The sequence below is a fragment of the Aphelocoma coerulescens genome, chromosome 2 (genome assembly GCF_041296385.1).
Source record: "Aphelocoma coerulescens isolate FSJ_1873_10779 chromosome 2, UR_Acoe_1.0, whole genome shotgun sequence".
In the NCBI taxonomy this organism is placed as follows: Eukaryota; Metazoa; Chordata; class Aves; order Passeriformes; family Corvidae; genus Aphelocoma; species Aphelocoma coerulescens.
Window position 1 is genome coordinate 107,955,237 of NC_091015.1, and position 71,619 is coordinate 108,026,855.

The 71,619-nt window shown below is 40.4% G+C and overlaps 2 protein-coding genes and 1 long non-coding RNA gene across 3 annotated transcripts; 1 reads left to right on the top strand and 2 right to left on the bottom strand.

Annotated features, from left to right (window-relative positions):
• Positions 1-1,517: 1,517 nt before the first annotated feature.
• On the bottom strand, positions 1,518-19,005 carry C2H18orf63 (chromosome 2 C18orf63 homolog). Its single transcript, XM_069005923.1, has 14 exons — positions 18,872-19,005; positions 18,150-18,228; positions 16,681-16,737; positions 15,223-15,334; positions 14,190-14,231; positions 13,173-13,249; positions 11,683-11,792; positions 10,935-11,031; positions 10,754-10,839; positions 10,020-10,203; positions 7,507-8,583; positions 6,415-6,531; positions 4,778-4,865; positions 1,518-1,583 (listed from the first exon to the last, which is right to left on the bottom strand). Exons 1-13 carry the CDS (start codon positions 19,003-19,005, stop codon positions 4,809-4,811), a joined length of 2,229 nt encoding a protein of 742 aa, XP_068862024.1. The 3' UTR covers positions 1,518-1,583; positions 4,778-4,808.
• Positions 19,006-22,767: 3,762 nt separating this feature from the next.
• Positions 22,768-38,833, top strand: CYB5A (cytochrome b5 type A). Its single transcript, XM_069004337.1, has 5 exons — positions 22,768-22,985; positions 32,567-32,695; positions 34,348-34,377; positions 36,881-36,915; positions 37,758-38,833. Exons 1-5 carry the CDS (start codon positions 22,842-22,844, stop codon positions 37,834-37,836), a joined length of 417 nt encoding a protein of 138 aa, XP_068860438.1. The 5' UTR covers positions 22,768-22,841; the 3' UTR covers positions 37,837-38,833.
• Positions 38,834-44,314: 5,481 nt separating this feature from the next.
• Positions 44,315-45,599, bottom strand: LOC138105854 (uncharacterized). The gene is made up of 3 exons (XR_011148734.1): positions 45,179-45,599; positions 44,629-44,791; positions 44,315-44,396 (listed from the first exon to the last, which is right to left on the bottom strand). It is a non-coding gene; the product is annotated as an uncharacterized lncRNA (long non-coding RNA).
• Between the last annotated feature and the right edge of the window lie 26,020 nt (positions 45,600-71,619).

The following is a 71,619-nucleotide window of genomic DNA, read 5'->3' on the forward strand; positions in this document are numbered from 1 at the left end:
CAAACAGTTAAACATTACACTGAATATTATCACTGACATGTTAGTTGATGCAGACAGTGTAAGGCATGCATTATTACAGAATAGGGCTGCTATTGACTTTTCGCTGCTAGCACAGGGACGTGGTTGTGAGGACTTTGAAGGAATGTGTTGTATGAATTTATCTGATCATTCTGTAGCCATCCATAGAAGGCTTAAGGAAATACAGGAAAACATGAAAAAGATCACGACAAGACATGGACTAGACACATGGTTGGAAGGATTTGGGCTTACGGCGTGGTTGAAAGATTATTGTCAAACAAATCCTTATTATAGGGGGCGTGTTTATTTGTTTTTTAATTGTTTTGCCATTTTTAATCACTTGTATTTCTAGAACGGTGTAGAAATCAATACATAGCATATGGATGGTTCAAGGAAAGAAAGGGGGGAAATGTAGAAACCATGTTTTTACTAGAAAATGGACATATTGTGAACCAGCCATAAAATAGAAGAACCAGAGCACATAAGACAGAAGGACTTAAGCACATACACAGGGGAAAAAGTCCATGGGAAGGTTGTGAGAAAGGAACAAGCAGCATTGGGGAGGATGTGAACGAGGAAAAAACAAAGGAAGAAAAGGATAAGAAAATGCAAACTGAAGGGCAGTTGTGACATACACGATGGATGATGTGACACACACACAAGAGCCAATCATAAAGCATAAAGCAGTGTGTGAAAATAGGCCTTAACCAATAACAATTATGCACGACGGTGTGTAGGGAATGCAAGGATTGTATATTAGGGACAGTAGTTCATCAATAAAATGGCTTCTCCCTGATTCACACCGAATCGTGTAGAGTCCATTGTTTCTCTCCGCATTCTGTAACGTTTGAGTTTAGGAGCTAGTGTGACATTTGATTCTTGCTTTCCAGGTAACACAATAATATTCACTTCAAAGCAGTGAAGTGAGGCAACAATCTTATATATGTGTATATATTTGTATCTGCACCTTGAACTAGGTCACTGAACACACACTAATGGCAATAAAATTACTCAAAGGGCAACTACAGGTTCTGTATGAACTCCTGAAGAATGGTGTCATCAATTAAACCTAATCTTTTACAGAGCAGTTTAATATCTGAAAAGTCATCAAAAATTACAACAAGAATTAAAAGAGTCAAATCCAGCCTTTAAATTATTCCCATAGGAATAAAATTGTTTATTTTCTAACCATTGGACTCAACAAGGAAAACTTATTTGGAAATTTTTTACTGATGAAACAAACTGGCCCAGACAATGTAACAAAGATTTAAATATTATATCTTTAAAAACTCGACTAGAAACAAGAAAGTAATTTGGAAGAAAGATTGACTGTGCAAGCAAGTAGCAGGACAGACATAATGTGATTCAAAAACTAAACAACTTAGTTAAATTTTCAAATGCATTAGAGGCTTATTAACCTGAACTGTCTGAAGAAGCTGGTGATACATGGATTCACTTGACTGTATTTTACCCTCATTTTTTCATCCAGAAACAGCTACCAATGACAAACAGCAAAATACACAAATCTCAGAGATCCTCAAGTATGTTATTGCCCTCTTGGGAACCTGAATGGAGGAAAACAGAGAAAGTTTGCATCATAGAAGAAACCAAAAGACAACTGAGAACTCTATGGCTAATATGAAGCAGAAAAATATTGCTGTGTTCCCACATCTGTATTTGCATTCTGTTTACAAAGTTTGGGTTTGGGGCATTCAGATTAAATGTCTGCATTTTTATACAGAACAAGAAAGAATTCTCTCCATGAGAAATCTGTGGTATTATGCACAGATTTATCCTTTCTTTTAGATCTGGCTTTTTAAATCTAAAGCCCTCAAAATATCACAACCACTTGTGGTGTTGGAAGTAGGAACTTCTGTTGCAGAAGTTTACTCACACCTTCTTAACCTTTGGCTGAGGTCAGGCAGCCAAACCACATTTTTAACTCTACAAGAAAGTAAGAGACGGAATTTTAAGAAACTATTCTTTAGCATTTATAAATGGTCAGCCATGCAATAAATTAAGTCCTAACCTGAAACAATCCCATAGCACTGGAGTATGGATAGGATAATAGAAAAAATATTACAATAGCAACTGTTTTTTGGAGCATGGTACTTAGGTACCAACAACCTACTGATGTACACAGTCCAAAGGTTATTTCTGCTATGAGATTTGATTAGGAAACTTTTCCTCTTCATAAAAGAAATTGCTTTTTCATTGAAAGAGTGAACATTTTCAGATTTTTTTTTCAATGAAGCTAACTATTTTCACCCCATAGAAAAGATATTATTTTAGCCTACTATTTCACATCAAGAAAGCATTTGAAAGATGGCTTTGATGAAATTTCTGTAGAATAGCCTTCAAATTACAAGATAAATTCCTAAATGTTGGCTTGAGAAATACACCTTTTAGAAGAAACAATCCAATAAATCTCAGCCCAAAACTGCTGAGAATTTTTATGTAATTCCAATTGCATGGACTTCCTACCTTATTCTTATGTTCACACAATATCCTTACAGTAATGGCAGCAAATACTTTCAGGTGAAATACTACTGTTATTTCTAAATGTGACAAATTTGTATCTTCTCTTTTGCTAAATGAAATTTGGCAACCGAAACCAAAGGTCAGTATCTCACTACAACACAGGAGCAGAACAACAGGAAGAATTTTGCAGATCAGTGGAAAAGGCTTGGGACCTTCAGTGCTGCCATTTTTAATATGTCTGTTCTTCCACCAACATTTGCAATGATGCAAATGCTTCTTTTAAAGCATCTTTCTGTAGTAGTATATGCTGCCTTTGGAAGCTCTACTCTTCTGATTCGTCTTAGAAAACAAATTTCTCTTTTACAGTAGTTTTGACCTTGAAAATGATAGGATGACTTTCATTAATAAAGAACTAAGCATGGAGACTCTTAGTATTAGAATCAAATGTTCACCTTCTTAAAATGTTAAATACTTCTCTCATGTTGCTTTATTAACACACTCCAAAAAAACAAAGAAAAAATTTAGGATGATGCTATGATTTCCTGGTCAAGTCAAGAGGCTGTGCAACTTGGCACATAAGTCATGAAAACCAAGCCCTTTTGCAACATAATTGTAAAAAATGTTTTTATTTTCATGAATTATAGAACAAAGTCCTTCCTGCTGACTACATCACTGAATTCCAATGTAAGGACTTCTCATACATAAATCTTGCTACACAGTAAATTTGAAAACTCACAAGTAATTCCCAAGTGCTCAAATGAAAACATGCACTCTGAATGCATGTGTAGTAATATACAGTAAAGGAATTTAGAGCAAAGCTTTTCAGAATCAAAACTGTAGGCATGAATCTGGCAGCAGAAGTTGTTTTAGCTCCAGTTTTCTTTTTAAATCATCAACACCAGTGAAGAACCCCTACCAGTGGGATCCTTGGGAGTCATATTTTAAACACTGTATGAAAGACTCTTTTCTCTCCAGGGTTTAAGCATGATCAACTTGATCCTGTGGCATTTAACTCATAAATAAGAAAAAAATCAGAGTAAAAAAAAGTAGAGTTCCAACCATTTGCAGAGACACCATTTCTGCTCATCAGTCCTCAGTGAAAGTCACAGATTTTGGACCTATGGATATCTGTACTGATCACTAAAACAGATCACCTCTGAAGAAGGACCATGCCTGAACTGCCTGGCTTGAAGCAGGAGAGATGAAACGCTAAACCCAGGAACAGAATATGATGAATACCAAAGTATGAAGGCCATAGATGGAAAGCTGCCATCCAAAACACAGACTTTCTTTAGGAAAAGTAGACAACTGATATATATGTTCATTGGAGAAAATATATCCAAATAAGGAAAGGAAGGACATAAAGTGCATCTCTGAGACAAAAAGCACATTTGGCTACTTGTTATCACTTCCATTGAAGCTAAAAGCCAGGTTAAATGATGTACAGTTTATATTTTGCTTCTTTATTGCTCTGTTTTTCTATTTGCTTTGCAAAATAGACGGTTTTGCTGTTGTCTGTGTGACCATCTTGCTTACATCAATATTTTCATTTGAATAAATATACTTCTAATTATCTCTGAAACAGTTAACCATACAGACTACTCCTTCCTGGATGTTTTACAACTGATAACTTGTGATAGGCATTCGGTCCTTAAACCTGGTGAGGTTTTTATACTATATCCTAATGCTGTATTCTTAATAATCAAAGGAACATTCAAAGGACAAGCTTGTTTTATCCTGCAAGACTGTTATTGAAAACCACCCACAACGTGGGTTGAAATATCTTGTCACAAAACTAAATTTATTCCGTTTTTATGAGAAACAATTTTGTCCTTTGATTAGATCTCAGCAACACAAGAGCATTTAGCCACCCCATTTCTTGTAATGATGTCACATAATATACACAGCTCCACTTTAATGGTTTTGGGTTTAACTTCAGCTCAGATTCAAATGAAACTTTGAAGCCCAAAAACCAGGTTTATTTTAGTCTGAGAGAAAAACGAGCCAGTCAAAATACAAATTTATGTCAAACTCTGATTTCTAGTAAGTACAAAATGCCTTTTTTAAAAACATTGCTTGTTTCACTATGAAAGCACAAAGCTTTATTTGCTAGTGTCCTTAGCTTCTGTTACCTTATCAGTTTTCCCTAGAAGCCATTTCTTTAGTAAAGTGATTCCTTTGTAGACAGCTGATATCATCATCATGATCCAAAAGCATAGGAACTATTACAGGTGAGATATTATTTTAATAAAATATTTAAAATTCATAATAAATGTACCCAGAGTTTTCTTTCAATACTCCAGAACACCTTAGGTAGAAGGTTTACTTCTTTTGGCTCTCTTTAACTTTGAATAACCTTCTTCTTTCTGCTCACAAAAACAAGACAAACAAACAGAAAAGGGCAAAAACCAGTAAAGCAAATGAAGCAGCAATACTAAGCTAACAGTTCAACTAAAAAAAAAGTTGTTTCTGAGCGAAATGCTTAGTTGAATAAGATGTAATTAATAAAAGTTCTGTTTTCCAGTAGAAATAATTTAAAGTACAGTGGCTGAATGATTAGGACCACAGCTACTTTGAAAATACCCTTTACATTCTAGCCACCATGACTTTCAAAACCAACTGATCATTCTTGAGGTAATGACAAAGTCTTACTCTTCAGAGATGTGTTTAGCAGTGTCCCCAGTCAGCACCATTATATTTTAATCTGGGGACAGGAGGAATCAGCCCAATAAGTATCAGAGTCCATCCCACCCCAGTTAACAGACAAGTCTCTTTCCTATTCCTGACACACCACTGAAACTTCCCGAGAGCTGTGCATCCACCTCCCTTGAGTCCAGCAGTGGCAGCACTGCAGTGGCAGTGTGGCAGTGAGAACTTGCTGTCTCCTGATACTTCCCAAAAGTAGTTTGCACGGCCCAGGCCTGTGCTAGCCATAGCCTGCCTGGAGAGTGACTAATGCATGTGGCACTTGTGGCTACTGACTAGGACAGGGTAGTGCCCCTTCCCCATTCCAGCAGTGCTGCCAGACCAGCTACAAGCTCTCCATGATCACAAGCCCTGGTGTGTCTGAGTCATTCCCAGAGGCAGGCAAAGGACTTCATTAATTTATATTGTGGTGGAAGTCTCCCCTCAATACCCAGACCCCTGTGGGTTATTCTTATAAACAGCTATTTTTCGATGCTGGTTTTCTTCTCTTTGTGAGACTGACTCTACTGCTGTAGCACTGCAGTGCTGAGCCTGTGTAACCAGTGACTCAGTGGTGGTCCTGTGGAAGGGCCTTTCCCAGCTGCAGTTGGATGGGGCCAGCTCAGAGCAGCTGGGCTGGCGCTTCCCACACAAACTCCTCTCTTCCCTGCTGCAGCTTGAGCTCTGGGGTATGAATGTGTTCCTGCAGCTGGCCCCTGGGGTTGCTGTACTGGCCTTTTCTGAACTGCACAGAAAGCACAGCCTTTGTTCTTTTAATTACAGTTAAAACTTCCAGAATGGTCTTGTATTTGGCTTTAAAACCATAACAAAACAAGACGTCATTTCTACAGAACGTTGCTTAGTTCAAGTCCTTTAGATGAAAAACTCACAGAGCCACTGAGAATGCCCAGAGTTATACTGGGCAGGATAAAACTGTTTTCTGTAGAATCAGAAAATCTGCTTCAGAAACAGTAATATCATTAAACATTTCAATAGCATCTCTTCCCAGAGACAAACATTTTAAATGAACTCTTCAAGTGACAGTATCATACTCAATGGTTACTGCTAATTTTATCCTGGTTAAGGTTAATTTTATACAGAGAGTTCAGTAAGATTTCTTAGCCTGCCCATTTTAATTGGAACATGCTAAAAATTTTAAAATATCTTTATCTCTTAATTCAGGTCCTTCTGGATTGGATTAAGGAGTGCAAGGGGCGGGGGGGTGGTTACCTGTCTTCTTCTGGCACAACCTTTCTTTACAGGTGCTTCCATGTTGCTCTCCTTGACTGGCAAAGTCGGTTTTGAGGTCAGTGTTTCACATGTCAGATACTTGTTCACTGTAATTGTCTTAAAGTATAGAAGTTTATACCTTCATTAGCAAAAACACCCCACAACATTTTGAATAAGTTTTCTGACTGTTAAAATTATCTACTTTTTCAAAAGGTGCCCTCATCACACAAAGTTGAGATAACCTTCCAAACTACATTTTATAGATGAAAAAAGTGATAAGCACAAGACATTTCATCCATGTCCCTGATATATGGGGTATCACCCACATAAAAATTGCACTGAAACAGCTTAATTATTTATTTCATTGAAATGCAGGGAGAATCACAGAAAAATTAGGTTGTAAAGTACTTCTAGCTGTCATGTAATCATAACTTTTACTCAAAACAGAGCGAACTTCAAAAATAGATCAGCTTGACTCAGTCAAGTTCTGAGAATCTGAAAAGCTGACAAACCCAAAAACTTCCCTCTGCAATTTGTTCTGGTAGTTGACCATTCTCACACTGAACATTTTTTTCCTCATGTCCAGTGGGATTTTTTCCTGTTGCAACTTGTGCTTTTTGTGAAATTGTAATTAAACTTGTATTTGTAAAACTTCCATATTTGTCTAACAGCACAATGCTTTACACATAACTGCTGTCAGCACTACACAATTGATGAGGTTTGAGATTCCTTTCAGGAGGAAGAAATTATTCCATTAATATGGTTTCATATGAAGAGAGACTGAACACCAAAAAAATGTCACCATGTTAACCTCACACAGACCTGGATAAACTGTTTTAAACAAAGGAAAACTAATTACCTCACCATAAAAGTCCCAAATAAAAGAAATTAGTATTTCACAAAACACAGTAAATCATCTTCCTTTTCAGGAAAAAAGCAGCAGTGGCTGAAAACATTAAGTTATATGGTAGAATTTTAGAAAACTATATTTAGAATGATGGTAGAACATGATGAAAGTCATGCTTTTTATTGCTTAACATTTTTTTCGAATTTGTGAGAAGCAGTGAGGATGAGCCCTGTTCTTTACTGTACCTGTTCAAAGTTAGGTTTGGAATGATGACTGGTTGTCTCAGCAATACAGTCCTTAGAGTGGCATGCTGCTTTATTTTCTTCACTTTTGGCCATGCACACTGTATCTTTGAAGACAGATTCATGAATATTTAACCCAGCTCCTTTATTTGATCTCTTTGTTTGTTGCAGTGACAAACTGGAATTTGTCATTTCATTGTCTAATTTACAAATCTGCAAATGCACTTCTTTTGACTGGTGTTGTTTCTCAAGAACTTGAGTAGTATTTTGACTTGCAAACTTTTTTCCCCTTCTTGCACTGGAAGTAGGAGATTCATATGTATTCAGACATGGACTGGTGTTTGATTTCTGAAACACTGGCCCAACATTCTTAAGAAAGAAGGAAGGATTTGCCTTTTTGTGATTGACTTCACTTGGATTCTCAGCTGAAGCTGAGTTTTCAGAAAAATCAGAGTTAGCAATTTGTCCAGCAGACTGGGTTTTCCATCGGAATATGGGTGTACCATGTTTTGCCTGTGTCTTTGTGTTCTTTACCTGAAGTACGCTGCTGTCAGTAGGATTTTTGACTGGCATATCTTGAATGTGTTTGAAAACCTGAGTTATGCTGGACTTGTGCACAGACAGCACAGAAGATGAAACACCCACACTTTTTATTGGTGAATACCTTTCAGCATTTCCCCTTTTCTTCCTATCTATTTGATTTGTGATCTTTCCATTCATTTGCATCAACTTTCCCTTGAAAATTGGTATAATTTTGCTGACTTTTGGGGGTGTGGATTCAAAGGCTGAGTTTTCAGGTGTTCCTAAAGATTTTGCCGTTGGTAACTCTGGTACTCCTGGTATTTGCTTGTAGCTCATTGATTTCTCTGTTGCTTCAATGCTAACCCCTCCTGTACTCCTACTGCTACTCGAAAAACTGTGGGTTCCCGGCTCTTTGATCAAACGCTCCATCCAGTGGCTGTTCTCCGTACTGCACGGTGAAGGAATTCTAGGCAAAGTCTGTTTCCTTGGAGGAGCCTGCGTTAGAGATACTACACAAACCATCTCACCGTCCAATTTCGTATGCTTAGGTTTTATTGCCTGCAACACAACAAGAGCTGCTAAATTTAATAAACTGGATTTAAAGATCTGATAGTGCCATCTAATGCATCACTATATGATATCAACGCAATACACATCACAATATAGAAGCATAAAATTATGTGTTTTGAATTAGAATTACTATATTTTCAAACAATATTTAGTTGTCACTATAAATTAAAGGTATTTTTTTAATCCTCCTCCAGTTCTTTGCTTACAAACCATGCTAGAATATCGTATTTCTCAGAAGGAAAGACTTAAATTAGAAGTAATGATTTTGGTTTAGTGCTTTCCAACTGGATAATGCCTACCCCTTTTGAGGGGGTCTGCAGAGGGTTTGACTGACAGGGCTCCTCAACTCGGAAGACTTCTAAGACCATCTCTATTCTGAGCAAAAGACAGTTTGGATGTCTATAAAAACTGCAGATGACACAGAGAACCCATTCTAGCTTTGATCACTGGAGAGACATAAACAGGAACTGCTTTCTGAAAGAGGATTATAGTATTTTAGAACCTCTGCAACTTCTGTCACTATTCTTTGTTTAGAATTAATTACTTCATTTCTTTTTTCACTCACTACTACCAAAGAAATTTGAGTCTCAGCCTTTGACACAACCTCAAATTAAAGGAGTTTGGATTACTTGCTTCCTTTCCATCACTAGACATGGAGTAAATCTTACAGCTTGAGTGTTTTAAAATGCTTATATCCACATAGTTTTCTTTTTATTTTAAAATTAATTGTAATAATAATAATAATAATAATAATAATAATAATAATAATAGAATCATGAATGGTTTGGGTTGGAAGTGACCTGACAGATCACCTAGTTCCAGACCCACTGCCATGGGCATGGACAAGTTTCACTAGACCAGGTTGCTCAGAGCCCCATCCAGCCTAGCCTTGAACAATTCCAGGGATGGGGAATCCACAAGTTCTATGGACAACCTGTTCCAGTGACTGACCATGCTCACAGCAAAAATTTCTTCCTAATATCAAATCTAAATCTACCTTGTGTCAGTTTAAAGCCATTCCTCCTTGTCCTGCCATTACATGCCCTTGTAATAGTGACAATAGTGATAATGCTACTGTCATTGTTGTTATTACTGTTGTTGTTATTACTGTTGTTGTTATTATTATGGAAGAGATTTGAGAAAGTTCTGGATATCCAATTGTAAAAAAACCATCTATTGAACTGCAAATACTGATAGCAACTAATTAACACCAAGTCCATTTTTTTATGTATTTATAATGTCAATAATACCTTTACCATGGCAAATACTGTAACTTTTACTTACACATGAATTAAAAGTTACAGGATTGATAGTTTGTTGTGAAAATAATAGTTATATGCTCTTTCTGTGCTCTGAATATGATAAAGACCACTTCATACCGTGAAAAAGTAAGCACCATTAATATGTTTATAAAAAAGCCTTACATGCACTGAAGCCCTGGAGAGTTCCTTTGCAGCATAAAGTGCTTTACTTGTCATCTTTACTGGAAATCCACATAGTTGTGAAAAATTGCTCTTCATGTCAGAAAGAAAAGAGTTCACTACACTTTCTGCATCTGTTCTAGGGAAATACTGCACTGGCTGACTTCGAATGCAACTTAAAGGGTACCTGAGTAAGTGTTCAGGTATATAACAAGTTTCTTTACAATTCTATAATTATTAATCATCTTCATTGAAAAGAAAGCATGAACATGTCTAAAGTTTTTTTTAAAAGGTGAACAAAAGCACTTAGTTCCTTAAGGACCTGAAGGTTATAAAGTTACAGGACTTCACAATTATACCACACTAACCTATGATAGCAAAGATTACTCAATAAAGGTAATCCTTAGACTATTCTTTCCTGGCAGGAAAATTCTCTTTAAAAGAAATCCGTGTGGGCCACATTTTTACAGGAATTTAACTCTTTCATCTACATCAGCATTTAGAATGGCATTATCAAGTTTATGGAAGCCATGAAGGAAATTGTTCCCTTTGACTTCCTATTATTCAATACTGGGACAGAGACTTGACTAAACATTTTGGTTCAGTTTGTCTAGTGAAACACTTCTCTACTGGCTTCTATGAAATTATGAAAGAAGAAAATGTGCCACATTCAAAAACGAAAATCAGGGCTAGAAGTGTAGGAAAGGAAATGTAACAAGTGTATTCTGAAAGGATACGTGAAGAACCTTTCCCCTATTGGTTTGAAGTAAACACTCAAGTATATTTTTGTCTCTTCAAGATCCTCAGGAAGAATATATCCATACTTAGATAAACCAAATACAAACCGGTATTACAAGGACAAACTCAATAAATACAAAAAAGGGAGGGAAAAATGAAAGCAGTGTATGTGTTTCTTACCAGACTCTTCCAGTGCATCTGAAAATCTTTATATGAATGGAAAGGAGATTCTGGAGGAATTATGTGGCTGATGTTTATGATCTGACCCATTTTCATGCTGTGCACAGGTAAAGAAGGGATGCTTAGAAAAGGTGTCATAAAATCCAGCTGAAAATATAATGGTCTTTTGGAAAAAAAAAATCTTATTTTTGGCATTCAAAGTATTTAGAGATTATTTTTATGTTTTGAGGACTAATACCTTTAGCTTATAAGTTTATCACATAAAAATAACAATATTTCCTGAAGTATGGAAAAGAATTTGACTCCTACAAGTGCAGTTTCTCTTCAACCCTCGCTAGCCGTGAATGTAGAACAAAAGCAAATATCATAATTACTTCTCTTATATTTAATGGTGAAAAATCATAGGTAAAAATAGAGGTGGTTTGTGGCAAAGGTGGAAATACTTTTTCTTTAAATTGACACTTTCAGCTAAAATTGTGTTTGGGATGCTCTTGCATACCACAGAAGTAGCACAAAGATTAGTAAAATTGAAATAGTATTTAAATGTGTAATTTATGATTAGTTGATTATTTTTTCTTATTTTCCTTAACAACGAGATAACAGAAACAAAACAAAACAAAAAAAGATTCCTGAATAGAACTCAGACTCTAAAACAGAAGTATTCTAATCACTAGTATCAAATTCACAGTTTGTAGGGCAAATATTCTGGGAAATGCTTATTTCTGCTGAAATGTAAACAGATTCCTACCTTGGCAAAACATAGCACCAGTTACTTAATATGGAATGTTGTTGAATAACTGTATTTTCATTGCTGTCAAACAGCTTTACAGTGTTTGCTGAAATATCAAAATCTCCCAGCTTAAAACAGAAAAGAAAGTTTACTTGCAAATAATTCTACAGCAGTACACATTTAAAATTTTCAAAAATAATTGTGTAACACAAGATACTGAAACTTAATACATTATTATTCTTTCATCAGCTCTCACAGATTTATTATTCCAGAAGATATTCCCATCACCAACACATTATCTTATGTTAGAGCCTACACTTCCACAAGCCATGCAAGTACAAGGCTTAAAGTTTATTGAAGTCAGAGAGATTTAAACTTTTTGAAATGGTTTAATAAGTGTTTAGAAGGTATTTCTGAGACAGCTCTCAGTTTGAGAACTTCATGCATATTTTTTAAAATTCAAATCAGAAACCCATGCTTGACATTCTAGTAACTGTGGGTGTCACTTTGCCTAAGCATGTGCAAATATCCAAGGAACAGAATTAATGGGACATGCAGTTTCACCCTCTGAGAAGTCAAAAAAATACCATACTTTTTCACAATGTCAGAATTTGACTGTAGAGGACAATCAAAGACTGAGATTCGAGAAACATTTTATCTTTCTGTGGTCTACCAGGGTTTTCATTTATTCACAAGACAATAAAATCTGGCCATTTCTGTTTTAGAAAAGTATTGAAAGGAGGAAACTTCTAATAAAGCCACATCATGATTTTTTTTCCATCATTGGTCTGTATTACTTGGGAACTGGATTCCTACAGATAGCTTAAATGTTTATGCTGTCCCAAGCAGGTCTCAGAAAGAATCCTATTCTTCTATTCCAACAAAGAAGTTTGAATCAGAAATACTTATTTTAGAAGAAACCAGCAAACCTGACAAATATGCCCTGCTTGTACCGACATTTTCACCACAGGTGACATGGCTGTCAAAAAGGATGACAAATTTTCAACCTCAACCATGATTTCTTAAACAATGTATTAATTATACTTACAAGCAGCATAGTCCTGGCTGCTTAGAAATTAAGCAGATTCCATAATAACCATATAAAGGGACTTTGAGCATGGTGCTGACAACTCACCTGTAGCTGCACTGTTGTTACTCAAAACTCTCTATGTACTACAGTGGGACTGAAAGCTTTCTAGAAAACACTGCTGGAAAGAAATCTAGAGTCACAAAGACACTTCACTGCTATATTCTGTTGGCATTTTTGAAAGCTCTCCTAGCATTGAATCTCAGTTTTACAGTGCTTGCTAGAATGCATTAATATAGATACAATATGGATGTTACACTTTTATAACCTGTGCAGATAGTCAATGAATATGGTCAATGTCTCAGTGCAATCAGAAATAAGCACTTGTATCCCCATCATGCTAACTGGAAGTCACCTAACAGAAAAGAAGATAAAGATTAATAAAACAAACACAGTCATAGAAAATGTAACTGGCTTATACCTCAGGGGGTGGCAGCCGAATTGAGCAAGGCTCCACACTGATGCAAAGCTGTCTCTCTGACACACTGAGGTCTATAACTAAATTGAAAAAAGAAGCACAACATCCTGTTTTGAATTACAGCTCATCTCTTAGACAGAAAGCTAACCCAAATATTTATTTAGGTAATTGTTAGTCAAAATGCTGTGTTTGAAAATCAAAAGCTAGACTTACTCAGCATGGAAATTAAAAACTATGAAAAATAAAAATAATAATGAATTACTGTCATACAGTAACTTAGAAACTCAAGGTTGGCTGTGTAACTGTGCGCTTGATACTCTTATCCTTGATACACAAACACCCATTTTCAAAGCAAATGTAGTTCATATAGCCATTTGCTGCACTGAGTCATTCAGCCCAGTATTTTCAACCCAGGAGCTGTCCATAGGAAAGACTAAACAGGCAAGGCAAGCATTTATGGACACACCTCCAAAACTTTCACTGAGCTCTGAGTTCTTCAACATATATGTCTGCTACAAATTTAGGCTCCAGTATCCCCAAATGTAATCTTTAACTTTTATAGTGGAATAAAAACACTACTTTGTAATTTTTGCAATAGCTAAACAGCATGCTTTGTGACTTCACTTTTGTGAACAGCAAACATAGCGTACACTGGACAGTCACTGAAGCTCATTTTCCTCTCTCTTGTTATGGAACTTTCACATCATTTGCAAGACTCATAATTTGAGGCAAGTGCATTTAATTGCAATAATTATAACTTTAAAATGGCAAATGTCAATCTAAGGCTGTAAATTATTAGTATAAAAATTATCTTCTTTGTGGGTAATTTTTCAAAGGTTCAGTTGAGCTGACAACTATTACAGACAGAACATCACCTGCCACCAAGTGTATTTTGACAGAAGTTATTTCAGAATGAAAACCAAAGACACTGTGCTGGTAATACCAAGATTGTGGCAGTATGAAAGTACTTACCTTTACCTTGCTTTCTCAACTTTACTATTAACAGAATATTGTACTTACCAACAGCATTTTGCCTTCCTGAATGAGACAAAAAGTCCTTCCCTTAATAAATAGAATAGACAGACATTATTTTCTAAACCGTATGTCTAAAGTCTTTATGCAAAAAGAAAAAGAGAAATCACACAGTTTTGTTTGTGTCTGTCACAAATGCTGACAGGTGTGTTCCTTCTAAGGAGAGAAAATTCCCTCTATCAATTAACTTTTCACTGATTCATTAACATCTTCTATAAGAAAGAGAGAGATACGTAAAAATATATTAGTGGGCAGCAATCTATCCACCACTTTTTCCTCCTAACCCTCTACCTCCAGCTGCTACTCCCAAATCAGCTGATTTCATTCTGAGACCCATATATTTTAAAGATACTGAAAACAGGGTGCTGTTATTACTGTGGCTAGAAATAAGATAACTACATGCACACTTTTCTCAGTGTATATTTGAAACGATGTATACAATTGCTCTACTTCATATGAACATGCTCCAGTATGTGAAGTACATCTGGTTTTCCATACTTTGGTAATTCACATTTATACTACACAGGAGTTAGCAGAGAGATGTCAGGCAAAGCAACTATGATCCAAAAAAGACAGAACTTTGTAGAAAAAGAGGGTCTGACAGAAGGCCACTTCTTTAGAAGAGCCTGCCAACCATGTGCAGAAGTGCCACTGTTGAAAGCATGAATCTGAAAAATAGGCCAAATTTTTAGAAGACATTCACTGTCCAACAATATTTGGTTTGGAAATTATTCATCTGGTACACTGCATTCAGTTGACATAATTATTTGATCTATTACAAAGACAAGGAAGAAGATGAAAAGGTGAATGGCATGTCCATTCAAAATACTAACTTGAGTCATTGAACTTTGATAACAAAACAATAAAAGTGCAAATAAAGAAAAAAAGTAATAGGATAAAGGAATGAAACGATTTATTATAATATATGAAATAATTACGGAATTTAAATGATGGAAAATAAATGCAACAATAAAGAACTGAAAACGAAATGCTTGATCCCTGACCCAAGTGATTCAAATACCTTGCACCAAGAGATGACCAGCCTTGTTCCATCTGGGTGCAAGTCGGGCTGTAAGGGTGTAGGAGAGACAGGTTTGGAGAAGGTCTGGAGTAACTGTTTGTGGCGCTTCCAGCTAAAAACAGCGACAAAAAGAAACATACATTTTTAATAATTTAATAAAATTTTTTAAAGGCCTCAGTCAAAATTTCAGCAAATGTACTGTTACTGCATCCTGGAGCCAAGTCCTAGTATATGCCACACATCTTTAGCTTTCATCTACTTAGCTACAAGAGGAAGTTAGCACAGTATTTGATGTAGGCATTTAGATTTCACATGCCATCAAAGTGAGGTGCACTACAGTTCCAGAATGTTTTCACAGGGCTGATAACAGACTTGGGGAAAAGATTAATTGTACCCTCTGGAGTACTCTACTAAATCTGCAACTACTTCCAGACTACAGGCACAACATCCAAAGCTGATGTTACCTCTGCTGTCAGACTCAAGACCAGAGACATTTTCTGGCAATCACAGTAGATGAATGTAGCTTTGCTCCCCTGGCAGCTCTACTTGCCTGCCTGTTCTGCAGAGCTTTCTCTTGATCATCAGCATTAGTCAAGAAATTAATTACAGTAGGTCAAAAAGAGTTAAGGAATACACCTCCAGAGGGATGTTTCTAATAAATCCTACAAGGAACTGCTTGGTACTACCAATCTGCTGATGTTGGAAAACCTAACAATGACAGGTCACCTACATGTATCAACATAAAGCAGTTCTGTAAGGTAAGCATATTTGAACAGTGTATGTCTTACTAATCTGCATATGCATTTGCACTTCTTGGAAAAAATTAAAATACACCCAACTGGCTGTGCAAATGAATTACGAGAGCTACTGGCTTTGCTTACAACCAGTCTTTTGGCTCAGCAATTTTAGTGCCTCCACACATACATTCATAAACCCCACAGATGTTGCATACTAGAAGACAGTAAATTATATGCATAATGGTCTAAAAATACATCAGCTGTTAAGGTCAGGGGTTCAATTTCTTCTCTGTTCTTTTGTTTTGTTTCCCTGAGACTGTCCTATACAGGCTGGGTAAACCAACAGGTGAATGGGGAGACAGTTCAGCTGCCTGGACAATCCCACTGGAGGAAGGGGATGACACCAGCAGGAGAGCTGTAGGTCTGTGGCCCAAAGGTTGTCTTGAGGTCAACCCCCAATGCCTCTGAGCAGGAGCAGGATGCCACTGCAGCAGAGAAATCTAGGGAAATTATTCACAAACTTCTTAAAACTATTGGCTCTGACAAAGTATACTTACCATACCACAATGCACAGGACACATTTTGTCTGTGGGGCAGACTTATTCACCCTGAAACGTGGCTTCTGTAGTGCAAACTGCATGGCCTATGAAAAATACTCATCTCTGCTAACAGCAATTGCAGACAAGTGTAACAGTGAACTGTGTCAAATTTCAGCACTTACAGTAGCTCCTTGTCTCTCTACATAGGCTTGACATATTCCTGATTCATAAAATGGTATCTAAAAGTAACAATAAAAAAATAAAACAAGTGGCTGGTATTAAGAGTTATTTTAGCAAATTGTAAATTAAATTCTGGTACAACAGTGACTTTGCCTGTGAAAAGCATGCAAGGGAATAATTAAGCAAACACTTTATCCTGCGTTTTAAACGAGAAAACTAAAATTAACTCAGCATTTGTCATAGTGTAATCTTATTTCTAGCTAGAGATACATTAACAAGCAAGCCAAGCAAGCCAAAGACTGCCCAAAACAAAGCAGCAGAATGCTGCATCTGCTTCTCTCATTGTGAATTGGGTGTCACTTTACTAGTTGAGTCCACTTCATTCCACAGATTGGTTCACCATCCTAAAAGGCCATTTCATCAAAGGAGTAGAGGACTTAAGTTGGCCTTCTACATTGCTAATGCACAAAAACAAAAGTTTGCTTTAAATGAAATATTTTTACTTATCCTTGATCCTCAAAACACTTCTTAAAGTAACATAACGAATACAATTGACCCCTAGCCATACTTTGGTTCAGACTGACCAAGAAGCAACAGGCCTCACATCCTTGGGATGAAAACTTGCAAGCTGGAAAGTCCCTGGCTCATGTACAAGGGAGTGAAGGTATCTTGAAAAATATTTCAAAAGCTGTTTTTGAAACCCAAAAGTGCAAGATAACCAAAGTACAGAAAGAGCTATCAGCGCTAAATCAAAACATCTGTCTTGCCTATTCTATTGACTAGGAGCCAGCTAACTCACTCTTTAAATATTAATATCAGGATGGGCCCAATGTGAGCACTCCCAGAGTGCCAGACTGCATGGCAGCTGGCCTGCAGGGCAGGCGACTCTGTTTGAGCAGGGACCCCTCTCAAGTTTAGAGATTCCATACCGGAAATTAGGAGATCCTTCCTTACAAAATGTTGAGAGACCCCTTACATGTGATCTACAGTAAGTGACTGAAAGCATGCTGAATTCATGCTGTGGAGAATTACTAATCCATGCAACTATTCAGATACTATAAACATTGTAGGGAGAATTCCATTAGGCATGAACTGTTGACGAAGTCTGAGACAACAATTGGATGCAGCCACACGTAGGCTCCAAAGAGGAACTCCAAAGAGGGATCCACTCTGAACCTCAGGAGGGCCCTCTTTACTCTTTGCACTTCTGGTCTCTCTCTGAGTCATTCTAACTTAGTTTTCCTTTTCATGTTCCATGAGTAATTGTTAAGGCAAACCTTGGCATTAAACTTCCTAAACCTTGCCAGACCACTGTTGAAACTGCTAAATTCCATCAGACCCATCGAACTCTGTCAAATTTTTATTTTACCTCAATAAAACATAGTGCTGCTTCTCTCTTTTGAGTGAGGTGCCCTCTACCCATCTGCAGCAGTCTGTAACTACAGATACTTATTTACACAGTGATACTGACCGCCATCACAACTGAAATTTGATTCAGTGTCCCAAGAACAGGTGCAGAAAGGATCTCCTGATACAGGAATAATAATTGTCTATAAAAAAGGTGAGAAAGAAATTACAAAATGTTTTATTTTCACAGCATAAATTTATTTTCCTCACCTTCTGCAAAAACAATACATTCCACTTTTAATCAGTTTCCATTGATTCAGTATAATAAATTAGATTAGTCCAAGTTACTTGCTCTAGAAGACCCACAGTGGTCTAAGACTACAGGCCTTTGTCACATGAATGAAGATCTCCAAAAGTGCTCCTTTTGGCAGAATTTCTCATTTCTCCCCCTCTCTTTTAAAGGGAGTAACATAATGCTTGGTGAATGCTAGGGAGCATACATCCGTTTTCTAAATAGTCTTTTCATTTAGTCTCAACCTACATGAAGCATTCCAGCTTTGCAGGTAAACACACATTAATTTCAACCATTCATTAGTTTGAAATATGTGGATTTGTTAGTTTTAACCTATGAAATTTAAAACATAACAGAAATTTATTTTTTGTTTCGCAATAGACAGCAAGTCCCCTGCCCAAGGGAAAAAAAAAACATTTTAAACAATTTTGTACTGTTTGCCACTGATAAGAATTTTGCTGATTTTATTACAGTTAATTCTAGTACTGCTAATAAAATATTTGAATAACAACCACTAGCAGCTTCTGGAAATAACAGCTGTCAAAACTCTTTACCTGCAAGTCTTTATCTGTGTACTCCTTGCCTCAGTTTCTGGTATCTGAGAACTCAGTGTTACTGTAGCAGCACAGAGTTTTTGCAGCTCGGGCAGACTGACAAAGAACAGAGACTGGTGTCTGGTGCTATTCATGGTATATTGTTGATTGCCCCAAAGCAGTACCTGGGTCTTAAAATAAAAAAATAATTTATTTTTATAAGGCAGGTATTTGTTTAAAGACCTTTATAAGTATATGTTATTAGGTAAATGAATAAGCAATTCTTTTGATTATTCATTTACCTAATAACATATATATATATATAAATATATAGAAATACATAGAAATATATAGAAATACATAGAAAATATAGCATAATTTGGTCAGCTAAAACAGCTGAATATCCTTTTGCTATATGTAATGCATTATACTTGAAAAAATAATTATTTGCAAGAGCCAAAATATTCAGAGTAAAGGCAAGGATGAATGAATACAGAGCACATGTTCATTGCCATATCAACTGAGCATATGTGCTGAAACTATCATTTTTGGAACTTCCTAAAAACCACCAAAAAGAACCCAAAGAACCAGAATTTCAGACTAAGAATATGATCCTTTGATGCTGTACTAACAAATTACATGTGAATGGGAGTAACAGGAATTCATATTACCCATCTTGTGGGGTGCCTGTTTTGTGCTCCTTTGCTTTGCAGCACAGGCCAGGCTCAGTGTAATGAGTTAGAATGTTTAGGACAAAAAAAAAAATCTAACATTTCATTATTTGAAGAAAAAGTCACCTTTTAACTGTAGCACCTTTCCCAGTCAAAGTATTTCAAAGAAAGTCAAGCAGTTAGAAAACCAGGAACAAACACTGCACACCAGAAGAAGCTGGTTTAGTATATCTCCCCTCTTCAAACCCTAAAACAATTCTGGGAAATGGTCTCACCAGGTATTCACCTGAAAAGCAATTCTGTAAATCCAGATGAAAAAATTATGAACTGGAAACATATTTTCCAGGAACAATGTCAAAGATAACTTTGCTGTTCTGATTTTGCTTTGCTTTCTTTACACTTTAAACAGATTAACCTCAGTCATACCCCAGAAAAATCACAAGGTGAATGTTTTACAATTGTAATTTAAAAGAAATAATGTTTTCTTGTTTCTTACCTTAAAGGAAACCAATTTTTTTCAGCAATCATGAAAAGTAGGAGTTTTTTTAAATGCCAGCCAAGACTATCACTTCATCAGAGAATTCCAAAAGCTACAGCTCAAGGGAAAGGACCATGTTAAACAAAAGAGAAAAAAACCTTGTCCTTATGCAACCATGGAAAAGAAAACCTGAGTCCTCGGCTTTCATAAGGTTTATTGGGGATTTTTGTGGCTGAGATGTTGTAAAACACATTCTGCAATGCTCCAGTGCCCTGCTTGCTGTTTGAGGATGACTCCCCTGTGGGAACCACTTGCTGTATTAAGCCTAAGTTAAATCTTCCCAGACATCTTAAAAGCTAATGGGACAGAGTGGTTGCAAAAGGCTTCTCCCTCCAGGAGAGAGGATAAAGAGAAAATTAGCAGTTAACACAGAACTGCCAGTTGAGAAAGAACTAATGATTATAAATCATCGGAAATAAACACAACCGCCCTCTGTACAAGGGAGGGAGAAATTACAACTTAACATGCCAATAATCACAGCACATGAACTTGAAACCATCGCTGAGCTCCTGCTAAGCTGAACAGAATATCAGTCAGGGAATGGCTATCGCTGTCCTTTCTGTCAGAATAGGCAACTAAACCCCAGAGCTTGGCAGCAATATTTGCAATTTTCAGTAACAGCCAGGAAGTTGGAATGAAGAGCCTCCTTATTAAAGCCGGTAACAACACCAGTCTGAGGGAGAGTAGCTACTCTTACTGTCAGGCTGACTGAAAAGTTGAGGCAGGATGTGAAGATGGTGGCGGCATTCAGTGAAGTACGAAGCTGTCCTGCACTCAGGCTCAGGGTGCACAAGTTAAGCACCAGCTCTGAGGAAGGGTGACAGGTCACACTGGGTAAGTTTCATACTACAAAAAAATCCCAAATCCAGCCTGTAATCACGCCTGGGCATGTCCATGGGGCTAGTGCTGCTGAGGGACCCAAGTTGTGTATGGCTGTGACATGAGGATGTGGGGATCCATACTGGCCTGAAATACAGGCGAAGCCATCCAACGTATCTAAGACCAGAGCGAAGGAAACATGTTTTACCTCAGACAAAACTGAAGGGAAACAGGATGCTGGATTGGTGACAGAGCCTCACCGAGAGAAGGGGAAGGCGCCGCTCCCTGTGCCCCAGCCCACCTGGAAGCAAAGCAGGGCGGTGCCACAGGGAAGAAGCCTCGCCCCAAGCCCCGCGGTAGAACTCTCCCAAGGCAGGGCGAGGGATTCCTGCGACAGCCGGGAGGTTTTGAGGAGCTGTGAGAGCGCACCTGTGGCAGGAGCGCTCCCGCCGGGATCACCTCACGGGCTGCGCGGGAAAAGCGGCAGCCGCGCGCCTCCGGCCTTCGGGCACTGCCCCTGCCGGGCTCAGCGAGGGTGTGCGACTTCCCGGGCAGCCCCTGCCTGCCGGGACACCGGCGGGAGAGGGCAGGGTGCTCGGGCGGTCGCAGCGCTGGCCAGGGCCCCGGCACAGCCGCGTTGTGACTGGGTGTAACTCAGCCCACGCTCGGCGCTGGGTGTGCCCGCGGCAAAGGCGCTTTAGCCGGGCACAGGCAGGTCTTCGCCGAGCCGGGGCGTCAGTCGGCTTTACCATAGCGGCACGAGGATAATTCAGCTTAGCTGTTTGGAAAAAAATCTTTACTGCGAGGATGGTGAGGCACTGGAACAGGCTGCCCAGGGAGCCTGAATCACAGAATCACAGATTGTTAGGGTTGGAAGGGATCTCTAGAGATCATCTCGGCCAAGGCCCCTGCCAAGGCAGGGTTGCCTGGAGCGGGCTTCACGGGAACACGTACAGGTCGGTTTTGAATGTCTTCAAAAGAGGGAGACTCCACGACCTCCCTGGGCAGCCCCTGACCGGCCCATCTCTGCCACTCTCAGTTTAAAGGTCCTTCTCATGTTAAGGTGAAACTTCTCGTTCTTTAGTTTACGGACATTGCTTCTAGTCCTTCTCACTGAAGAGTCTGACAGCTCCCTGAGTCTCTCCTCATAAAAAGTGCTGTAGACACCTAAACATCTTTGTGGCCCTGTGCTGTGCACTCTCCAGTAGTTCCTTGTCTTTCTTGTACTGGAAGTGTCCAAGGCCAGGCTGGATCGGACTTTGAACAACCTTGTCTAGTGGTCCCCATGGCAATGGAATTGGAACTAGATGATCTAGAAGGTCCCTTCCAACCCAAACCATTCCAATGTGGTTCTACATTGCAAGTAAGCGATTCGCTCGTCGCCCCGCACACCGGCAGCCGCGCAGCCCGCCTCTGCCAAAGGTGGCGAACGCTGGGGTGACCACCCCAGGGAGGGAGCAATAGAGAAGCTGCGGCTCGGGAGCCCGGCACCGACAGCAGCCCGACCGCGTCCCGCCGGGGCTGTCCCGGCGCCGCCCCCGGCGCCGCCCCCGGCACCGCCCCCGGCACCGCCCCCGGCACCGCCCCCGGCACCGCCCCCGGCACCGCCCCCGGCACCGCCCCCGGCACCGCCCCCGGCACCGCCCCCGGCACCGCCCCCGGCACCGCCCCCGGCACCGCCCCCGGCACCGCCCCGCCCGCCAGCGGCCGGTCACATGGCAGGGCGGAGCGGCGCTGAGAGGGGGCGGGGCACGACGGCAAAGTCCCTCCCCCGGCCGCCACGGCCGCCGCCAGCCTGCCCGTCTGCTTTGAGTGGCATTTCCCTCCGCCAGTGAAAGGCCGACTGGCCGGGAGGGGCGGGGCGGCGGCGGGAGGTGATAGGGCCTGCGGCGCGGCCCCGGCGGCGTGTGGGCTCGCCGTTTGTGGTGCGTACGGTGCGGGACAGGACAGGACACAACACGACATGGTGGGCTCCAGCGAGACGGGGAAGGAGCCGTGGCGGGGCTGCTACTACCGCCTGGAGGAGGTGCAGAAGCACAACAACAGCCAGAGCACCTGGATCATCATCCACCATCGCATCTACGATGTCACCAAGTTCCTGGACGAGGTGGGTGCCCGCGTTGCCGGGACGCTGAGGGCACCGGAGCCCCGCGGGGCGGGGCGGGGCGGGGCGGGCTCGCTGGCGGCTCCTCGGCTCCCCGCGCTGTGCACCTGGCGGGCTCCCGTCTGCTTGTCCCGGCCCGCGGGTGCGGCACGGCGGGAGCCGCCCTCGGTGCCGCGATAGCGCCCTGGAGGAAGAGCTGCGAGCCGGGCCCGGGCTCCGGGCGCCTCTCGGGCAGGAGAAACCCGGGAGTGCCGAGCGTGCCGGGCACGCTGCGCTGTCATCCGCTGTCTGCCCGCGCCCGCCTAAACTTTCGGCCTTGGAATTTGAATTTCCACTGAATGACGACAAGGAGAAAGAAAATGGAGTCAGTACTGAGGGCTCAGATAGGCGGCCTGGCTGTGTGAATCTTGGGTACCAAGAGTGGGCCTGAATCCATCTGCTTCTTGCTTTGGTGTGTCAGCTGAAAACAGAATTAAAAGTGAAGACTCAGCTGGGAGCCAGAGCCATATTCTCTTGTGAACTAAAAGTTCAGCAACTCCTCTCTTCCCACTGCTATAGCGTGTGTTGTATTGGAACAGGAAAGAAACTTGATAAAGTGGAAGGAAAGTATCACAACCTGCAGAATATCACAGATCATTGGGTCACTCTAATAGTCACAGGATCACAAAATAGTTTGCTTTGGAAGAGACGTTAAAGCCCATCTCATTCCAGCCCTGCTGCCAAGGGCAGAGACAGCTTCCACTAGACCGGGTTATTCCCAGCCTCTGTCCTTGATCACCTCCAGGGATGGGGCAGTCTCACTACTGTCACTTTAAAAAAAAAAAAATCTTCCTTATAGCCAGTCCTTGGTAAAGCCTTGGTCACAGTGGCTTGTGTTCCTATCTGCCAAATGAGTACATCCTGGGTGGCCTTAAGACCTGGGTGGTCTTTTTTTGCAGGACGTGGCATTACATACAGGCAGCCAGGTTCAGAAAATTAGGGCTGCTCTCACTGCTGCACTAATCCGCTCAGTGCAGGGATGCAGTGTGGTGCTGCAAAGCTGCACCAATTCAAACTCTAGTGTAGAGCACTAGAGTCAAGTTCAATTCCTTTGGTTGTGTTTTGTTGGGCTTTTTCATTCCCCAGTTAGTGGCTGATGTTTTTGATCTCTGACAGACAGTGAGCAGTTGATGTAATCATTGATAGTCGTAGTTAATAAAGAAGCATTTTAGTTATTGGACTAAAACATTCTTCTGTGGAGATGCAGAAATAAAACTACCGTGGAGTTTGGGTTTTTTTTCAGTAAATCAATGGAACTGGGATTTAGGTATTTTGAGTTTTCTCCCTTGCTCCCTATTCCCAGTCTGCAAAGATAAAATCACAGGATCAATTAAGTTGGAAAAGACCTCTGAGATGTTGTCCAACCTTTGACCAAACACCACTGTATCAACTAGACCATGGCAGTAAGGGCCACATCCAGTCTTTCCTTAAAACTATCAGGGACAGTGACTCTGCTACCTCCGTGGGCAGTCCATTCCAATGTCTAATCACTCTTTCTGTGAAGAAACTCTTCCTAAAGGCAACCTAGCATCCAATTAAAAAGTGTATGGTAGACCTACATTAATTCCATCAAAAAGACAGTTTAGATGGTGTTAGAGAGATGTGACAGATTTCAAGCATCACTAGTTCTGTAGCCCCATCTTGATTTTTATGCTTGTAAACACTTGCGATTCACAGGAGAAATTGAACATTTTGCAAAGGAGGGTTGACAAGCAATTTTTCAAAGGCAGTGTTGACACAGGTAGTATTTCATTCTTAAGCAGTGTGTCAGTGCAGGTTGTTTGGCTTTTCAGCAAGGCAGATTGTGAAGCTGATCTACTGACTCTTCCTTCGTTATTTTTCATCTAGTTCTGCTCTTGGTTGTCTCCATACATTAGTTATGGACATCTCTGTATGGTTATGCAGTCAGGGCCAATTTAATTATAGAAGCTCTGGAGGAGAAAACAGCTTTTCATGTAGTCTGCAAAAGTGAATTAGCTTTTGGAAACTTGATCAGTTTTGATTGATACATAATTGTATTGTATTGTCCAGATTGAGGAGGTGGCAACAAAAAGACCCACAATTCAGAAAAACCCTAAACCTAACCCAACATGAGAAAAAAAACACTTGATAAAAAAATCCAGGATCTCATGAGCTTTTGAGTTTAAGTAGTTGCACAGCCCATTCCTTCAGTACATCTGGTGAAATTAAAAAATATTAAGAGGCACCACCTTCTGTAAATTTCTCCAAGAAAATCTCATTTTCATCCTTCAGGACAACATTGATAATTTGGCAGCATATCAAAAGAATTCACTTTGTTAGCATTTAAATAGTTGGGTTTTGGACAACTGGGGGATTTCTTGAGATGCTCTGGTACAGATAAGTCAGACTTCAGCCTCATGTTAAGCTTTCAGTAGAACATGGCTGGTTTTGAGCTGAAATTTCAAAGACATTCTGAGATAATGAATGAGATTGTTGAGAATAGTTACCCAAAGTATCTTAAGTGAGGCTACAGCCCTAGGGAAAATTTTTGGGTATTTTAATGTTCATTGTGTTGATGATTTTTGTTATGGAGCTCTTGGACTAAGATACTTCATAGGGCACTTTTTTAACCTTTTATTTTTTTAATGCTTTTGGTACTTAGTTAACTTATCAAGTGTTATGCTAATTCTTTTGACACTGTCAGACACTGGGAGGCATTTCCATGGGACAGCTGAGGAGACATTGGAGCTAGCCTCTTGCAGGTTCATTCCAGAGTACAGTAAACCCTTCTCAAAGTGGGGTTTATGTTAACTGTTTCAATAGCGTTATTGGTTAAGCTCAGGTTTATTTCTTGCGGTTCCTTTCAGGAGTAGAAAAGCTTAGCATATTTTAAGACTTACGTGTGGGCCACTGAAATTTAAATCCAGTAGTATTAAGAAGGTTGCACTGCTAAAGCATCATCTCACTCATGCTCTTCCCAAGTAGTACATAAGTATCAGTTTACTGGGGAGTGAAGAAATGGGAGCAGCAGCTAAGCTCACCAGTCCCATTTCTTAAACCAATAACTGCATTAACCTATGGAAATATTTTCTTATTAATAATGAAGTGAAAAACTTTGTGGTGCTTCAGTCTTGAAGACACCTTGGATGCTCTTGTATTAATAAGTGGAAGTGTGGTGCTGCTTTTCATTCCACTACAGTAGTTAAAGGCTGTACTCCCTCTGTCTAGTTGTGTGCCTTCATGGAGTTTGTAGATGTTTAGTGGAACTTGCTTGGTTTTGGGGAACAATCAGCCTCTGTGAACACTCAATTGAAGTTAGATAGTAAATGGGCTGGGGGTGGTGACATGTATGTGTTGGGAGTGGTAGGGCGGAGTAGGAGTGGAGGCTTTGCACTGTGTGATCCATATTAGCTTGGTTTCCTAAAGGACAAGGCTTAAAAAAGATCATAGAAAATATAGAAAAAGTGCTGAGGGAGGAAACAGTTGTGTGCTCTGCTATCTTATCCTTGGAGTTACTGAAGATTCCAGCAACTGCTTTTTTTACTCAGGGTTTGGGGTTTTTTTGTTTGTTTGCTTGGTTTTTTTTAGTGGCAGATATTGGGGAAAATTCATAGTTTGAATATTCATCTCAGAATTTTCTTTGATTTTCCAAGTCTAGAAGAAGAACTCAAGAGACCTCAGCTTTCAGAATGCATTATTTGAAAGGTCTTGTCAAGAAAGAGTATTCTTGAAACCAGAAACTTTTATGTCATATGTCGTTAAAGGCAGTCAGACCTGTGTTGCAGAAGGTTTGGGAAACCTTTTGCTTAGCTTCAGCTCTTGTGGTCTAATCCCAGGGAGTACCCATGTACCACAAAGTGGCTCACTCGCCCTCCTGCCCTGTACATGGGGAGGAGAATCAGAAAAAGGTCAATTTTTTGGGTTGATATAAGAACAGTTTAATAGTTGAAATAAAGTAAATGTAATAACAATAGTTGTAATGATAAGGAGAGAGAAGAATAAAACACGACAGAAACAAATGGTGCACCATACACGTGTTCACCACTCACTGACCAATGCCCAGCCTGTTCCTGAGCAGTGATTGGTGGCTCATGGCCAACTCCTCCCAGTTTATGGATGGAGCATGACATGCTGTGGTATGGAATATCCCTTTGGCCAGTTTGGGTTAGCTGTCCTGGCCATGCTCCCTCACTGGCAGAGCATGGGACACTGAAAAGTCCTTGACATTGGTAAGCACTACTTGGCTGCAACCAAAACATCAGTTTATTAACAACATTATTCTCATGCTAAATCCAAAGCACTGTACTGTACCAGCTACTGTGAAGAAAATGAACTGTATCCCAGCTGAAACCAGGATAAGATCCTATGTCATTTAAAGGAAAATAGCTACTAGAAATGCTTGTGTACTCACAGCAGGATGTCATGGCTATATCTGTATTGTAGCTAATTACATATATGAATAACATTAAATGTCAATGAATGGACAGACTATGTTGGCAATGCTCTGTAGTATTTCCCCATAATTTTAATAAAGTCATCCCTCTAGACAGGTTTTGACATCAATCTAATGAGATAAACAAGAGTAGCTGGGCCTGTTAAAATGAATGATCTGTGTCTTGATTTACTTGCTGTTGTGGTGAGGTTCTTGTGGGAACTTGATTGGATTCCTTAAGCTAGGCAAAAAAGCTGACACGTATAGGAATATCTCTACTAGAGAGGAGTTTCGTGTTCTGAAAACCAACTGTGGTATGCATGTAATATTAATTAATACAGACTTTGTTTAGGTTACTTCAATTGTTGGTAGTCTCAGAATACAGCAAAAAATTGGTAAATAATTTTTTTTTCCAGAAGGTATGAACTTGTGCTTCCATAGCACTTTTCCTAAACTTTCCCTGGAATGGACAGCTCCCACTAAATGTGTTTTGTAACACTGATCTAATAAAGTGCTAAAAGCAAATATTGTTTTACTGTGTCAGGATGAAAAATGTTCTCTCCCTTATGTGGCGATAATTTACATTCATTCAGTGTGATGGTTTTGGGGAGGAGTAGCATAATGCCTTCCATGCTTAAAGTCATGATCAGCTTGCAGTGAAAGATGCCTGTATTGGCACATTTGAAGTCTGCCAGTGAACCATGGGAATTGTTACTGCAGAACCTTGCAGTTTGCAGGTTAAACCCAGTGTTAATGCTTCCTTAAGCTCTGATGAAGCTTGCAGGAGAATTTGAAAATGCTTTGAAAAATAGCACTTCTTAGCACTTTTATGCAAAACTCTGCAAGCTGTAACTGTTTTGTAAGTGGGGAAATGGGCACTGTTGTGGTTTAACCTCAGTGCCCTGCAGCCCCTTGCTCACTGCTCCCCACAGCCCCTTGGTGGGATGGGGAAGGGAATCAGGGAAAAAAGATAAAATGTGTGGATTGAGATAAAAAAAGTTTCATAACTAAAATAAAATATAGTAACTACAATAAAAAGGGAGACAAAAAGAGATGCTAACCATGTCCAGCCCATTGCCAAGCAGCAAGCTGCAGCTCCCAGCCAACTCCTCCCAGTTTGTTTGCTGGGCATGATGTTCTGTGGTATGGAATACCTTTGGCCAGCCGTCTTGGCTGTGCACCTTCCTGGCTTCTGTGTACCTTCATGCTGGCAGAGCATGGGACATTGAGAAGTCCTTGAATTAGGGTAGGTGCTACTTAGCAACAACATCAGTGTCTTATCAACATTATTCTTGTACTGAATCCAAAGCACAGTGCTGTACCAGCTTCCAAGAAGAAAATGGAACTGTATCCTAACTGCAATCAGGGCAGGCACCAAGCTACTGGATATTTCTTTTGCACTTCATCTAGAAGCCTAATGATAGTTTTCAAAAATAAACTCTCAGAGAGAGATCTTCTTACCTAGGCTCCTGATATTTTATATGAGCAGACTATTTAAGTTCCAGGACCAAAATTGATAATAGAAATAAGTTGGAGGACTCTTTTCAGACTACATAAAAATGCCCTTGAAATAAGCAAGCATTTGTCTGTCCTGCATATTAAGGCTGAGGTTCTCTGGGTGTTCCTGGCTCTGCCACTGCCCCCTTTCTGCTTTTCATTCCTGTAGTGCAGACAGTGAAATGTGAGTTTATAAGACTGCCACTAACAGAGACCTTTGATCTCCCTGAAAGTTAGATTGGACCCTAGATTTTGTTCCCCCTGTATAGGAAGGGAGAGGGCACAGGAGTTGCAAATTAAGGTAGTTATGCTTTAATAGAGTCTTGAACTATGACACTGAGAAATCAAAATGACTATAGCAGGGGGGAGAAAAGGTGGCATTCAGGATGAGGTGAGATGGACTTTTGACCCAGATGAGAGCAGCAAGATTAACTGCTTATTTGCCTTATCTAAAACTTTCTAATGTGCTACTGTTAGGAATTAGTCTGTGCTCTGTGCTAATGCTGGTTCTATATAGACATCTGTTATTCCTGTAACTTAGATTATTTATTATATTGGGAATGTCCTAGGAATGAGCTAGGCTATCTTAATTTATCATCAAAAGCTTCTTCATTTCCCTTGAACCACAGTTTTACCTGCAAGAACTCTTCAATTACTTTTATCAACAGGATTTTGGTTTAGGAGTTACTATCTGTATAGCCTTGTGGGCTTTCCAGTTCAGGGTCTATCCAGAGGATCTTCATTAAAGTAGCAGTTCTGGTAGCAGGCTTTGTTTACCAGACAGAATTGTGAACAAAGGCCTTGCATAAACAAGCTTTGGGAAGCTCATCCAACCATGAAAGATGCTCATCTTCTGATAGAAAAGTCAGTTCTTGCCCTTTGTGTGAGGCATTACAGTTGCTCTCTTTCATTAGGTGAGGTGAACTCTGTTCACTAATTGCATGAATTATGTGCTAGTTATTTACAGAGGGTTTGTAAGTTCGTATGGTTAAGCAGAGGTGGCAGCTAAAAGCAAAGTGTTTAGCTTCAAAGTCCTTCCATCAATATCTAGTAGGTTATTATTAACATTATCTGGTAGGTGGCTTAAGTTTGGAATTCTGTGTGTGATTGTCTGTACTTAGCCTTGCTCATGTCATAAAAAATAATACCAGTTTTTCAGCTGTAGTGCCAGAGGTCAGGGTGAATTTGTCCTTTTCAGCTGATCTGTGATAGTCAGAGGCTTGGTAGAGAGGATTGGTTGCTGTCTCTGCCTTGATGCTAATATTGTGGTTTTTTAGACAGAGGGATCAGTTGCTAATTAGACCAAAAACTAGTTCTACAGGGAAAAGCTGGAGTGCCTCTGTGGTGCTGCCCACATAGCTATGTGATTGCTTTGTAGTGTCACAAGGGAGGGATTTGGGAACACAAGTTGGTACATGATCATTTGTAGCTGGCAACCTGCAAGTAGTTTGTTAAAGCACTCGGTGAAGTAATTTTAATGTAGATGCAGTTACATTGGTAGGTATCCACTTGTTTGGCTGGATGGTGAATTTTTTTTTTGTGAGCTAGTGTAAACCATGTGATCTTGATGACTTGCTGGGGTAACTGGTATTTAATGTGTTTGTGTGAGTGGCCTTTGGTTTCAGTGCAATGCATGAGTTTACATACCACTTATGGTGCTGGTGCTTTATGGGTAGTTTAACTTTGGGGCCTTTTGCTGTTTGTTGATACCTTGTTTGTTAAGCATGTTTGCCAAGGAGTCGTGCCACCTTTTCTGCTGAAGTTGGTACATATAACTTTCTATTTTGGGGGCACAATTCTTTAGCATGGTATTAAAAAACTCAAAGCCACATTGCTGAAGAAATTCCATGAAGGTTTAGTTGAGACAATGTCTGGGAGTGCTGGTTAGACCCAAGTTCAGCTTAAGTGCCATTTCAAGGCATTGAACTTGAGTGCTCTCTCAACTTTTGTCCAGTCCTTTTCCTAAGTACTTACCAGAATGGATTCAAGGACAGGATTTTGGTGAGCATGCCATATTTGCAGGTTGCTTGCATAATCTTTACTCTGCTTGTACTCTTCTAACTTTTTTTGGCTCAGCTGCTGCATCTAATCTCTCTATCAGTTGCTTAATATTGCTTTTGCTTAGTCATGGTAGGGAGCCTTTACCCTAATAGCTGTGGTATCTTGCCTCTTTAAAAAGTGTTGTGTTGGGGTTATTTGTGTGTGGGTTTTTTTTCCTCAACTTCCTTAATCTGTTAAATGTCTGCCTTTAATGTGAAGATTCAAGTTTTGGAGTTCTGGTACAGTGGGAAGCTCATAGTAGTAGTTTGCTTCATCTGTATAAACAAATACTGTTTTTGTTAGAAGAGAAGGTTTGATAGGAGATAAATGGATTTGAAGTAAGTGCTAACCTGAATTGCCTAGACTAGTAGAAATGTTTATGCCATTTCTTTAATCTGTGGGCTTTTTGGTCAGCTGTGCTCCCCACAAGATGACTCTAAATAGTAGATATTTTGCCTATTTTCCATAATTTTATATCCTGTAGTCAGAAGCATTAAAAATTGAATTGAGGCTCCAAAGCCTTTTATTTCCTCTGCTGCTGGTAAAGTGCTAATACCTATTCTATGGTCAGCTTAATCTGAGACAGTACTAGTAAGTGCTTTCAAGTTGCTTGCCTAATCATTCCCAATGTTTATGTAGTAGTTTCCTACTTGAAAGTTGAGTGGTGAATTTTTATGGCATGTTATCTGTTACATAAATGAGTAACTTGGAGCTGAGGAAATGCACTGGACTAGATGATGTGATAGATCTTGCAGTATATACAGGCAGTTATTTGATAGATAGACAGAAATGTGGAACTTCATAAAATCCCCAAAGTGCATCCTGAGGAAAATAAAAGTTAATGGAGAACAGGGGTTTATATTAAGGGAATGGTGATAGATGGTATTAGAACATAGTGGGAGATGACTTCTCTGCGTCCTCAGGGTTTTTATCAGCAATGTGGCTTTGGGATTCCATAGTCTATGAAAACCAAATTGCTATTCTAGGGTCTTGAATGGGCTTTCAGTTGTGCTTAAACATTTCCAAAGTGGCTAACTTGATATTTGTACCATAATTTGTTTTGGAAAGGCCCCTTAAAGTTACCTGGCCTAGCCCCCAGTTGAAACCAGGATTAACTAGAAGGTCAGGTTCCTTAGCACCTTGCCAGCCTGTTTTGCCAATGCTTGATTGTGCTTCTTGTGAACAGATTTTTTGTTTTATCTTCCTGGAATGTTCTTGCTGCAGCTTCTACCTTTTGGCTTTTATCCTTCTGCTTTATAAAGCATTGTTTGGATGAAAAATACAATTTCCTAAAGAAGTGAAAACACAGAATGTAACTTCAGATAATAGTTGGGCTTTAATATACAGACTGGTTCCCACACAACATTCTAAATGCAAGGGGTAATGCCTCTTATTGCTTCTTTGCCAATGAAATAGGGACTTAGCTTTCTTGGTTTTGGCTTCAGAGAGTACATAAAGCTCTCTAGTTATTCAGAAAGGCTTATGTTTGCTCTAGAAAGTCTAGCAGCTGATTTTTTTTTTTTTTTAAATTTTAGATATGTAAAAATGCAGAATTTCCATTTCTAGAATATGAAATGTATTTCACTAACAAATTCAAACTCATTAAAAATTGCAGCACCCAGGAGGTGAAGAGGTCCTTAGGGAGCAAGCTGGAGGAGATGCTACTGAGAACTTTGAAGATGTTGGCCATTCCACAGATGCAAGGGCAATGTCAGAATCCTTTATTGTCGGGGAACTTCATCCCGTGAGTATATGATAGTGTCCTTACTTCTGTGTTTACCATACTGTTTTTGCATCTAGTTACTTGTCTGGTAATTACTTTAAAATCGAGAAAAACTGCTGGTTTGGTTGGATGCCAGTCCTGCAGCTGTTTGTGGATGGAGCTAGGTTTGAGATAGTTCCCTCAGCCTGAAGGGATATGATTAGTGCAGCATAAGGATGGTCACATCTTTTGCTGATTTAAATTGTCTTACAGCTTAGTTCTTGAATAAACTGAATATGGAATCATGTCATTTCTGATGTACCCTGTCAGCTTTCTAATGAGACTCTGTAACCCCTGAAGGTGGTATGTCAGAATGTCTAGACCTTTTCTTATGCCAAATGACTACTTAACAACCACTTTCATGCTTTCACCATTGTAAATATGTATCTGCCAGGCTTCCATCTGTATCTAAAAGTACAATCCTGGCTCTTCATATATATGTTTAGAAAATGGTTATTATAAACATTGTACTTCCAGTTTGTTGCTCTGTCTTCCCCTCTCTGGCTCCTGCCATTTTTAGCTGTATGATGGTTCCCTGCTTGTGGTTGTCAGGGTTGTTTATGATCAGTTCCCACTGGATCATCTGTCACTTCCTCTTTTCTATACTGTCCATACAATTTCCCATATGTTTAACAAGCACCTTTCTGCTGTCTTAAGTTTTAAAGCATTTCTTTCTAGCTACAGAGCTGCTGCCTTGGCTTCCTTCAACTAGGCCATAGTTAAACTCTCCTGCATCTTAATAGCTGAAAACCACTGTTTTGAGGTTTAGGCTGCTAGTGTGCCCATCTGCTCTGCCCATTCCTGCCTCTTCTCCTCTTGTTTCATCTATGTTTTGTCTTGCATTTGGGGTAAAAATCACTGTTTTGAGTAGCCTATTTCACAGTAAGATTCCCAGTCTTGTTTGTCTCAGGTTGTCTCTTGATTGTGTAGCTTCTCCTAATGAGAAGTAACTCTGCCCTGATGCACATTTGTGGCTTTGCAGGCTTGCCATCTATTTCTGATGCCACTAATGTTCTTAGCCTGGCTATCAGTCCAGTTCTTCCTTGTTTGGCAAGTGCCTGTTTTCATTTGATATGAAACAAACAGCTTGGTAGTTTAATGTACAAATACAGCACTGACAGGATTATGTACTGTTGGGCTTTTTTGCAGTGAATGTGACTGTGCCAAGGAGAACTTTGAGTTTATGAAAGATCCATAGAATTTGGGACCTTTGGTCCAGTGGACATTGGACCACAACCAGTTAGTTGACTTTACCTGATAATACAAGTACACTAAGTGGAATGAATATGATTGCAATCTATGTATAAGCTAGGGTTATATATTCTCTAGAGACAAAGGAAAGGTATAAACATGGGCACAAAGAATAATGAAAGTTTTTTGAGGCTCAGGTTTCACTTCTTTGTTGCATACTGGGAAGTATTATTTAAGGAAGTGATCGATCTTGTTTATGTTAGCTCAAAATCGATCACTGACATCTGCTCTCCTGCAAGTCTGTTTTTACCTAGGGAAAAATACTTGCTTAGACATTACCAGAAGAATTGCAAACTGAATTTAGTGATAAATGGTATGGGTTTGGTTTTGTTTTTAATGATTTCAGATTTTGTCTAAATGTTTCTTGCTTGTTTTTCTTGCAGGATGATAGATCCAAGCTTCAGAAACCAACAGTAAGTATGTTTCTTGAAATGCCACATTGTTTCTTTTAGGAATTACAGACAGTGTCTGTGTCTAAATGGTATACCCCCAGAAACAGAAATAATTTAGTTTAAGCTTGATGTTTCAGGTTATAAATATCTTAGGCCTATTGATACTGCTTCAAATTAGTCTTCCCCTTAACCATTATTTTCTTTAATTTGTGTGGCTTCATACCAGGAGGTTACTAAGTGTAATGGCATTATACTATAGCAAAAAGGTGACTAGAATCAGTCAGTGGTCTTCTAGTGTTCAGTTTAAGAAAAAAAACCCAGTTTATTGGCTGAACAGATTAAAGTAATAAGTGTTTGTGGGAGGAAAAATGTGATGCTTAACAATATATCTGTCATGCTAGTAGATCAAGAATGTAGAGGCATTCAGTGTATCATAAATCAGTTAAATTGCAATTGTGAACCCTTTTCAAGGTGAAATTACTGTTTGCTTGTTGACTATTTCAGTAGATTCTGCTGAGTGTCCTATCAATGCAGTATTGCACTTATTTTCTAATAGTTTTTTTCCATCCTTAATAGAATTAATCTGTGTTGGCATTCAACTGTCAAACTCATAAAATTCATATGTCCCTTAAGGTAGAAGGTGCTTCAGGGATTAATTTGTACAGTTGCTGCCGCTGTGTTCAGAGAGGATGTTTGCACTGGGCTTACAAGTACAGCAGCATACTTAGGAAATTATTTTTAAATGAAGTTTACTAAGAATAAGATCTTAATCTTGCTGTTTTGACAGATTGTTTCTTAGAAGTAATCACTTTTGTAAGATCTTCCAATGACATGAATCAGTTAAAGGAAAGGAGGAAAATTTTACATATATTATTTATATATATATATACTTGCACTGAAATGCTCACTATACCAGTTATTAATTTTATTATTAAGGCCTGGAATTAGTATACTAATAAAAATATGAAATGGAATAGTGATTGGAATTCTGAGCTTCTTCCCACCAAGAACAGTATCTGCTGTTCAGATTTCTTTTGAAATTCAGGGCAGTTTACACTTAAGCTGTAAGAGCAGTAATGATAAATGCAACTGAGAACAGGCTTCCTAGTGCAAGTTGTAGCAGATAATCCTCTGAGTTAAGCTCACAGGAATTTACCAAACTGAAGTGCTTAGAATATTAGTTGGGCCAGTGCATAGTCAGGTGGAGTTAAGCTGTATCCACATAGCTACCTACACTACACTTGTTCTCCATCATTCCAGAAGGAAGTTGGGGTGCTTTTCTGCAGCAGGATGTGTGGCTGTAGAAAGACAGTTTCATTTTGCATTATACTCTGGGTGGGTATGTGACAAGTTCGGTAGGCTCTGTGCCCTCTCTAGGAGCTGTCAGAAGGCTTTGGGCTTTCAAATGTCCTTCTTGTCCTTGTACTGTGTTTAAAGTACCCTCAGTGCACATGTCCAGTGTCGTGGAGTTTAAAATTAAGTTTTTATGAGCTGGGCCATATTTCTGTTACTGTCTTGATGTGGGGGGAGGCATCCCTGGGCCTGGATGTGGCATGTGTGTTACAGAAGGTGTTAGCCTTGATAATGTGGGCACCTGTTCTTCCATGCTGTTTGGCTTTGGGGTTAGTTTTTCATTGAGATGTTCACAAAAGCAACAGAGATGTAATCTCTGAGTCATATTCTTTTACACACAGTATTTGCATGTGTAAACCTAGGATGATTTGGATGCTTGCAAAAGTAGCATGCTTAAACCTCTGAGAGGGTGTTGGAAATCCTTCTGTCTTTAAATTAATTGCAAATGTTCTGATACCAAAGCAAGTAGTTTTGCAGTGACTGATCTTGTACCACTACATTTAGGTAGAGTTTTAATGTTTGGATCTTTAAAATGCACTTAGGTCATGCACAATTAGTTATTCAAATTAATAAGTCTTCATATAAACCATGCACACGTACCTAACTAGGATGTGACCTTGTAGTGCTGCTTTTCCTATGGAAACTGAACAAGAAATCCAAATCGATATAGCTGTAACAGCTATAACAATTTGACTTGATTCTTACATAGTCTGAAACACCACACTAAAACCCCTGAGTTTAATAAGCCTTGTAGATGTAAATTAGTAGCTTTTTTAATGTATTTTCGATAGAAAAAATATTTGTGAAATCATTCAGAGTCCTTTCAATTAGATTTAAGTCAAGTAAAGGATTTTTGTCTTTTAGGTGACTAAAACTTCTCAAATGTTACCTGAGATTGCAGTTAGCTTCATAGAAAACTTACAGCAAAATTCTTCTTGTTGATACTGTTTTAGAAACTTGATGCAATGTTGGCGGTAGAAACTGCTGCTAGTGACCTTATAATACAACAGAACTGCTGTAGGAATTGGGAGAAAATGCTTCCCAAATGCATGCACTGAATTGTTTCTGAATTAGTCCCACTTGATGATGAGTTTTGAGAAACTGTGGGGCTAGTTAAGATGGAGTGGGTTGTCTTCCTGAAGTAAATATCTTCTTATGCTTTGCTTTCCAGGAAACTCTTATTACCACTGCTCAGTCTACTTCCAGGTACAGTATGACATCTGATGTCAAACTTGAAGTTCCTCATGATTGTGTTTCTGAAGCTTAGAAAGCTGAGTAGCTTTTATCTGCTGGAAGCTGAGATGTTGGGGGTGGTGCATGAAAATTTCTGTTCTGTGTAAAGTGCAAGCTGGCGTCTACGTACCACTTTACCAGTGCGTCAGCTTACTAGGTAGATGCTTTTCTTATATTGACAGGTGTCAATATCTGCCAAATGGTTTGTTTTGCACAGGCCTTTACTTCTGGAGCCTGCCATGTGAAGGGAAGACACTTAGTGCCATTGTCAACTTACTGACACGGATGCCTCGCTTTTAAAATTTGCTACCACTGTTTCATCTAAGGGAAATAAGAGGATTCTTTGTATAAGAAGGAAGATCTGTCAGAATTGGGAGGGGATTGAAAAACACTTTGTAAAGTTTGATTCAGTGGTATTCCAAAGTTATAACCTGCTGACAGTGGCCTCAGAGGACTCTTCCATGACCCGCTGGGTGGGGAGTTAGGCTGCTTAGAAGTGTCATGTGATGCTGCTACTTAAATGGCTTTTGAATGAATTATATTCTGGGCAGCACACCATGACTTTAAATGTGTCTAGGGTTTTACTCTTCTCTAGTAAGCAAACTTCTTGTAAGCTCTAGTACAAAGCCTTAACTGTACAAGCTTTTTCAGTTGTCTAGAGTATTACTGGCCAATCCAGGTGTTCCGTTGTGCTGAATTTGAAGTATTCGTTGGAATGGGGAGGAAGGACTTCTTTAAGCAATGACCTTTTTTTTCTTTTTATAACTTGCTGATTGTCACTTCCTAAACGGCTTTTTCAAAAACTTCCCTTTTAGTTCATGGTCCAACTGGGTGATCCCGGCAATAGCAGCAATTATCGTGGCCCTCATGTATCGTTCCTACATGTCAGAGTAAGCGCCTTACTGAGAAGTAATGCAAGAAGAGTACATTCTCTGGGAGAAAACACAAGCAATCCTAATCCAATATCTTTCTGGACAAAAGCCTGATGTCTGAAGAAAAATTCAGGATTTTCAGAAAAACAAAACAATTCTTTTTCTGCTGTGCACTTTTCCTAATGTTGCCTTCGTATATGCTGCTGTGAAGTGATAAAAAGGCAGCATTTCTCTTTTTGTATAACACTTTTATTCTCTAATGAATTATTTGATAACTGTATTGGTTTCTGTGCTAGAATATTTTTTTGTATGTAACACTGATTCTGGTTATTTCTCTTCAGTCTGTAATAGGGTCATTAGGACTCTCTTTACATATATATTTTACAGCTTTAAAAGACTACCAAAACTGTGTACATGTACACAACTTAACTTAAAAAAATCTTGTTGTCTTCTTAAATGCAGTATGAATGACATGCAAGTTAAATGTAATGAATAAAACTGAGTGGAGTTATAGGTACCAAACAGCTATAGTGAGCTGGGTTTTTTTCCATTTTTTTGACAACTGCTCTTACAGCTGTTGTATGTACTCCTATTAGCAAACTGTTCTGTTTGTCTCCCATTGAAAAATTCAGGTGAAAGATGAAACTCAATGTTTGACCCAATTATGTCTGTCTCATTTTTGTGAAAAATAGCTCTTACTTTTTTCTGCCTTTTTTGAGAAAAAAACAAAACAAAACAAAAAACCTGCTACTAAATAGTACTGTTCCTGCCAAACACTCAGGTGACTAGAATTTGTTTTGGAACTTTTAGCCTTCAATAAAATCTTCAATTTTGTCAAGTACATTGTTAAGGGAAAAACTGATAAATCTATTTCTGGCTCTTCTGTGATGTGCTTTGGTGCTTTACCATGAGGAGGTGACTATTTTCACTGCTAAACACAAGATAACTGTAAGTATGCATTTTGTGGTGAACATTTTTAGTCATATGTAAATCATGAATAAAAGTTTTAAATGCTTACACCTGCTGGCTCTAACACCTTCATTTCCAAATTCTTTGAAGGCCTTGAAAGGGATGTCCTATTGGGGGACTTCTCAGATGTGCACTTAGAGTAGATCCTATCAACTCCATATCAAGCACTAGCTTTTGTCCTGTTTTTGCCATGGCTTTTCCTTAGCATGTGATGAAACAGAGTTTAAAAATTCAAGCTTTATTGGTATTTTTATAGATATCCTTTAAAAAGGATATAATAACTCAGGGTTGGTGTTTAGAATCACAAATCAAGTTTAATTTTTAAAACAACACTTAAGTTCAGATATCTAAGTGATGGGGGGGGGGGGGAAAGGACAACTTTAGAAAGCTTATCTTCCTCTGTACAAGAATTTCAGATGGATAAGTATGTCCACATCAGCAGATAGGGCAGTGCAATTAAAGTGGATCTGTAATGTGAAACACTTGCTGTGAAATGCTTTTTTTCCATGCTGTGTATGTTGGAGTTTTAATATGATGGAGCTCTGTTTGGGTCCTATATACTGCATATTTATGCAATTCCCTGGAGTAACTATGGAAGCTCAGTGCCATCTAAAAGTAGTCAAGCTGGCATGTGCAAGGAATTTCCACAATGTGAACCAGAAGCATGGTGAGTGTAGGTCAGTAGGGAGTGCTTCACAAACGGCTAGAAGTAAAAATGCTAATGTAGATGTGCACTCCACTGGTGTGGATACAAGTTTGTTTCTCAGAGATGCATGTTACTTTTGGGTTTTTAAATGTAAACTGATTTTGTAAACAGAGATAAATCTAAACTAGAGAAATGATCAGGCTTATTTTCCTTTTTAATACTCTTAAGGTTAGAGCTGCTTTCCTTAGAGGTGTCATATAGAACTTTTTATGTGACTTTAGCTTCTAAGTATGAATGGAAGAGAAAGTGTATATGGGTGTGGTGAGGAATGAATGACTGTGCTATTGAAAAAGCAAGTGAGTTAAGGGTGTAGTCAATGTTTTTACAGTGTGACAGCAAAAAGAAAAGATTTGACAGTCTGCATTCTTCTCAGAACAAAGTCCTTTGGCCACAGATCTTATCTGAAAGTATTTGCTCTAATTGTCTGATAATAAATACTAATTTTTTTAGAGAGGCTGGCTTTAGTGATTGATGCTTTAAACCAGTTGTCATATTGTCTACTTGTACAACCTTGCAATGTTTACACTGCCTTCAATTATCTGTGCCTTGCATTTTTGGCCGTTCTTTGCCTGTCCTCTGTTCGCAAGAATGCGCAGTGATGGAGAGCTCCCCCTTAAATGGAGATGGCCTTGGCTGCTTCTTGGTGTCTGTGGAGTAAAGCCAGCACAACTTGTTCGTTTGTTCCCTCCCAGATGACAAGGGAAAAATAGTGTGCTGTTCCTTTCCCCGGCTTTACTTGCTCCGTCACGCTGGTCCGATGCCTTTCCCTAGTCATCAGTGCTGCAGTAATGGTTTTGCAGAAGGCTAGAGAGAAGCTGGCAGGGGGGTGAAAGCTAGACAAATGGAAGCTGATCATAGATTTTCTTCAGAGAGAAAAAAATGCAAGGGTGCTGTTTTTATTTTCTGTATGTTTGACTACTGAGTTGGTAAAATAGTGTTTATGAATTTGTGGGTATTTGAAGTAAAACGTTCCTGGATTTTCTGCAGGGTTGGCAATGACTGTTACCTGAAATTCAGTGAGAATGAATGAGCTGTATCAGTGTGCACAAAACATAGAGAATGTTTAATAGTATTACAGCGTTTTCTCCGGAATATAGAAAAGGATTTTGGAAATGGCATAAAAGGAACAAGAAGCAGGAGGAAGCTCATGCTCCTCTATGCTTGGCTCTAATGCCTGTCCATATCTGTGGTGAAGCTAGTAACTGATGGATGACATATTTGAATTCCACTTTACTTTCAAACTTCATTACATTTCTTCCTTTGATTTATTCATTATGTATTGAAATATTTTGAGTTTTTAAGTAGGTGGGCAGACAAGCACATGAGTTAATGAGAAATGTTGGAACATTAGATCTTGGTAGATGATGAATGCTGGATTTTCTGTTCTCTCTGAAAACTAGTCAGACTCGTTCTTAATCTTCTTACATGTAGGAGTGCACATAAAACAATCCTTGACACTTTCTTTGCAGGTTTTTTAACATAGGGACATAAAATGTGACTTTCTAAAAGTGGGGACGTGCAATGGTCCATATTGATGCTGCTAAAACAAAGCTCAGAATAGACACAATTGCACTGCAGTCTCATGTATAAGGGAATAGATTTTTACTTTTAGCCTGTGCAGTATAATTCCTGTGCCTGTTCTTAAACAGTTTGCTACACTTAGGCAGACAGAGCCTAAGTACTGCCCATGGCTGTCAGTTCTGCCCACTGAAAGTAGCACTGTCAGGCAAGAAGAGTTATGCACAGGAAAGCCTCAGGGAAGGCTTTTTGGTGTTTGTGGACAGAACACCAGACAGCTCCTGTGGACCTCCAGAATCAAGGAATTGTACCCAGTAGCACAATTACCACAGAAATTTTTGCATTTTCCGTAGACTGGTCTGTGGGTAAACCTGATTAATCCTATTGCAGGGTAAGAGCACTCCACTGTATCTCTGGAGTTCCACCTATTTAGGTCATAGATAAATACAGCCATGTATTGTTTGAAATTAGGAAGTGTTTTTACCTGTCAGCAGTGTGAAATGAGTTCTGGAAACTGCTTCAAGGTTTGGGAGGGCATGAATAGAGAGGAAAAAGGTAAGCCAAGCAAGGGGCATGCTTTTCTAAAGGACTTTTTTTCAAAAAGGAAAGATCATGCTTTTGTCACAGATTTCTGAAGCCTGTGATGCTTTTAGTATCATTCATCTTAACATGGCTTGCAGGGATATCCATAAAAGGTGTGTTTTCTGCATAGGTGCTTGAGGGTAGACATGAAGGAAGAGCTTGACCTGCTGCTTAGAAGCCTTAGAAGCAGGGTGGTGGGCTCATCACTGGAAACAAAAAAAGATGTCCTTCCATTTGTAAACTGAGTGGATTCATAATTAGTATTTATTTGGATCCATTGTCAGAGTAGTGTTGCAGTTGATAACATTCTCTGCATCAGTCTGAGGAGGACAAAAAAGTTAAAAATCTTCAAGGGAAGTTTGTATTTGAACAATCTGGGATCAGAATGAGAAAACCTTGTTTTATTTTTAGCTGATTCTGTAGAACTACTTTTTGACCCTTTGGAAGTCACAAAGACATTTGAGCATGCAGGTTATTATATATTTTGTTGTCATGGTGAGATCTTCAGACCTGAGGATATGGATGAACAAGTTACTGGAATACCAGCTGGGGTGTGCAGACTTAGAGCTAACTAGCTGCTTTCAGGCAGCTCCTGGTGGTGGGCTGCTCTGAGCCTTAGTTGCATGCATGATAATGTTTTGCACCTTTGCTGAAGGTGAGACAATCACAGGTTTGAGAAGCTCAGGATCTACTGGATGTGCCAGCCTGAGCAGACAAGATTATCCTGCCTCAAGTTCCCAGGAGAGTCTTGTTCCAGGATTGTGTCTTAGGTCATATTTAAAACACATTGACAGGATCAGACTCTACAAATTATGCTTTTTCATATAGTAAACTGGTGTCTTTGAATAAATGTCAGCTGGTGAGGAAGAGCAGGAATGGTGGCTGAAGAGAAACAGCCTGTGAAACAAGGACTGTTGTCCAGGATTTTCTTTCCGAGCTCTGTGCCTTAACTGCTGAGTGCAGAGATTTTACTCTTTCCTCTCTGCTATGAATCCAGCATTGTTGTTTCTACTGGAACGGATGAACTGATTGAATATTTATCCTGGTTCTTGGACAAAGTTTTACAGCATGGGCAGACTCTGGCCTAGTTTAGAGTGAGTTTGCATGTCTGCATCATTCCTGTAGGCGTAACCTCACTGGTTTCTGCTGGGCCTCGCTTCTGGTTTGCATAAAGCACGAGAATGCAGCTCAAGACTTGTCACACACTTTCATGTGGGAACCTTTCAGTTTGTTCTTGAAGTCATCAGAAGCTCATTTTAATCCCTTAAAAATAGATGGCCTTCCTACTTCCAACTGTTCTTATGCAGTTAAAAAAATAAAAAACCAGCATAGGGTTAAAAAAACAAGTCACCAAACTACATTCCTTTTGTACTTTAAAAAGCCACATATTTTAAATCCATTGTTGCAGGGACTTCACTCCCATGGTAAAAGAAAACCCTGTGCAAACTGATTCTGATCTTGTTTGGAGTGCTCAGGAGTTGTAACGTTGTTGGAAAGGGGGTCAGTAACGCAGCTTACAAGCAAACAGATGAGTGTAAATTCCCTCATAAATACAAAAAATTTGTACATCTGTTAATTTTCTTTTGTTTACTATGTAAACTACCAGCACAATTAAAAATATGGAATGAATTAAGACTACAAACTTTGTCTTGAACCTAAGCACAGCCTGAGCCCCGGCGTGTGAGCGCTGTGAGGCACTGCAGCTGTGTGCTGTGCTATGGAGTGACACTGAAGAGCAAGGCAGGGGGCTGTGTGTGTCAGCATCTTCTTTCTTCTGGCACACTGCACTCTGGTGATTCTGTCTTCGGGGAAAGCTTCCCTTAGTACTTGCATTTTGAATCCACTAGTACGATGCTATTAGAAGGCAGCTGAATTTATTCCAATACTTCTTTTATTAATGTAATGAAAAAGGACTTACAGATTTTGAAAATGTCATACAAATATCATGAGTTCCATTATTCATTGGTCATATCCTGGCTCAGATGTTAACTCTGGAGATCAGAGACAAGGAATATCATGAAGGAAACAGGATTTCCACAAAAATTATATTCTATATCATAAACATACTTTCTTTTTTTAATTTAAAACTTCAAAGAAACTTTAAACTCAGGCAGCAGTGTTCATTTTAGAGGGAACAATCCCATCTATGCAACAAAGTGCCATCAAAATGCCCTGAAAGAAGAATGATCTTCTTCCAGAAACACATTTGCTTAGGTATATGTATTTTTTAGCATCTTGATGCATAAATCCGTCATGTGTAGCCTACAAAACCTTGCAGGATGTGTAGGCCATAAGCAGCTGCTCAGCATATGACAAATTTTGTCTCCTGTGTGTACAAAAAATTAGCATATCTTTGTCAATGTGTTACAGTATGTACAGCATAAACAGAAAGTAGTATCAAACCAAGTTTTGGTGGCTTTTGTTTAGGTGGCTCAGTCATTAGTGTAAGGCACACCATATACCCTGGTTATCATCCTTCTCCCAGTTCCTCCATTTCATGAAATAGTGTGAGCCTTGTTATTTACAATTTAATGTGCCCAAGCCAGAGTGCAGGCATCTCATATCTCTGCCCTAGTAATAAAAATTTCATAGGGTACATTCTATGACTTCACAGGGTGAAAACTTGATTTGATTTCCACTCAAAAAGGCAAAAGGAAGGTTTGCCAACACTTCAAATGTTGAGGTTTGCATCCAAACGGTCCTCTCATTTTTAATTATGAGTTAACGTGTCACCAGGCAGTTCAGCGATTAGAAGTATCATAGCAAAACAGAAGAGTGCATGGGACTCATCAGGGCTCTTTAAATTGCTGGCAATAGAAAAAAATAAGGAAGGTAAGTGCAATTTTAACAGGTTTTAATTGGTAAAATGAAAGTAAGTTTTGCTCCAGGCAATGGGCATCAAAGACAAAGCACATGCATTTGAAAACTCTTAGAAACTCTTCTCAGTAAATAAGAGTTGCTTTTCTTATGCCACTTTCTGAATGTCCTGCAGCATTTCACTGGTGCTGATTTTCAAATACAGAGGATTTCTGAAGTTACCTTTGGGGAGTCACAGTCTTTCCGTCTGACTCCTCCCTTGTTGCAGCTCCGGTACTGTGCTAAGCCACCACGCTCTGGCTGCTGCAGCCTCCTCAGGCATCGCAGTGTATCCTCATGCTGAGCATTTTGGCAGTGCTTTGTTGCATTGAGCAGGCTGGTCCCTCTGAAATGGACACCACTGGCTCAGTTTAAGGATATTTTGTACCAGTGAAACTGCATCCATGAGATGCCTTGCGCTGGTAAAACAAGGTCACCTTCACCTACTTCTTCCATTTATACTCCAAGCTTGTTGAAATCTAGTGCCAAGGTAGCTGCACTTCTTGGAGGCACAGCCATGAAAGGGAGACGGTATTTATTGGAAACACTTGAGCAAAGTAAACAGATTCATTGAGCTAAAGTCAGTCTTAAGGTTCCTTAATGCCAAAACTTGGTTGGATTATTGCTCTGTGTTGCTGAAATCTTGCCATTTGTTTATCTAGCTGCATATATGGAGATACATGTTAACAACTGAAAAAGGGAGCTATCTTATAAATCAAATTCTCAGACTTACCTGCTCATCTGTGAGTACTGAGCACTGAACAGTCCTTTTCTTTTTGAAAACTTCTGTTCAAACTTAAGTTGCTTAAGAATGATTAGCTCTCTTCCACATTCTCTCTTGAGTCCTTAATGCCTTCTCCTCCGGGGCAAAACCTGTGTCTGGGTTTTGTAGGTGCGCCAAAAACCAGCCAAGACAGAGAATTCAGCCCAAACATAGAGCTGCTCTGTTTCCAGACAACGTGAGCAGTGAGGAACAACAGGTTTTGTAAGAGGCTGAGCTGATTCATTAATTTTCTTCCTTCACATCTATACCATATGGGATTACATGGCTTTTGTGAGTTCTACAGTGTTTTCTTCTTTCAAAGCTTTTCCTTCCCCAGCAAGGTGATGCAGAGCATGCCATGGGCAGGGGCAGCTGGGGGATCTGTATAAACTCCCACTCCCCCAGTTCTACTGTGCCTTTAGTTGAAAGTTAGGCAGAGGCAGAAGGGAACTTTGCCATTAGCAAATGTTGGGCCAAATGCTTCTTGACCATAAGTTCTGGCTAAAATAACCTTGCTGAACTAACAGGGCTCTGAGCCATGGAGGAGCTTGGTCTGTGTCCAGGGGAGTTTGTGGAAGATTCCTACATTCTTAGTGGATTGTAATTGTTTTTAAGTACTCATGATTCAGAGGAGGAAAAAGTGCTGCACACCCACCACAGAAGATTCATATTATGAACTGTGTATTTTCTCAATGCAGGCCAACACTAGTGTCGCTGAAATGGCTGAAGGCATTTGCTGACTCCCTCCGTGGCCAAGGGTTTAAAAGCTACAGCTGAAGGATTTTAAACATGTGTGGCTGTAGTGGTTTGGGTCATAAGGGTGATGGTTCAGGGTTGCCTCTTGTGTTTCTGTAATTCTTCCTTTTCTGTTAGTGTGGCTTTATTTGCTAAACTCCTTTCACAGGCACCTCTGAAAGCTGCTAAGGTCTCAGAGCAAACACTTCCCTGAGGGCTTTGAGGGGTTCCTTTGAAGATGTGCCAGGATCAGCTGTGTCACGCAAGATGCTAATGAGGAGAAATTCAGTGACCTTAGAAGCAAGGCATCACGAAGTTGTGCTAAGGGACCATATGCTGGGATCCTTGTGGGAGTCTTGTCAAGTTGATTAACTGTCAAGGTTTTTTGTGGGGATGAGAAATATAGTTATGTCAGGCTGTGGGCTTAACTGGAGAGACATAATGAAGCTAACATTTCGAATGAGAGTTATCTTTTCTTCTGTAAAAAATTACTATTTACTAAAACATTTAATGATGAAAAAATGTGGAAAAACCTCTCAAGATCTATTTTTTTCAGGGTAATCATAGGTCAAAAATACTTTTCAGTCTTAGAATATTTTTAAACATGAAGTGTGTAAACAGAAAAGAATATAAGGTGATTGATCTTTTTTTAAGTAAGCATGGTCTTTACATTTGGTTTTGATTTCTTTTAAAAAGAGAATAAATGATAAGAAACTTTTCCCTCCTACATGTCCAGTAGATTAACTCAGTGTCTATGTGTCGAATAATTTTCATATAAATACAAGTGGAAAGGCTTTATTCTTGTCTTTTCTATCTTTTGTCACCACAAAACTTGGATAAACTTCTTATCCTTTCTCTATCCTTGCCCTGCACTAGTGACAACAATCAATCTTTTTATGGTTATCCAGGCAGTTTATCTTTCCTCTCCTTCCCAGTTGCCCAAGCAGACCAATAATCTTTTGTTTACTTGAACTTTGTGTCCTTCTGGACTATGTGAAGGCAACAGTCTCGGGACAGAGTCCAAGGCAAAAGAGTTAAATTGACCCTGTTGCATGACAACTCCATTCAGAGGTTCGCTGCTTAATTAACTGTTTCTGTTGTCTAAGAGCCATTGTCACGGTCCAGTATCCAAATTGGAACGAAAAATGTTCAGAGTAATATATTCCCTCAGACCTAAGCCAAGTTCAGGGGCACCAGAGAGCAGAAAGACCAAGGGAAAACTGACACTGCTTTGGGGGCAGTGAACTGTTTTGGGCTCTCCATGGAAAGCCTCTCTTCATTTCCCTGCCTGTTGGCCCAGCATGAGCCTTTACCAAGCTCCAAGCCTCCAGATTTATGCCGAAGCAGTGGAGCAGCTGGGAAGCCATGGGAGTGCTGGTGGTACCAGTTAGACTCAGATCCAGCCTACTGCTACTCACAGGTGTGTGCAAGCCTGAGCCATCATCCTTACCCACAACCTGGCCATAGCTGAGATCTGGGATATAGCAAGGCAACTGATAAAAAAGGTGGTGGTACGTTAAGCTGTCAGCTGATGCCTGCAAGGGTCACTGAGCTTTGCCTCTGCACAGGGTCACTGAACAGGGATCGATGCTTTTGTTAGTTAGGGATACATGCAAAAATGTAGCTAAAGATGTGAAGGGATTGCAGTGAATGACATGGGTTTAGCTCAGCCACACCTGACAGCCCTTTTGGAGCCCAAGCTCTTCTGGAAAAGCCCTCCAAACCTGAACTATGAAACCAGCATTAAACCAAACTCTGACTCCAGCTTTATCCAGACTCTAGCAACCCTTGCTGTCCTTTGCTGGAATATATCCGTGCTTGTACAAGTGTTGTGCCATTCAAAATTTTCTTATGGGGGGAAGACACCAAGAATTTAGTGTCAGCATAACCAAAGTCTTATTGCACTAATAAAAAAGTTGTTATTCTGCAGGTCCATTTGTTTGTTTGTTTGTTCGTTTTTAAAAATTATTTATGAAAAACCTCAATAATAATAATACAGTCAAAACTGTTATGCACATATTGTGTAGACTCAACCCCTTTCCTCTGGTGTCCCACTCACCCTTCCACTGCTTCTCTTGGCCAATGGTTTAAGTCTGGGGGGAGTGGGCATGGGCAGGCAACAGCATTCTGAGTCCTTCAATGGGATAAGAATGGTGGTGGTAGTGGTTTCTTCCTCCTCCTCCTCCTTCCTCCTCCTTCCTTCTCCTTCCTCCTTCTTCCTCCTCCTTCCTCCTCCTTCCTCCTCCTTCCTCCTCCTTCCTCCTGCTTCCTCCTCCTCTAGGATCTGCTTAAGGTCATACTCATATTTCCCAACACCTTTTGTGCTTTTTTCTTTCTTCATTGGTCTGCAGTTCTATGTTACATCTGAATTTACTGTATATGGTACATTTTGCCATTTTACCTATGTTAGAAACTTGTTCTTTTTTGTTTGTTTGTTTGGGTTTTTTTGTTGTTGTTGTGGGTTTTTTGATTGTTTGTTTGGTTTTGTTTCTCCTAAGATGGGTTTTGTTCAGCTTCCAGGTCAGCACTTCTGTTGCTCAGCACTGGTGTGCTTGTTATAGCCGTGCAGCACTCAGCATCAGCCCATGTCCTGTCTCCAACATTCTGTGCCTGTACTCCTCTACAGCACCTCTTAGGACCCCACCTCTGCAGCCTTTCCTCTCACACCAGGCCTGCATTACATCATTCTGCTAAGACTGTAAAAGTTTCATGCTCCACACAAGAGCTGTGTGTTGCTACTGTCTGTATAAAAGCCATGGCTATACCTTAGGAAGGTGAGCAATGCAAGTTCAGTGTAGAGACTTGATCATTAGAAAAATGGCTGTTACAGCAATAAATCAAGTAAAAGGAAAACCTCATGAAGGTCTAGGCTAATTCAGGCAAAGCAAGACTGATAAACTTCAGTTCCAAAGCTCTGCAAAGCCAAAGCAAAACCTGTGTCCTGTTATCTGCAGGAGCTGTGCTGGCTTTAAGGGGCTGTGGCCTGCAGGGTGTGCAGGACAGCACATTTTTTTAAGCCTGGGTACTCATGCTGTCCTGAGAAACTATCTCAAACCTAATCCTGTTCTAGGCATCCCGTGTAGCCTTAAGTGCTGAAATGTTGTGATTTTGGAGAGTAGCCCCTAGTTCAGCCCAGCCAACCCCAGCCACCTCAGTCACCTTCCTGCATTGGGCTTTGCAGGGTCTGAAAGCCAGCTTAAGCCCATGGCTCCACAGGCACATGTTCTCAGGTTCTTCCTGGACCTCCATCATACTCTCAGGATGAGCCCCTGACCCATTAAACCATCCCCCATGGGATGGCTGGTGTGGGAGCCCTCGCAAGAAAGTGAATCCAGGCTTGTCCAGAGACCCCTGTAGATGCCAGCCTGCTGGTCAGCCCCTGGTGCCTTCTCAACACCCTCGAACTATGGCTCTATAACCTCATCCCTTGTCCTGTCCTTGGCACCGGGGCAGTGGCCTCCCACAGTGGTGGAGATCCTGCCTGAAGCCAGACCTTCACCGTAGCCTCAGGGCCATACTTAAAGCCCCAACCCTTTCAGCTCTCCTGTGTCAGGAACCACAAAGTCACAGTGTTCTCAATGGGAGGCAGACAGGGCTGGAGCTGTTTTGAAAAATGCTGGCCTCTGTCAGAGGTAGCAGGATGAATTCTGGTCTGGCAATACCAGATGATGCTCTTTTCTCTCTGCTTTGGCCTAAGTTCAACATGAGTCATGTGCCGGGATCTCCTTGCCACGTCAACTTTGTAAAGAAGCATGGGATCCTTTCTGGGTTTGACGACCAAGTTTTTGCAGACATTAATTTTTAATATGGTTGGGCAAGAGGGAAAAATTCATTCATTTCATAACAATCTTGGCTACTGTTTCAGTAACTTGTATTCTTAACTTTATCCCATTTCACTTCTTGATCAACCCAATTTCTAAGTGGGGGATATTTTGGTAAGATTATGACTGATGCTGCATTTGTGGTTTTAGCTTTAGGAAGCTGGAGACTGAGCACAGGACAAATGCTCTGGTGGGTCATAGCTCCCTTCTGATGTCCCAACAGGGAAATGGAATGCAAACAACTTGAGGACAGCATGGTACAGGCTGAGCTAGGGCTAGGGCAGATGACAGGCTACCTTTACTCAGGTAAATGAAAGATGAGGCCTTGTTAAAGGACAGATTTAGGATCTGGCTTCTCAGTGTAGTGAAGTGTTGGTGGGCTGATATTCTGCCTGGAAGGGAGGACAAGAGGAGCTGATTGCTAGGCCCAGGCTAGCAGAGGGAAGCCAGCTGGGGTTACAGAAATGACTTCCCTGGTTTGTGGTCATCTCATCATGAAGCTGTTTCACTTGACCATTGCTCCATGGAGGAGCAGTGCTGTGTCAGCGTGACCAACCTCCTCCTGGCTATGCTCCTTCTCTGCAGGTAGTCTGGCTGCTGCTGCGTGTGTAGTGCCACCCACACCCCCTGAGATGAGCACAGCTGCCTGGACTGGTCTGTGCAGTGGAGACCCGCTACGGTGCCATCCCGGGCTAGCGCGATGTCCTGGCACCGAGCAAACATCTGCCTGCCCCGAGCAGGGGCAGATGGAGACCGATCGCAGCGCGGGAGGGCCGGCGAAGCACCTGCTTGGGTTCGCCTCGCCCGCCGATGGTTAGGGAGCGCAAAGGAGGTAGGAAAGGAGCGGACGGACTTCCTCGTGGGGGAAGGGGTTTACGTGGGAGCAAAATCCACGGAGAAAAGCCGCAGCCGCGTGGCTTGCGGGGTATCTTGTACTCCTACGAAACGGGCGTGGAAAACACACAGTAACCAATGGATCATCAGCCAGGGGGTGTTACCGAGGCGGGAAGAAGGGATTGCAGCAAATGGGAGAAGGGGTAGGCAGGGAGGAGTAACAAGGACCAATTAACAACCGAAGAACACAGAAGTCTCTGGAAATACAATCACATATGAGAAATAAGGGGAGGGGAGGGCTGCGGCCAATGGTAAGGCAGGGATTTATGCATTTTTTACAGCCTTTTGAACGCTCAGGGCTTTTAGGCTGGGGCAGCATCGAACCAATGGACCTTTGGGTCCACTTGATCCGGCTGACCCTGGCTTTGGCCATGGTTCACCGCAACAGAGACCTGGACCTTGATCCTGTTTTATTTCCTACTGCTGATGTATTGTTGCTGAGAGTGTCAGAAGCCAGACAAAAGTATTGCCCAATGTCCAGAACTAAAGGTCCTAAAAACCCTGCCTAGATGTTGCCTCTATGTATCCACAAAAAACCTTTCCCATCTGATTTAAGTTTTCTGAATGACTGCAGTAGCATCTGTGTGTGTATCCAGAGAATTCACAGGAATTAACCAGGCAGAGCAGATTGATACCTTGATCATAGGAACCATAAAACAGGTGTTTTTTTGTGTAAAGTCCCTGAGGGCTTGATGTGGGAGGAATGGCCTTGGTATCTTCTGAGAACACAGGCTGAGACTCAATGTGTTACACAGGTGGAGCTAAACTTTTCTTCACAGAGGCAGGTAAAGGGAGAAGGAATCTGGCATCTTTTCCTCATTTGGGGAAAAATGGTCTAATGCATACTGCTGATCCTAATAGCTCTGAAAGATAAGGACTGGTGGATTTAGCCCCATTTTGCTGGAGGTGTCAGCTTTGTGCCAGATTGGTACATAACCCAGTTTACAAATCAGCACATTAGTACAAGCCTGTCTTCATAGATTAGAGTTTTGCAGTGGCCAATGACTGTGATGGGTGAAGAATGGAGACAGGGCAATATCTCCATGGGCTCAGCAACCTTTGCTGATGAACAGAGAGACCTTTAGCAGGATCAAGAACATCTGAAATTACTTTGACATAAGTTATAGCAGCCTTTGTTTTCCAGTCTTGTCCTGTATTTCACTTGGGTCCTACCTATCTGAAAAAATTAACATAGCTATTCAATATTTTGCATATTTAAAACATTGTCGGTGCTAGTTTTTTCTCAAAACAATTATAATTTTAAGTAATTATATTTTATAATATAAAATATCAACATTTTGCATAGCTTTCCAAAACAAATGTGGAACTGATCAAATGCCACATTTTGAAACTTATCTTGAAATGAACCTATATTTTCACCGATTGATTTTACTATTTTGCTTACTGACAACTTTGAGGTGCTGAAAAAGATTTTTTTTCCCCAGGTAATTTATTAAAAAGCCTAACTACTTGTATAGCTATCTGAAAAGTTCATCATTGCTAAAGAGAAAAAGAGTTCAGTCCTGCCAATAAAACTTTGGACTGTTTGATTGCCAGAATCTATTAATCAGTAAAAGAAGTGTTTTAGAGTCTGTGGGTGAGAGAGAATCTAAAAGGAAACATCTTGATACAATTTTAACTTTAGCCCTTAAATTGCATACCTGTATAAAATGTAATTAATTTTTTCTCCTAAGGGGAAAAATACCTATGATTTTTGTGATGCTAGGGTGAGAGTAAAACACTGGAATTGAAAAAGCAAAATTAATCACCAAAACAAGTAGATTACAATTGAAGCCCATGTCTGGGTCTAGTGAATAGGATGAAGTGTCTATGCTTTTACATGATCCCTTCCACTAGTGTCCTTGATTTATTTTGCAGATAAACTCCAAAAGCTTAAGTCCTTGAGCTGCCTGTGCTCTAGATCTAAGTCACTTGTTTATTATGGAAAGAGCACATATCTCCATCCTTGGAGATAATCAGAGCTTGACTAGACATGACCCTGAGCCATCCGATCTAATTTTAACATTGACTCTAACTTCAAGGTTGGCCCTGCATTGAGCAGGGATCAGACTAGATGAGATCAGGAGGATCTTTCTCATGAGGTTTTTCTATGAGTTTGTATATGTGTATACTTATGTATACAATTACTGAAAGAGGCTACTCCTTGGCTCCAGGCTAAGGATATAAGTTTCATACTGAAAGCATCACTACGAAATTTGTCAAAGGGCACTTTGGCTAAATCAGTGAGTAGAGAAAATGGTTTATCTTGCTATTCTAAAGCATTTAAATTCTAAATTCTGAATTAAATGCTAAAGCATTAAAAGGAATTCAATCAGCTACAGAACAGTCAACCCATGTGAGTAAGGGGCCACGATTTAAAGATTTCTGCAAGTTAAATTTCTTTTTCCCAAGATATTTATTTCTTGGAGGAAAACAATTTATCAACAGTCCTGAATTCTTGGTGCTTTGGTATTTCTCACTCCAAAACAGGTAAATTTAGAAGTCCTGCCTGCCTGCACAGAAAAAGTGACCTGCAGCAACAAGACAGAGGTGGTGGCCTAAGACAGTGTGGAGGCAGGTTGTTGGTGTCTCCACCAGCGCGACTTGATCAATCATTGCTGATAACCTGTTTGCAATCTCCCTAGAATTTTTTTCCCCTCCCTCTATTCCCACTCTCCTTCAACTTGTTCTTCTCTCTGCTAGTTGCTGTTATCTAGGAAGAGCACCTAAATCCCATCTAAGGCCTTTTAAAATGGCCATAATATGTCTGCTGAAGTATTTGTTCATAGGAGATGAAACACCATTAGGAGGAAAAGCCTCCTAGGACACATTACAGTGTGTTGGTTTTCCAATATGCAAACACAGGGCTACTCCAGTTTTCAGAACAGAATAAGAAACTTGGAAAGTTGGATGGATTTTGACAGCTCTTCGAAACTAGAATTACAGCAAGTGTTTCTTCAATCTGATCTCTGAGGGTTTAATGAGGCTTAGGTTCAGGCAGTCATCTGTGAAGCCTGAAAATTTTGTAATCTAATGCTCAACTGCAATCAAAGAAAGTTGTGTAAGAAGATGAAAATCACTTTGCAGTGGTTTAAAGGAACAATATAATTGGGAAATTATATAGGAGCCTGATCAGAGCTTAGGGTGATCCCAGTATAAATCAATGTAACCCTGTGTCAATCCAAAGATTTATTCCATATTTCAGCCTGTGTGAGTAGAATGCCAGAGCAGCAAAGTAGTTACTGGTGTAATACTGCAGGGGAGAGGAAAGCAAAACAAAATGAAAACTCTGAAAGCATGTATGGAAAAAGTGAGGATTTGTCTATCAAGAAATCCCTCAGAAATCTTTTTATTATTTCTTTCATTCATAGCATCAAGTTCAGGGTTTAAAATATCTTAATATTTAGATGAACTATTTGAAGGGTAAGCAACACAGAACTATTTAAAAAAGAAAAAAAGTAAGAATTGAATTGTGGCAACTCTTCCATTAAATATTAGTATTTAACTAAAAGCCTAATTAATGCCAGATATACATGCAATACCTATTTCTGTAGTGCTTCACCTCAGAAGGTCACTGTAAAAACAGTTTTAATGGTGTTTCTGGAGACAGAAATCAAAATTATCTTGAAATTAAACATTTAAACTAGAAATTCTCTCATCAACTCACTTTGACTTCTACCAAATGAAATCAAAGGTAAAATGTACAATAAAATCCCTAAGAGACAGCACTGAAAATCAGGTTTGCTCCCTTGTTAGCATTTCTCTTTCATTTCTTTCTCTTAGGAATGTAGATCACCCTCAGGGATGTGAAGGCTGGAACAAGGCCTGGGGCTGGTGCTGGTTTTTGCATCCCAACTGAAACCTGTTGCCCATTTTGCAACTCCAGAGAACAGTGTACCTGCCAGCATTACTGAGAAGAGCACTAATGATTTCCCTCTAGTGATGAAATACGTCAACTACAGCTTATTCTACCTATCTAAAGTACTGCCACACTACAAGTACTTGTTTCTCCCTTCTTTTGAACAGACACTTCGAGAAGGGCAGAAAAAAGAATCAGAAATTTATTGTTTTCCAGAACATTATAAAGTAAAAGTGCAAATAACAGCAGTCTGTACCATGAAAAAAAATCCCAGCAATCAACCAAACCAACCAATCAAGCAAAAAATCCTCAAAAACACCCAAACAAAAAAGCCCCCCAAAACAAACCCACACAACAACCATCAAAAAAACTACCTCAAAGCAACATTTTAAAATTAGAAACAAAGTTTTACACTAAATACATTGCTACATTTTGTTTGGCATCCTGGATAGAAAATGGCTGCCTCTTAAATTGAGTATCATGGCATATTTTCAGATGGAACAATAACTCTTTCATCAGTTGTTGCATCAGTTAAAAAAAATTCTTCTCCAAGCCTGAGACACTATTGTAAGAGTTGTTATTCCATGACAGGGCTTGACGATTATAGCAGAAGTAGGAGTGGATTCATTTAATTTTTCTAAGCCAATGAAGAAATTATTTAATTAGCATGGGCACAAAATGCATTAACCAACCTTTGTCACTTCTGGCATCAGAAGTGTGTATTAGTCCCCCTGAAAAATTATGACATTATTGTCTACTACCAAATAAATTTGGCAGTGGAAAAAAGGTTTTGGAGATATTAAGTTTGACGCTACCTGCAAAAATAACTAGATAGCTACAAAGGAGAAGTCATTAACAAATGCCCTGAAGGGCATCAGTGCAGGAATAGAGTCTGTGTGGACCTGTGGGAGACTGACATGGAGAGAACCCAGCCAACTGGTGTCTCATGCCAGATTAGAGAGCAAGTAATTTACACCTAGCTCAAGGTGCCTCTTACACAGATTTTCTTGGCCACAAGAAGATGTGAACAGAGGGGAACAAGGCCAGAATTCAAAAATATTGAGAAATTTGAGATAGGGATGACTTTTATCACAGGGATCAAAGAAAGGTGGTATAGTTGGGCAGGAGCCACTGAGTACTGTCACTGCACAGGGAAGGACCAGAGGACATTTGGAGACTGCAGGTCCAACAGTGCTGCAGTAATATCCCAAGGATATGAAGCAATGGAAGAGCCTGCATGGGTGGTTGTGGAGCTAAAACAGCCAAAGGTCTTCAGGTTAGGCAGTTTATTTTTATGTGTAATTTTCCCTGGCCTTGATGCAAGACCTAGACTTGCTGACCTCTTTAGATCTTTTACTGCTTTATGGCTACATGAATGATATTTCCTGTGATTAAATCACAAAGTTTGCTGCCTGAGACTGAGCTGGTGGCATTGTGATCACAGTTTTTCATAGAAAGAGTCAATAAAAAATGAAATGTAAGGAAATGGAGCCTCTCTAGTCCTGGTTAACTTGACAAATGCAGAGAACGGAGTGATTACATGATTAGGTACCAAAATTTTTAACAAGTTAAGTCATGGGTTGGCCACAATTTATTAAAGTTGAAACACTGGGTAGGCAGCCTGGTTTGCATTAATGGCTTGTACACTGGTTAAAACCACTTTCTTTATATGTTATCCTTAGTTTTGCAGGAAAGGCTTGATGCAACGTGCTAAAGTGAGGTGAACCATGGCAAATTTTTGCTCGATCCTGACTTATACAGTCACTAATCTCTGAGAAACCCTGTCCCATGTCTGTGTCCATCAGATGACCTAAGACAGGTTGGGGCAGAAGAGATAAGATGCTTTCAAATAGTCATTGGGGACATGCCAAACACAGTTTTGGAGGGTTGCATTGCTATAATGTGCAGCTTTGGTAAGGGAGGTCCATTCCTGATGTGTCCAGCTTCTTGAGGCGGGAAGCACCCCACCGCCTCCAGCCATCTGGGCTGTGGATGCACGGATGAAATGTGGTGTGTGTGAGACAACCACTGGAATTTAAGGATCCTGGTATTCATGATCCCCAGTTTTTCAAGATTCAGCTGGACAAAGCCATCAGCAACTAAGTCTGACCTCAGGGCTATGAGCAGGAGGTTGGGCTGAGACCTTCTGAATGGTGCTGTGAACCTGTGGCCAAGTGCTGGGCTGCTCTGAAACTACCTCCAGATAACATTGTTTCTATACCTTATCTTCCTCTCTCTTATCCTTTCTTTTTTGCTTTCTTGATCACCTTTTTAACTTCCCTCTTACATCCCTTTCTCCACCTCCCCCTATCTCCACTCAGATAAACAGCCTGCCCCAAATCACTTTTTCCTCACTGCTCCCAGTTTTGCTGCATCCCACCTCAACTTTGCTATTGGTGACACGCTCAGCCTTGGAGGGCATTACCTAAGTGGATCCCCAGGTCTTGTTGGCCTTGGGAGGTACAGTGTGGTCAAAAGTCCCCAGCACAACCTTCAGCTGTCATGTCTGCCCCTTGCTCACACACCTTTCCCTCAGCCCCCCGTGAAACCCAGTTTCTCCCACTGTCATCTGTCACCATCAGCAATTTCTCCATGTCCTGCTGAGAGAGATGGCATCAGCTCGTGCCAGGGACCAGGTGTCTACCTGCACTCATTAGACATCATCTCATTTCTTCTCTCCAGGCTGCTCCTTAAGTCATCTGCCCCTGTCTTCTTCCCCCCACATTATACTCTTATTATTCAATGTGGTTTTATTCACAGAATACTCAGCATGTGCAGAAAGACAGTGTTAACTAATATTTAAAGATGTGGAAGAAGGAAGGACATTATAGTTGCCAGATACTCTGCATATCCTGTGTACTGTGGTCATTACAATTGGAAAAAAACCCCACCTTCCTGTTAATATTAAATTTCAGTCTCAGTGGTTATGAGATATCTACATGAACGTGTAACACTTTCAGCAAAAATGTCTCCCAAAGCTGGAAGGCTGCAGAATCTGAAAAATAGTCAGCATCACTTCAGCAAGACCTGAAAATCATTAAATATTTGAACTAGTTTCTCAGAGGATTTTAATTATATTTAAAGAGCAATTCTTCTTTTGCACATGACAACAAGAATGGTGTCTTCTGTGTCAGTAAATATGCATCCAGGCTATATTTGAAGTCAGTTATGCATATTTTAGAAATTAAAATAAATTATTTCTGTCTTTTACAGTTGTTAGCATCACAATACTGATGTAAAAAAAACTCACCTGTAATTAGATCTTTTACTTCCCTCTAATGACATTACGTCTCCAAATGTTAATTTTGGATATATTGCCAATACAAAACTTAAGGGGACCTCACTTTTTTTTCAACAGAACATTAACCATGTATCTTCTCAGCTTTACTTGCAGTGACTGGGGATTTTTGTCTAAAAAATCCCTACTGTAGGCAAGAGCCATAAACTAAAGTGCTCACAACAAATTATTTTTCTCCTGCAGGTGCACTTGGGACAAGAATCAATGTTATTTGTAATCAGGAATCCAGTAAAAAACTCTCAAGCCACTTCAGTTTTCAGTACAGTTTAAATGGCTTAATAAAGAGTAGGATACAATTGCTGGTGCTGAAAAATGGAAACCTTCTCTCCTGTGGGAACTTAATTAATGAAGATTAAAAAAACCCCTACAAAACCCCCCTAATTTGACAGCTCTCTGGCAGGCTTTGCAGGGCTGACTACGTAAGAACTCTTTGACCTTGTAAACTCAGCAGATTCAAAACACATCTGAGAGACAGGGTAGGTACCAAGCCTCATTCTCACACTTGCTTACAACCTCTCTGTTCAAACTTACATCTTCAAGTACATATAAACCTTCATTAAAAAAAAAAAAAAAAAAAAAAACTGAAGTAGATTTTGGCCAAATTAATTTTTACTGAATGATAACCAAAATACCTATTTTGTGTCAGTACCTTTCTTTAACTACATCTATGCAATGTTGCATGATTTTAGTCCCTTTAAGACAAGAATTGTTCTCCTATAGACATTTTGACTTAAGGATGCAGTAGCCTTCCTTAAACCAGGAAAGTCGGATCAACTCCTAAGTGCTTTACAGCTTTACATCTCAGCAGCAGGATGCCAGAGCAGGAGGGGTGGTTGTGCCTTCTCTCAGAGGATATATTTCTAAATTTGGCCAAACCGGAACAGCTTGGCACGTCGCTTAACTCCTGTGTCAGGGAACAACAAGGACAGACCACAAAAGCTTTAGATAAATACAAGCAGAAAGCTGTTAAATGTGTTCCAGTGGATATTTACTTACTTGTGTCAGAGAACTATAAGGCAAGGCGTACTCAGCTGTAAAAATCAGCAGCTCCAACAGATGAGTAGCGTGTCACTGCATATCACAGAACAGAGATGTTCTGGAGAAGGGTGAACACATCGTATGTTTTAGAGGAGTGTCTAAAACACTACCATGCTGAAATGTCCCAAAAGCATTAATCATCAGCTGAGGTCTAGGATCCGAAGTGCTTCTCATCTAAACTCATTCCTGTTAATTAAGCTGAGAAAGGAGACAGAATCCACAAGGCAAGCACTTACCACTCTCGTGAAAAAAGAAAGGGGCTATTAATTTTCTGCTAGTAATAGACAAAGGAATATGATTCTATGCTCCCAACTATCAAATCAATCATGTACAAAAAGAAGCCAGCAGTTCTTTTTCTTCTGAGACTGTCATCCCAGGCCTTGGCAGAAGCTCAGAGTGAACTAGGACAACCCATCACCTCCCAGGGACACGGATGAGAAAAATGCCATCAAACTTTCTTTCCAGTATGGCAGCAGATATGGCAGCAGATATTGCAGCAGTTCAGTCACACAACTGGCCCATTTATAGGCAGCTGATCAATATGAATTAATGGTGATTTTGGAAGAATGTTTTCTCTCAAACCCAAGGGGAAAACAGTCTGTACCTGCTAATGAAAAATATTTAAAGTAACAGCAATAAAAACACATGGATTTTGTAGCCAGAATGAGTTGCCCTCAATACTGATACTGAATTTTTATAAACGAAAAGCATTTTTGTAAACATTTCTACCACATCAGAAGTTGATATCCTACATGAAACCGAGGGAAGCAGTGAGGTTGCTGACATTTGCACAGGACAGATTCTGATGTCTGTTCCACATTGTGTATGTCCTAGAGAGGTACAGAACAGCACCATTGTTATGCAGTTCTGTCCAGGTTTCTGCAAGAAATTTCTCTTGCAGCTTTGGAAAATACTTATTTTTCAATATTGCTGAGGCCTTTGCTATTGCAGCTGATGATCTACTGATTAATTTTAAATTAGTAGAATTTTAAAGCTAGAAGTTCTTCCCCTGTTAAAGATGGCAGTTAATAATATGTGCTGACAAATTTTGTAAGGGTAGTTTTGGATGAAAGATAATTCACCTGCATTCAGAGGTTGTTTAACAACTTTCTCTCTGATTATGAAAATTAATTTTCCTTTAAATTCTACTTAAATAATTTCCAGTGACTTTCTACTGCATCTTGTGCATAAGAATCCCCCAGTATTTCTCTGCCTTTGTTGATTAGTTTCTTCAGGAAAAATACAATCCTGTTTTACATCTCTGGAAAGTCCCTGGCTGTTGTTTATAAACATTCTGCAAATATTTCACTTACAACACACTTCCCTTTCATTTATTGCCATTTACCATTTGTTTGGTATTGGCAGTGTTGGCTGTGGGTGTGGGATGTGTTAGCTTCAGATTACTTTCATAAGAGTAGTCTGTCTCTTCCATGACTTCTCAGGTCCAAAAGCAGTTTGCAATTTCAGGATACAGTGGAAGCTGAAAGGGTGGGTGTGCATGCACTGGCTTTCCGTAACAGACATTCTGTTGTGCAAGTATAGCAAAAGGTCTCTGGGTTTAAAATTCTTGGCAACCTGTGCAGCTGAATACACACTGAGAACAGCTGCTCAGGAGAGACTGAGTAATTGCTGTGGCTGGTGCCTGCAAAGCAGAGGAGAAGTGGGGTATGGGGTATGATAACCTGATATATGCGTGGGCAAGTCCCACACATTTCCAGATTTTGTTGTGGGGCTACGTATCCCGGTGAGTGCAAAGATGTGTTGGGTAGTTTTGCATGTTTCTCTGACACAGTTCTGTTGCACTGACCTTGTACTGTCCTGTGGGTGCTTTACCTATAAATGAGTTTAGCAAATGGAAGTCTAGGCACTGAGGTCAAAGGCAGTATGAACAAGAGAGTAAAAGCCATCAATGAAACTAAGACAGGCTGTAGAAGTGGGGAGGGATTTGAATCACAGACATTCAGGCTGTCTGGCCTGTGGATTCAGAAAACACTGTTGGGTGTCATCCCTGCACTGTGTGAAAGTGACAGGTCCCACACAGGGTCAGCACAGGCTTTTAGGCAAAGCTGGAGCAAAGCTGTTGAGCACATTTTCTGTGGGTAAGCTGATGACTTCGTAAACTGAAGTCAATTTTTATTTTATCAGAGCTTTTGTCTATACAGTACAGAGTATTTGTGGACTGAGGGAGCCTGATACCTGGCCTGAGCCACAGTATGGATCAACATGATCCTAACATGCTGCTTCAAATGTCTCAGCTATTGCAGATACCACCTCATGCTGTACACTGAAGATATATGCTTAGTTTTTCATGCTGCCACAATACTCCTGGAGGCATAGGCTTTCAGCACATGTGTCTAGTGTTCTCTCTAACCCCCATTTGAGTGTACAGAAGTGGGGCTGACTAGTTTCAGTACCTGTTTGCTGCAACTTTCTGCACAAACATGTTTCAGTGAAACACCAATTTACATTTGCCAAACACTCTGCTCCTGTGCTCTAGCAGCAAAGCTAAGCAATTCTTACAAGTGTTTAATCATTAACGTGGTAGGGTATACCCAGGTACTCCTTTGGAAAATAGACATAACACATCAGCCACAATTGTAAATAAAATATTAAAATGTATGGTATAAAACTAATCAGATGCCTGTTCAGTAACTGGTAGTGTAGAGTTTTCATTTCTTGTAACTGCTAGGCAGAAGTTGAGGTGAAAAAGTTAATTTGAGTGAGCCCCTTAGTAATGAACCCCATTGCCATATTCTTTTTTATAATGCTATCCCCTGATAACCTTCAATTTCTGGGTGTTTATACAATGCCTATCTAGAGACTCAGAGGGTGAGAGGAGTTTGAATTTAATGTTTTCTTTGATCTTCGTTGTGAAAGAAGCAAGAGCATGGAGCTCTACACCCAGACTGGTGGCCTCCAAGGATCCTGGAGCCAGGGGCAGGATGAACAGCAGCAGGAGACCAAACACTTCACCTTCCCGCACACTCCCTCCTCCCTCTGCCTCAGAGAAACACAGCATCACAGATAAGGGCAAGTGACTGCTGGCTGTGTGGCTTCATGGTGGAAATCAATAGGAGTAAAAGATGCGGGTGAAAAAAAGAAATGTGTTGGTAAAAATAGCTTTAATAAGGTATTTACTAATTGAGAAAACAGATGACCGCATTTCAGGAAATTTGCAGGGGACTGTACAAGAGCTAAAAGCTACTGGGAATTTCTTTAATAGTCTTAATGTTTTCTCCTTACTGGCTAAGAATTGCATTAAGAACTATTTCATAGCTTGTATATTCGGTATATGGTCATTTAAACTAGTATACATGTTCTCTCGAATTTTGTGATGATACTATTTGTGATACTAAAATATTTTGCAGCTACGCTAGAAAAAACACAGTGCGTGTTTTGAACTAATAGGCTACTTCTGCTTTATTGGCACAATGGAGAAAGATTAAAAGTTATTAACTCTCAACAGTTACTATGGTTTCATGTGCATGTTCTTTATGGTTATTGTGCAATGTAACACATTTTTATTACTATGCTTGCAGTACACAACATTACGTAGCCAGTGTAGCTATCGCAAATTCTTCTTCTGTGCTATTCAGGATCAGTGCCTGCAGGCTGACCTGCCAGGATGAATTCCAGGCAAGTCAACAGTTAAATATCTGGGAAGATCCATCCAGTCAGCAGTAGTTCAGTTAAATCTGAAAGTAGGACTTTTGCCATGACCTACTGATTCTGTGGTAATACCCATAGGCTTTGAAAGCCATTTCTTCAGTTCTCAGGCATAACCACGAGGCATAGCCAACCCAACAGCTCATTCCTCTGCCTGCTGCAGCCCCTTCATCACTATGTTAATCTAACAAAAAATTTGTGTTGAATCTCTTTCCTGTTCACACACAAAGACTTTGAGTTATTTGGCTTTAGTTCAGAGTTAGTATTATCCTCTTAGGGGCTATGTGAATTTGGTATGAGTCACAGTTTGTTGACATATGGCATTGGAAAGAAAATCACTAAATGTCTAGCCAAATCTGCTGGTTATCAGGAAAAGTTTGTAAACTTGTGAGCATTGTTGGGAAGATGTCTTCTCTTTTTATAGTGTGTCACTGGAGCTATGTAAAAAGTGATGTATGATGTACACAAAAACACTATGAAATCTTATACCTGCTCTTTGTAAAGATCAGCTGAACAAGGAATAGAGAAAAAAATTTTGATATTGTTCAGGAAAAAGACGAAGAAACTGCATTTCCAGCTACCTTTCACCTATTTTTCATTCAGGATAAAATGCCTGTCATTGCAACACTGCAGTGTAGAGGGAAGCATTAGATTACCACAAAACAGTTTTGAAGCAAAGACATAATTCACAGGACTGATTTTTATGGGGTGATCAATCCCCCTCAAAATGGGGCATCAGCAGATCTGAGGCAGCAGACATCACTATGTAGGCTTGATACGATCCCTCCTGCTGTCATTAAGCTCAAGCCTTCTTCTGAATGTCATAAATTCTAAAGAAACAACCAAAGGGAAGAGGTTTTTCCATTACCAGAGAAGAAGAAAACTTAGGCTTTCTGTACTTCTACGAAGTAAGAAGCCTTGCTTTATTTCTTTAGGAATTGCCATAAAATTTCCATTGCCCTCCTTGCATCCTCCAAGACACCCACATTCCATGGCCAACACATGTGACTAGGAATTCTCAGTGGAACCACAACTGCAAAGATTAAACAATTAAATTACACTTTCAGTTATAAATAATCCTCATCTTGTCTACCAAGAGTTCTTACAGAAAAAAGAAAGATTCAAAATATCTAATCTGGTTTTCCTACTTTATTTTACTGTCTACTCCTTGAATTTGATTAGAAATAGGTAATAAACTTTTCTTTTCCTTTAGTTTATAGTCTTTTACTTGCAGTGCTACTTTTTTTAAACAGATGTTCTTAAGTCTTCCATTTCTGGAGTCAAGTGATTTATCCAAGGTTCTCAATTTATGGGTTTGTAGGCTCTGTGACTGTTATGAAAATCTGAGCATATTGACACGTAATTCAAAGCCTAAAGAGATAAATAAGAAAAATAAAAGGATAAGAAATGTTTTTCAAGAGGCTTAATCCATGATTAGTGAATAGGCAGTATTTGGTTGTGACACAACAAAACAACCACTTCATGAAAGCTGTGGTTGATTAAGCTCCATTTTTCTAAAAGCATAGTATTTGTTCAAAGTCTTAAATTCTGGGGTTGTAAATTCTAGAAATGTCCTTTGAAATGTAACATTTATTCCTTATGGAGAATCTTCCTTTTTGGAGTTTTCATTGAAACAACTGAAGACAAGAAGAGTTCTTACATGCATCATGTCTTGAAGAGGCATCAAGGACCCAAGGAAGACAGAAAGACATACAGGGACACAAGGATTTTTGGAATAGGAAAGGTTGGACCTAAGAATTCTACTAACACTTTCAAAGTCTCAGGATAGCAGATAATGAGAGATCCATTTACATTGATTAAAAAGGTTACTGAATTACTGGTCTTCCAGAGTAGACAGAAAATAGACAAGTTTAGAAGTTTTATATTTCACAGTTCTTCACTAAGTTCTGAAGTGCTAGAGGTAATAGCTTTAAAAATAATAATGTAAATACTAGTAATTTTAATAGCTACTAAGAATATTATTTACAGAAGCCTGAAAATAAGTTGTCACAGGCCATGGAAGTTCAGGTAGTAGCAGAAAGACAAATAGTTGTATCACTGAAATAATTGATAAACATATATGTGAGTACATCAGGTGCTGAATATTGCCATTGGCTACCCAGGCAGGGAAACCTGGCTCTTACCAGTTCTGCATGGAAGTAGTAACAGGGCAAGTCAGAGCAGAAGACAAAGAAGAGTGGGAAAACCAGTTTCTCAGGGTGTGTGTTTGTCTGTTTCAAATTTATGTTCACAGCCTTCAGCATCGATGGATGAAGAATTCATTAACACATACAGCATACAACTGCTGCTGCTCATGAAGGATAAATGCTGAATACGGCAGGACATATGTCCAGTAAAGCAATTAACTGTATTTTTTGTTGATCACTCAATTGTAGATTCGCACCAAAAAGACAGAACCTGGCAGAATATGATAAAAAGTTTATGGAATAAAAACTCTAATTCTTTACTCTCAAGTAAATTCTCTCTAATACCTGTATTTGTACATCTTGACCCAGCTTGAGTGGGGAGCTTGGACATGGTGACCTCCGGAGGTCACTCCCAACCCTAACTGTCATCTCAGAGCCTTTCCCTTCAGTGACAAGAGGCAGGAACTTCTACCCCCAGTGGAGCCCTTGGAGGAGCTGAGTTGGGATGCTCCCTCCATTGGCACTCAGGAGCTCACTAGGGCTCCCCTGCTGTACTCTGGGGCTGCCTGTTTTCCAGTTTCCGTCTTTAGTACGCTGGCCCCTCATCACACATTGACCCTGAGATTCAAGCCTACTTCCACCACTCCTTGCTCCTCTACCTGGCTGTGCAGGGCTGTGTAGAATCCTTGGTGCCTGCCCCAGGACCAGGCATACCACCAGAGAGCAAGGGATTTCAGCAGTGCCGAACATTTTCCAACCAGCTCCTGAAGGCACGTGCCCTGTGCTAATCCAGCTGGTGCCTGGTGAAGAGCACGGTGCTTTGGGGGCTCAGAGGCTCCAGCTCTTCTCTCAGGTCCCCCCGACAGCTCACCACAGTTTGCCCCAAGTGTCTCGCCCTAGGTGGCTTGAAAGCTGGGGAGGAGATCCGTGTGGTCTTCCCCCACAGCTCTCTGGGCGTTTCTCTGCTCTTCTTTTCTCAGCACCAGAAAAGCTCCAGCACTTTTCATGTCTCTCTTGGCAGGACATGGCATCAGCACCATCAGGCCAGACCTGCAGGAGAGCAGCTCTGCTGTGAGGGACAGCAGCAGGAGGCAGCTGCCACAGGCAGGCCTGGAGGAGCCCATCAATGCCCCATCTACCTGGAATATGTCGAGGACTCAAACGATGTGCCCTTCTGCATCCATGGGTCCTGCTCTGCCTGCATCCAGCACTGGGCCAGACAGAGTGCAATGTGCCTGCTCTGCAGGCAGCCTTTCCACCTGCTCCTGTGCTCGGTGCCAGCAGATGGCCACTACAAAGAGTACATGGTCCCCTCAAACAACCACTGCCACAGCACGAAGCCCAGAGGGGAGGCCTAGCGCCCAGCTGGCCGTGAAGCTGCATTGGCAGAGCACAGTGGCAGAATGCTGAGGCCAGTTTGATGTTTTGCTGGCTCTTGCCCTTAATAAACACTTAGATGCTTTCCAGGGGCTGTTAATTTTTATCCCCAAACACCAGAGACCCATCCACTCTAGGCAATGCTTTACAACACTGTGTGGCAGTGAGCTGCCCCAGGCTGTGTCCTGTGTATTTCGCAAATGGAGAACGAGCATTAGGAGCATTCTGCCCACCACCAGTGGAAACATACCGAGGGAGAGCACAGTGCATAGTTCTGACTGAGCTTACTGGCTCCTTGAATTCCCTAAAGGTCTAATTCCCATAACTATGAGTGCTCTGGGGTCCTCTGCATCCAAAACGATACAGCGTTTTGTTGGGTTCTTCACTTCTTTACTTAGCTCCACTTCAGGGAATGGGCTATTTTATGGGATATTTTTATGTTATCTCTAATAGCTGTGGACACAGAATGCCATGGAGCTAAAACGGACACTAAGACAAAAATCAGGTTTAGATATCCTAGAAATACTATGGCATTTTAATTCTATCCCTAGAATCACTCTGAAATGAATGTGTAGTCCAAAGCAGTCACAGTATAACCCCTCTTTTTGCCACCACTCACCACAAGTCAGAAGATGCATATAATGTTTTTTTACAGCTTGAAGGAATGACCCAAAGCCACACTTAGATTTTGTTGTGACAGACCAGGAGAGACAAAAAGCATGTCTCCAGCATCTTACTGCTACTGGATCCTCTCTGGTGTCCTTTTCTGACACTTGTTTTATAGCTGTTTAGCACTTTTATTGCCCTACAATTCACAGGAAAGCTATTCCCTGTTGCTTGCTATAAATGCTGTAGGAAAGGGTGAGATGCTGGAGAAAGGCTATTTACAAGGCTCCAGAGGATTTCCTGCTGCCCAGCAAGACACCCACATGGATATGACCTAGCAGCATGGGGCATGGTCACCCTGGGGTGCCTGGGCTTGAGTGCCCCAAGGCATTTGATGGCTGCCCTGTCCCAGTTGCTGGGGAATAACCACAGGCAGAGGGCTTTGGCTTTGGTCTGTGCAAAGCAGACAAGTGCAAACATCACTTTTTTATTTATTGGAAAAGTTTGTTTGGATTTTCATGGGAATAAAAGTGCAGATTTCTCCTGCACAAACTGCCTGCAGGAAAATCCAAAATCCCTACTTCAAATCTGAGGTTGCTGGAGCTGATAGAAGGTCTTCGTACTTTACATCAGGCAGAAGAAAACCAGTCACACATTTTTTTCTTAGCCTTGGTCCCAGAAATGGACAAACTATTGTGACTGAAGCTTTTGGAGTATGGGGGAAACTGATCTGGTAACAGATGCTCATTGTGTAAAATTTAATTCCAAGTTGTTAAAGAACTGTAAACACAACTTTTTCAGCTTTTATAGCTGGCGCTATTACTTTGTATTCATCAAACAATCATTGCTAATTCTGTGTGCCTTCTGTTCTCTCTGTATGCTTTTTGTTCTGTTCATATTTCTAGCAACACACAATGCCATCAAATTTGAAGTGCAGCAGCTGGAGACAAAGAGAGCATTGTTAATGGAATGATTTTCATGCAAATACCATGCTCAGGAGCTAATTGTGAAGTTCACTTATCTGAAAGATGGAAAACTGCTTGACAAACAAATGTCTTCACCAGGCCAGTACATTTAAGGTAGAAATATCTCACTGCTCACAATACTTTGACTTTCTCATCAGTCGTTCATGAGAAGAGATGGACTACACTGAAGAAAAGCATTAAATCAAAGTGACTGAAGTCCGTAACTCCTGCTCATGGGCAGCTCACAGATCCTTCTCCAGGCTCTTCTTTCACAATACCCCAGAGTCCCCAGGTGCTGCTGTTGTATGGCCTCTGGCACTGCCAGCAATGCCAAGGGTGAAGAAAGATGGGGAGGAAGGAGGAGAAGTACTACCAGCCCAGGGCAGCTGACTACTTGGCTGGCTGTGCTTGCCAGAACTATGACTTTTGATGGACCGCAGCTGTAAGGGGCTTGTTATCTAGTGCTCTGAGATACCTGCTGGCTCACTTACAGAGCTAATGTTTTACAAAGAGAAGTCAGAGCCTACCAAAATCCTCTTAATGAACTGGGGATAAGTATTATGACTGGAAAATGCCATGATGCTTAAGTCCTCCTCATGGCGTTTCCGACTAAGCTACCTGTCCTCCACTGTGGCTGGTTTGGGTATGATACTGGAGAACCTCAGAGGGATTTTAGACATAATTATTGGTGTCTGAGAATATCTGGACAGCCAGGGAAGTACAGACAACTAAAACCAGTTTCCCTGCTGAATAGGAGTTAATCTGTTTACACTGGGCAAATTTGAATAAAAATGAGTAGTTCCTGCAAAGGTAAATATCATATACAGTTGAAAGAATACTCTGATATAACACATTTTCTATGCAAACTCCAGGTGCAATTACAGTAAAATTCAAATTTTAACAGAAGCATCAAAAATATGTGCCATATGAGCACACAGTTGCATGTGTTCAAGCAGTTGCCTCTATCGAGCAGCAATATTGGCAGAAATACTTGTATGATCCATTAACTAGGACAAAAATTAATATATATTTGTTTAGCATTGCACACTATCATGACACTCTTCTCAATAATGCGTTTGGTGTTTGGTTTCTCAGGCCCACACTGGAAATGCAGCCCCAACAAACTAAAGATGTGAATTGAAAAGTCAAGAATGAAACTGCATTAAAGAGTACTATATGGACACTTCTAGCCAGAATTTCAGTTTCCTTAATTCAATCTGCTTTAGTTCTCCTTGGAAATTAAATAAACTAAATTAAGGCCATTCAGGGTTTTTTTAAAATTCTGAATGAGAATATCCAGACAAAAGTGTAAAGAAATTAAACCAATACACCTTAAAACACTCAATCACATGCATTTTCTTGAGGTTGTGTCCAGAAACCTCACCTGATTCACACGTGGAGTTCAGAGAAGATTTTAAAAGCTGACACCTACAGCTCCTTTCTTATCATCTACTTTTCTCTCTGTGTTGTTGCCCACAGTCAGCAGATGTTAAATGAGTGTCCATTCCTCAGCTCACTGCCTTAATTAAAACTGCCATCATTTGCCACTGAGGTACCAATTTTGCAAAAGTAAGTGTGTGGTAAAAGGGTGGATATCTAGCAGGGAAAATGTTGCTTAATATGCAATATCATGAGGTTTTTTCTTCCCTCAAAGACACAAAAATGAGGGGTTGTTTTATATTCACAGCCAAATTACACTTGAGTGATTGTATAGGCAAAGAAATGAAGGAACAAAATACCAAAGAGGTCTCCCCCACATTAAAAGTGTTTTGTAGTTGGAGAATAGAGCAGAGAGGGAAGCAAAGGCTTAAGAGGGGATGCACCTTCAGTACCTAACATGGCAGTGAGTGGCTTAGCCACCGGACTGTCCCGAGAAACACAGGGTGGATGGTGATGTGTCACCCAGAATTTTGTGACCACGTCTTAGGGAGCACCTCCTTGGACTCTTTCATACAGTGCTGATGGGAAGCACCAAGCCAAGCACCAAGCACACAGACCTCTTGATTGTTTTCAGGGATCAATATGTGAGGATTTTGCAAAACAGGTCATGTCATGGTGGGTATTTGCAGCTTCTGGGTCACAAGATAAGGAGCTCAGCCTAGAAGGAGATTTTGCAGGGGGTGACTGTAATTTTGTGATTAAGCTTATTCTTGGGTAGCTGACCCTAGACATGCCCCATGCAAGTGAGGGTAGGCTGGGGAACACACAGAAAAGGAAAATTGAAGAATGAATTAAAAAAAAAATCGACATGCTTTGCATTAATTTTCTTTGAGGGACGAGTTTGTCTTTGACAGCAGTGCAGGTCAGTTACCTGTGGGGGCCGGTGAACACACATTACAAGGGAGAGACAGTTTTCAGTAAGACAAGTCCCTAGTATCACAAGAACCACTTCATGTTAGGGTGACCAAAAAGCCTTCTCCCAGGGTGCTTGTTCTGTTATGTTAATCTATCCCAGTTTGGATTCCCCGGTTGGCTGTCGGCCTCTACCCCTTGTCACCCCCCCAGAGCTTCCCCACTGGTCCCTGTTCCCTACTCCTGCCTTTTCCCCACCCCCAGATAAAAACCCTGAGTTCACCATTGTTCTCATACTTGCCTCTGTAACCTTTGGCAGTGCAGAAGCAATAAATGCTCCTGCCGGAACGCGCTCAAGTGCCCTTCTCGACTCTTTGCTACCGACTGTAACACTGAACCCGCCCGTGCGTCTGTGGGGGCACATGGGACCCCATGGAGCTGGGACAGGGGACAGTATTAGTTACCATATCACCTTTACCATTTTTCTTACCAACACCTTGGATTATGGAAGAAAATATTTATATTTTGGACTATGAGGCTACAGACTACCATTGCCAATTTTGTTTGTTTTTCAATGAGACATTGAAACTCTCTCCTTAACAGCTATTTACCATGAAGTACAGAAATCAGGTTGAAATTTGTTGCCTGTGAATGTTGAGTGAAAGTACTATGTTCACATCAAGCATTCACAAGCTCATTTTTAAATATTAAAATATTTAAATATTAAAATATGCCATATTCAGCATAAAATACAGTTTACATTAGAAACTTCAGTTGTCATGACTTGGAAACAAAAAGTGATGGGCCCTGAAATTGTGACAGCACAGAGCCACAGCTATAGAGCCCTAACTAAAGTGCTACAGGGAGCACTAGTCTGTGGGATGGTTTCTGAAAACTGATGAGCTGCAAAAATTGCTGAGGACAGAGAATGCTATCTTGTTGTTAAAAAGGTCTAGTAATAAAAACAGGTAGGGAAATAACCACCATTCTTTGCACTTTCCTTTTTGTTCTAAGGCTTTCAAGCGAAATGTCCTGGCAGTGCAAAGCTGCCATTCTTTGGTGTCTAGGAAGGTGGTGCTAAACTACAAATTATGGCAAAAGCTGTGGGAACTGTACTCTGCAGCGAAAGGACTTACTGAGGGTGGTTGCTGTTTCTTAAAATCCAGAAAGATTGTAGATGGAATGCTGTAGGAAGTAAAAAAAAAAGGTGAATAGGCTTAGGATACTATTATTTATTATCTCCTGATGAAGTTCCCAGTTCAGTGTTAGGAAAGCTCAATTCTTTCTGCAGCATCTCTCACTTTTGTCATGTGAGAATCAAGATCTGCTCTCAACTTTGTGGCTTTTAGCCAAGCAGCTGTTTATATTGTGGAGCAATGTATGTGCTCCCACTCACAGCACACAGTGCCATGGCTGCTGTTTGCATCATAAGAATGCTGTATCCAGCTCAGAGAAATGTATTTTATTCTTCATACGCATAAAGAATTTCATACTGTCCTCAAGTAAAGGATTTTGTTCTGCTATGCATAAAACTCTAGTTTGCTGGTTTTTAACTGGAGTTTAAAAGTGAGCTTCTGCTCCTGGTCATATTCTTCTGCAAGTCTGAAGATGTTTTCCACTAAAACTAGAGATTAATTGCAGTGCAGGCATGTGGGATGTCCAGGAATACCAGGCTTCGGCTACTGGACACTTTGACCCTTTATTATCAGCGCT

What these genes read in the sequence shown, in the direction of transcription:
- C2H18orf63 (XM_069005923.1), bottom strand. Translation starts at nt 19,005, where the DNA reads ATGAATAGCACCAGACACCAGTCTCTGTTCTTTGTCAGTCTGCCCGAG. An exon ending in ACACAGATAAAGACTTGCAG is followed by an intron (nt 18,229 to 18,871) that starts GTAAAGAGTTTT and finishes CCTTTTTTATAG; the next exon opens with ACAATTATTATTCCTGTATC. An exon ending in GTTGTGCCAGAAGAAGACAG is followed by an intron (nt 4,866 to 6,414) that starts GTAACCACCCCC and finishes TTTTGTGAGCAG; the next exon opens with AAAGAAGAAGGTTATTCAAA.
- CYB5A (XM_069004337.1), top strand. Translation starts at nt 22,842, where the DNA reads ATGGTGGGCTCCAGCGAGACGGGGAAGGAGCCGTGGCGGGGCTGCTAC. An exon ending in TTGTCGGGGAACTTCATCCC is followed by an intron (nt 32,696 to 34,347) that starts GTGAGTATATGA and finishes TTTTTCTTGCAG; the next exon opens with GATGATAGATCCAAGCTTCA. An exon ending in CCAAGCTTCAGAAACCAACA is followed by an intron (nt 34,378 to 36,880) that starts GTAAGTATGTTT and finishes TTTGCTTTCCAG; the next exon opens with GAAACTCTTATTACCACTGC.